The sequence below is a fragment of the Leiobunum rupestre genome, chromosome 5, assembly GCF_980474605.1.
Source record: "Leiobunum rupestre chromosome 5, qqLeiRupe1.1.hap1, whole genome shotgun sequence".
NCBI lineage: Eukaryota > Metazoa > Arthropoda > Arachnida > Opiliones > Sclerosomatidae > Leiobunum > Leiobunum rupestre.
The window spans coordinates 13218985-13288593 of record NC_143388.1 but is presented as its reverse complement, the minus strand read 5'-3'; the positions used below and the strand labels follow the sequence as shown (position 1 = coordinate 13288593).

The window sequence follows — 69609 nt, the reverse complement described above, 5'->3', positions numbered from 1 at the left end:
AATTCCTTTTAGCGCGAACCGGGCCGTACAGATTGGGCAAGAAGTGGCAAACCCTGGGGCCCGACTGAAAAAGCCCATGGGCATGCATGTTGGGGTCCAGACGGCCCCGGTCCCTGAAATTTTCACTGCCGAGACATTTGAAGAAAATGAGATTACGTCCTATACGCAGGGCCGGATTAAGTGGGGTACGTAAATCGGGCCTGACAAGAGAGGGGGGAAGCCGGTACAAATTACCGGGGCCCGTACAAGTTTTGGGGCCCCGAGTTTGAGCCTTTCTACTATACTTCTCCCGCGAAACGTTGTTAATTAGAAAAATAAGGTAGCTCTTGGGGCCCGAAAGTATTGTTTTTCCAGGGCCCGGGCCCGCTCTCGGCGTCCCTACCGCACGTTTTGCACCGACTTGGGCTCTGAACTCATTTGGGGCCACTCACTGCTTAAACCGGGCCTGTTCCTATGTCCGGGCCCGAAAATTATCGAGATATTAATCTAAATTTTTACTACGACTTTAAAGTCAATTCAGGGGCGGATTTACCATAAGGTACATTAGGCACAGTGCCTAGGGCCAACGAAGGAGATAAGATAAATATTTGCTTTCCTAGTGATAGCAGATCCCACCAATCTTTTGGAGACGATAGTGTCCCTTTAACTACAATTTCATTCCATACCAGATTGAAACGAGTTTTATCAGCTATGCCATGTATCCGATAGTCAAGGAGGGACCGAAGTATAAATAAAATTGTATTTATAATCTGACCACTTGAGACAATTACAGCGATTTGTTATTTATTTATTTTCCTCTACGTCATTTGGTGCGAAGTGATTAAATGTGGTGTCATTCTATTTCTAAAAATATTCTTAATCACGGAAATTTATTTTCCATGATTTCTACCCCGGCCGGACGCCATAACCGTGATACATTATGTTGGCCGGTCGTCAACCCGAGGGGCTGATCACTCCGCGTAATCGGTGTACTAATGGGATTACGCGTAATCTTTGAAGTCCCTGCCTTTGGCAGTGCTAATCTAAGCGTAATCCGGTGTACAGACTTTCTAAGAGTGGTTAGCCCCTCGCGTCAACCAAACGCTAAACTTAGCCCAAAATACGTAGTAATTACAGATATATTTCAAACTTTATTCCCCAATCCCAAATACTTTATAACTCAATCATGATTAATGATCAATTGAACATTTCGTCTATAACATTTCACTTATCTTTCTAAAGAAATAAAATAAAAGGTAGCTATCGTCCTCATTTAAAATATTAATATTTTAATTTAATAGAATTACAAATACCGACACTTTAATTAAATTTTACTTATTTAGAAAGATAAGTAGAAAATTAAATTAATTGGTTTCAGCTATCCTATGCTTGCTCGTGAAATCAATTTGTTTCAGTTATACAATGCTTGCTTTTGATATCAATTTGGTTCAGTTATGAAATGCTTGCTCATGAAATCAATTGGTTTCAGTTATTTTATGCTTGCTTTTGATATCAATTTGGCTTAGTTATGCTAATTACTTTTGATATCAATTTGGTTTAGTTATGCTAATTGCTTTTGATATCAATTTGTTTCATCTATCTTATGCTAATGGCTTTAGATATGAATTTGTTTCAGCTTTTTAATGCTAATTACTTTTGATATCAATTTGTTTCTGCTATTTAATGCTAATTACTTTTGATATCAATTTGTTACATCTATCTTATGCTAATTGCTTTTGATATCAATTTGTTACATCTATCTTATGCTAATTGCTTTTGATATCAATTTGTTTCAGCTTTTTAATGCTAATTACTTTTGATATCAATTTGTTTCTGCTATTTAATGCTAATTACTTTTGATATCAATTTGTTTCTGCTATTTAATGCTAATTACTTTTAATATCAATTTGTTTCTCCTATTTACTGCTAATTACTTTTAATATCAATTTGTTTCAGCTATTTAATGCTAATTACTTTTGATATAAATTTGTTTCTGCTATTTAATGCTAATTTCTTTTGATACCAATTTGTTTGAGCTATCGTAAGTTTGCGTCAGAAATCAGTGTTTCAGTAATACTATACGCTCTAAAGGATTTTTGAGAAAACAGATAATAAGATATGAGATGAATGTTTATTTACTCAATGAACTAGCTATTTCGTATAGGAATTATAAGTCGCTAGTTGACTTGGGCCTATAATATAAGGTGGTGCCTTGGGTATTAGCCTAGGTGATTATTATTATAATTATTTGATGATTAGTTACCTGGACTTCGGTAGTTGAGCTGATCGACGTGTGAGGTGGAGGGCTGCTGCTGTTGATGCTGATTGACGTTGTACGTGGCCGTCTCTTGCAACATGACTCCGTTGCACACGGACGGGGGCGGAGTCGAGCCCATGGGGCCATCGGACACCCCGGGACTCGGCACGGCGGATTGTTTGGAAAAGGCGCATCCCGTCAGACTACCGATGGCCGTGGCGTGGCTGTTCACGTAAGGGTGTTGCCACCAAGACATATTTGCCGCTTGAACGTCGCGCTCGCCACCGTTGTTCAAACTATTGTAGATGACGTTGGGTGTCGTGGCTATTTGACTTTGCAATTCCGACTCTATTTGGCCCATGGTACCACCGCTCGTCAAGGCGCAATTGGAAAAGTAATGACCGTTGGTTAGTCGGAGATGTGACTGAGTCATTCCGCTCGAATAACCGTACTGGGCCGCGTCCATTTCGTTGTTCTGACTCAGAAACTGATTGGAAGGCACTTGGCCGGAGTTCGAGAAGGCCATATTCGCGGTGCCGCAGGTGACGTTGGGACTAGCTTGCGTCACGTCGTACGGCGTGCCGAAGACGGCTGACAGCGCCGTGTTCTGATGATAGTAGGACGGATACGTTTTACTGGCCTGACACTTTCTCCTGAAGCCCCTCGGACGCCGTCGAAAAGAGCCCTCTTCAAACATGTACTCGCTGGCGGGATCAATCGTCCAATAATGTCCTTTTCCGGGTCGACCCAGTCCTTTGGGCAACTTGATGAAACATTCGTTGAGGGATAAGTTATGTCGGACGGAATTTTTCCAGCCTTGGTAGCTGCCGCGAAAGAAGGGGAATCTTTGCTTCAGAAACTGATAGATTTCGTTTAAAGTCAGTCTTTTATTAGGCGAACTTTGTATGGCCATAACAATTAGCGCGATGTACGAGTACGGCGGTTTCTCTTGACGTCGCAGACCAACTCCGGTTGTCTTTTTGGTCGAATCCTTCTCCCCACCTTTTTCGCCGTTACTATCGGAACCTGCTAGGAATAAAATAAGTCTTTTTAGGAAAACTAAATATTGTATATCAACAGAAAAGTGTGAAACACTTACCGTGAGTTTTTTCCTTGCTAGCGGCGGTATCGCGTACAGGATCGGCGGCCCCGTGTTTACGAGCCGCGTTCTCTAAATCCTTCGCCTCGATCATCGCGTCGGTCTTTCTCGACTTGGACGCGTTTTGCGTCGTCACGCCGTCGATGGCATTCTTGTAATGGCCGTACGTAGCAGTCCCGGTCGTCACCGGAGAAATATCGCAATGTTGACGAGTCGAGGCGGACGATCGTTCCGCCGATAACTCGACGTTCTTGCGATGTCCCATCGAGACGAGGAAATCAACGGGATCGCAGCCGCCGAATCTCGGCAGTTGAAGATCTTGGAAAGCTGCCTCGTCGTAAACGGCCTGTTGCGGATGATGATGAGGTTCCCCGGAGACGCCTCCGACGAAAAAGTCGGGTTCGCATTTCACCGCTTCGTAGTTTAACTGGGTGCCCGGATTCCCGAGAACGGGAGCCCCGGCGTAGAAATCCGATATCTGGAGACTGGCTGCGGTTTCGGTGGGGCTCATGTTCGAGGGATTAAGATCGGGGTTCGGTATTAGACCCAACATGCTTCTATCGTGTTTGTCGGACGAATAGTCTAAATCCATCAAAGGTCTATGCTTCTATCCTATCCATCGCGGGCTCCGTTCGGAGTTTAACAATAACGCGACCGCTACGCCTAACTATATACTACGCGTAAATAATAGTAAGCACGCGCGATCTCGAGTGGTTTGACGCGGTTCAACGTAGAGGGTATGATAAGAATCCGCGGGCGCTCTCGCGGGTTTTTCGATGATAGTGAAAGGCGTCGAACCCCTTCGTATGTCGATAAATCAAGCTCCCGGCTTTGGTCGCCCAAAAAGACACACTCGTCATCACCCCCGGGTCAGGTATCCACTCTGGGGAATCATCTTCGGGGTGGAACCAGTTTGGCCCCCTGGCGGTTTCGAGAAGCAAAGACCGATACGCGGAGCTCTTTCGCGTAACGGTATATCACGGAAAACTTTTCGGCTTTCTTTCGACCCCCTTATTCAAATTTAAGACGAACTTCGACGCTAGGGAGCGCTGTAGACGCTTGTCGACAGATTCTCCAAAGCGTAACGAAGGACTCTTTTAACTTCGGGGTCTACGCGGAAACCGAAGGTTTGTGGAGTATAAAGAGTCTCATCCCCTCGGCCTGTCTGTCCGTTGAGTTTTTTGCGGCTGAGCGCTCCGCGGGGATATGATGTGATCCGGGATCCAATTGGATGGCCGCTCGGTACCGCATCTCTCATCCAAGCTCCGCCGATCCTCGTGGGATGATCGCTAAGCCGTCCAATGATTAGGAAGCTTACTTTTCTGGGAGAGCTCCAAAAGGACCTCCCTCTTTGGCGAAATTTTCTCTACGCGCGTTTCTACGGTTATTACTGATACAAATTGCGCCGATACGTTACTATTTATTCGTAACAATGACGACATTGAGATTTCAACGTCCTTTTAATACGCGTCTAGTACCGGTTTCATTTTTTTTTTACAAATATATGCGTTGGCTTATCTCTTAGCGGAAAAATCTATTTTCATATACTACTAATGTTATTCGTTTGTAACATGAATCTTCGCAGGCTGCCGTTGATTTTTCCAAACACGTTTTGGTAAACAAAAACAAGTGTGGCACAAAATATATAATTCAGTGATTTTTTAAAACAATTAGTTCTGTCAGATTACATAGCGCCTCGTAGTGGCCAACTCGAGAAGCTCATACACTGCCCGAGTTTCATCTGCTAAACAGACGTATTTTGATTTATCACTAGATTAGTAGATACATTTACTGATAAAAATATTCCATATTTATTTGAAATTAAAAGTACTATCTAAAAACTATCATAAATTTTCCTATTCAGTTTACTTTGAACTCGATAAAAACAAACAGGAATTTGAAACACATTTTAAAATTATTTCTAAGTCGGATACTCTAACAATGAAGTTAAATGACTAAAGAACCGCATAGTGCGACTAAATCAATAATCAAATTTGTTTTAAAGCTTGAATATTTCCACCTTCATTTGTGGTGTATTTAATTCTATGAGTTTCACCGAGCAAAATGTATACAATGACGAGCATGGGTGGTCTTTGGTTTTAATGGAGACATAAATGGCTCAAGCCATGATTGCGGTTTATGAGATAATATAGACAGTAGTCTGTTTATGTGTCATAATTTTAATGGCCCTAATGTAAAAAACTGCTTGTTCAACCAAAAATGAAATTGCACATAGGAGCTATATTTTTATTATTATCAGAAGTATTTTTTACATCTCTTACGAGATCTATGCCATGTTTCAGGTTAGGCAATTTCCTGATAAACCGGTGTGGTGTACACCACATCGCGATTGAAAATAACTGACTAACATTAGCGGTATAAGAACATAAATACTTCATTTATGTCATTGGGAAAGCAATTTACATGATTAATAAAATAATTTCAGAATTTTTAATACTATTTATTTCAAAGGTTTTTCGCTTTTGAGTGACTTGTTAGACCGGCCAACCATTTAGCAAAGGGCAGAGTATATTTCGCGAGATTTAATATTGTTTGCATCAGTCAAACAGATAAATATTAGGTCAAATAGTATTGGCATACGTCGAACAGAGAATCATTAGTTCAAATGTTATTTGCATACGTCAAACAGAGAAATATTAGGTCAAATATTGTTTGAATCCATCGAACCGAGAAACATTAGGTCAAATATTATTTGCATACATCGAACAGAGAAACATTAGGTCAAATATTGATTGCATACGTCAAACAGATAAATATTAGGTCAAATATTGTTTGAGTACGTCATAGATAAACATCTGTGCAGTAGGTCGCTGTGAATTAACCCTATTCGAAGTTTTGAAACTCGAATCGAATAGCAAATGAACCAAGAAATAGGCCCTTCTAATCAGTTCATCTGTTTTTTGTTTACCGACCACTTCACAATTTTTTTTCTCGGCGTTCAATCATGTATAATCATGTTCATCACGGAAACATTTACACATTAAAATTAACTACAAAAATTATTTTTAATCGTCGCTAGTGATGATTAGGATAACTAAACTACATTTTACATCTAAACTATAAAACTGAATAAAAAAGCTCAGTTTTCTATATAAATTATTACGGTGGTTTTTCCTCGTACGTTAATTGTAATCAGAAACTAATGCAGAATTTATATGTTATGCAAAGAAATAAATCTTCGTCAAAGAAAGGGGGAAAAATGTTTTCTAGGAGATGAAATTAGATAAGATCGATTTAAGTAAGAAAATAGAATTAAAATCTGAACGCTTCAATGAAAATAACGTGTATACCCTAACAGGGCTGACAAGAGAGGGGGGAAGCCGGTACAAATTACCGGGGCCCGTACAGCCTAGGGGCCCGCGTTAGAACCAATGAGGTATACGTATCATGGGTTTTTCTCCGAAAAAGTATATCTATCTCCAGTAGAAAGGGCTTTTTTGGGGCCCGGAATTTATGCTTTACCGGGGCCCGGGCCCACTCTCGGCGGCCTTGTACCCTAACAAATCATCAAAGAGCATTTGCTTAACTTATCCCGTCATTTAAAAACTGTCCAAAAAATTAAGAAACGTCAAATTAAATTGAAATGAAATATTAATTTATTCAAAACCATCCGCGCTTCTGTATTCAACATCATTCATCTTACATTTCCCTAAAAATATGCTTGTAGCCAGGCATGAGCGTATCATTTAATGTTTGGACTTGTTTATTTCGGAAAGGGAAACTGCAATGCTAACCTAGTTAGGGTGTACTTTCGCTCCGAGTCGTAAACCAAAGCTAAAAGTTTATTTAAGAAATTGGCCGCTTCGTGAACTTCAGACCCCGGAATTCTAATGGGGCGGCGATGGGGCCTATTTTTTAATCCGAAAACTGCGCCTCTTGGGAATCCATGGGAGACCTGCCAACTCGTTAGTTTTACGATTATTGAATCGCCGGGGTCGCTTAAATCTTCCCTAATAGCAATATTTTGTTCCGTATAAAAATTCAGGGATCTGATTTCGCGTATTAATACACGCGCTTTAATTTGGAAGCAAATATATAGTTTGAATCTCCCACGAAAAAGAGCTTCGAAGCTCCTATAAATGTTTCGACATTGAGGTGCCCCTTTTTATACGGCCCGCAACCCAATTTGTCCGTCATAGGACGGAGGACCCGCTTCCTTGGACCCCACTAAATCGTCCGTTAACTGACGTTCTATTAACCCCTGTTGCCCTTTGCTTGAAAGGGGTCCTCTTTCACTCCACGTTTTCACGAGGGCACTTTAATGAAAAAAGCGTATTTTATTTTATCTCTTGGGAAAAAGTCTAATTTAAATACTAAATTTAAATACAAAACTCAAAAGTTAAGGGGGAAGACTACAGTGGCCATTGTCTACTTTCGCGCTATTACAAGCTGAACTCTTTTAATTTTGTATTTTAACTTATAAAATTAATATTTCAGTGTAAAACAGCCTCTATTTTAGTGCCTAAAATAAATTTTACAATTTTAAATTTAAAAGTAATTAAGTTATTACGTTTTAATTCGGACCCCGGAGCTAAACAAGTTGAGCAAGCGCCCAAACTACCCTTTGGTTAGGACCTTATATCTCGTTAAGTATTAGAATTATCAAAATTATTTGAGCCTAATAATAAAAATATAATTCAATTATGTAATTGTTAAAACAGAAATGCTCAACTTGAACGAAAAAGAGGCTTTTACTGTATTCTTCCCCCTTAAAAGTATATTTTTGTAAATCAAGCGTTCAAGATTTTGCCCCAAGAAATGCGCGTTTTCCCCACAGTAGGTCTCAAACTAAACTAGAATCGTTTATTATTTGAACTGTATTAGCTTCAATAAGTTGTTTCAGATTCAACTAAATCCTAGCTTAGGATTCTTTTGATTTCACAACGAAAACCTTTATTTTTTTTGAGGTTTGTAGAAAATATTTTCTGGCCAAATTTATATCAATTATGGTTTTAATTTTTTTCCCAACTCGGTACTCTTTCACAATCTCGCGTGCCATCGGAATTTAACCAAGTCGTTTAAATATTGACATATATATCACCCTTTTTGGTATCAAGAGCGTATGAACGTTTGATAAATTAATAGGATCCAAGCTACGCAATTACCAAAGGCTATGGAAATATCTTTAAAGATAAACTCGGAAAAAAATTTTCTCCACATTTGGAAAAAAAGTGGTAATTTACACTAAATTAAGGCAGAAATAAATAAATAAATCTCAAGTATAATTTGATATCAAAGCAATGTATAATCTAAGTAGTATTGTATATTTTGAAAATTACCGGAAGAGTTGAGTTTATCAAAGATCAATATTTGCTTCATCAAACATTTTATCTCTATCACCCGTCAATTTGAAGTTTTCAAAGTACAAACAAAATAAACATTTTGGAAAGATATCGAGCATTTTCAAAGATAGAGTCAGATTCGAGTGGTTAGATTTCAACTTAAAAGAATAAATATCTCTTGCGTGTGACCCATCAACTCAGAAATTTGGAATTTCAGCCAACAATTACGAGAGTTTGTCGCAATTTTTGAAGATGGCGGTCGGATTTAATTTAAAACCAAACTAGAACGTTTCAGCCTATTTGCATGGCTAACAGGAACTTTTAGATTACTAACAGTTAAAGTGCATGAGTTGAATAGTAAGCTTCATTCAAGCTTATAAAAGTACTTGTAATTTTACACTGAAACTAAATTTGCAAGCAGGAATACATTACGCTGCTCGTTGCGGATATGGGTAATTAATCAGATCCATGGACAGTGCGCAGTTAACTGAATAGCTATTATTGCGCTTATAAATTAAAATTGAAAATGCACATTCGGTTGAAAGGCAAATATAAAACTAGGATAATTCAATTGATGTTTATGAACTCGACAGATTGACTGCTAGCGGGTGTTTTTTCCAGGAGTTCGTCGAGAAATGAATGTTCCTAGGCGATTCAATAAAACAACTTCGGCCAAGAAGTAATAATACTTAAGAGAGCCAGGAAAGTTACTATTTATAAAGTGCTAGTTGAAATAATAAAAATCCTAATTTTAATTAAAATTAAAATAAATATAAATAGATATATAAATACAAAACTAATTTAATTCATCATTACACAGCCAAATTGGATTTTAATAAAAATTAATCATTATAAAGTCAACGCTATAAATTTAATTTTAATCAGATTTAATCATTATACAACCAAAGCTACAAATTTGATTTTGATTAGACTTAATAATTACACAGCCAAAGCTACCAATTTGATTTTGATTAGATTTAATAATTACACAGCCAAAGCTACCAATTTGATTTTGATTAGATTTAATAATTACACAGCCAAAGCTACCAATTTGATTTTGATTAGATTTAATAATTACACAGCCAAGGCTACCAATTTGATTTTGATTAGACTTAATAATTACACAGCCAAAGCTACCAATTTGATTTTGATCAGATTTAATAATTACCCAGCCAGATCTACAAATTTGATTTTGATCAGATTTAATCATTTCACAGCCAAATCTAATTATTTGATTTTAATCGGATTTTATAACTGTACAACCAAAGCTACCAATTTGATTTTGATTTGACTTAATAATTACACAGCCAAAGCTTTATATTTGATTTTAATCAGATTTAATGATTATACAACCAAACCTACCAATTGGATTTTAATCAGATTTAATCATTACTCTGCCAAAGATACCAATTTGATTTTAATCAGATTTTATAATTAAACAACCAAAGCTACCAAATTGATTTTGATTACACTTAATAATTACACAGCCAAAGCTACCAATTTGATTTTAATCAGATTTAATAATTACACAGCCAAAGCTACCAATTTGATTTTGATCAGATTTAATAATTACACAGCCAAAGCTACCAATTTGATTTTGATTAGACTTAATAATTACACTGCCAAAGCTTTATATTTGATTTTAATCAGATTTAATGATTATACAACCAAACCAACCAATTTGATTTTAATCAGATTTAATGATTATACAACCAAACCAACCAATTTGATTTTAATCAGATTTAATAATTAAACAACCAAAGCTACCAATTTGATTTTGATTAAACTTAATAATTACAAAGCCAAAGCTACCAATTTGATTTTAATCAGATTTAATCATGATTTAATCATACGAGGTTGTCCTAATAATCAGGGGCGTGATCTGCCCTTCAGATTGTCCATCCCCTTATTTACATTCTTTTAATATCGATGAAGACCATGTTTTCTCGGGTAAGTCAGAGTTGGTTACTAGTGCTCTTAACGAACGGTTTTTACACACCATCACTAGGGATTTGTGTGTATTAGTTTCACGCACTGTGTCCGCCTCCACCGCCGCCGCTGCCGCTGTTCGCACGATTTATCGCGGTACGTTAGAGGCGGTTAGAGGTATCATGGCATTGTTCACATTTGTGAGATCGAGGCCCCTTATTTCCAAAATCAGGTAACACGATTAATTCGATTAGTCTAAAAATTAGTTTAAATTGAAGCGTTCGCATTTCACTACTTTATTTCCAAAACCAGGTAACTAAAAAACTACAGTTTGTCTAAACATTAATTTAAATTAACGTGTTCGCGTTTCGCTACCTTATTTCCAAAACCACGCTACCTGAGAGCAAAAGTCAAGTAAGTCCAGATACGTGACTATTGAAAGAAATTCAAAATAAGAATGCTTTGAGTCTTTTTAAACTAAGGTGACCCAGTACAAAATTTTCAATATATATTTTCACTCTATTTATATCAATTTTCATTATTAGATTATCATTATTATTATGCTAGATTTCGAACTTAAAACTGTTTTTTCTCAAATAGAGGTTTTCTGACTTGCTTGACTCTTGCTCTAAGGTAGCGACCAGGTAACTTACAAAATTCGATTTGTCTAAAAATGCATTGAAATTAATGGCTTTAAAAATCGCTTGATGACTTAGGCCTAAGGTGGTGCCTTGGGTAATAGCCTAACTGATTATTTGATTATTATTTAAAGTGTTCGAGTATCACTACTCTATTTCCAAAACCAGGTAACTCGAAACATTATATTTGTTTAAAAATTAATTTAATTTAAAGTGTTTGCGTTTCGCTACCTTATTTCCAAAACCAGTTAAATCGATTAATTCATTTTATCTGAGAATTAATTTAAATTGCCGTGTACGCGTTTCACTACCTTATTTCCAAAACCGGGGTAACTCGATTGGGTTTGTTAAGTTAATGTTCAAGATGATTGTAAATTTGTTTAAATTTAAAACTATTATTTAAAATATAGTAAATAAATCGGGGGATCGCGTCCGTGACATCTTGTTAAATAATATTTTTAGAAATTAGTCTATTTAAAGGATTATTCGTAGCAGACGACACTTTCTAATGAAATCGCTTAGGAGAAAATGGCGACTCTAGTTGAGAAATTTGAATGTCGGAAATAGTCTTTTAAATTTGAAAATAGAAATCTCTTTTGTCTCTCGTGGCGCGGGCTCGCGTGGTTAAGGAGTTCAATTATCGGCTCGAACTAAGGAGACAGTGACGTTGGCAGGACCACCCCGGGGAAAAGCTGATACAAAGCACGTGCGCCTTACGAGGGTACGGGCTTTACGACTCTCGCCGAACCCACAGATCCCCCCCCCCCCTCAACCGTTCTTCTTTGCACCCTGGCTCGGAAAAGAGATTTTTTTCCAACGAGACATCACAACGGATACGTAAGATAAGGAAAAAAAACGGTGTAACTCTAATATGGGTTGCAGCTGGATGAAACCAGAAATGAGCTTGAATAGTTGCAGCTGTGACGTATAAAAATCATCCCCCCCCATCCGGGAGAGGTTTCTACCTACACGGGGTTGTAAATACGTATCAAACACGAGAGAGTTTAAGCCGGTTTTAGTTAAACTCGTACGCGGCGGCTTCGAAATTCGAGTAGATATATTCGTCAACGCTCTTGGACGAAATTACCATTTAATGAGTACACATTGAAGAGGCCGTCTTTTCAATTCTACGAAACGCTTTATTTTTAAATCGTCTTTGGAAGAGTGTCACCATAAGTCTATAATAAGTTTAGATAAGTGTGCCAGTTACTCGTAGCGCTCGGAATTGTTTATTGATTATCCACAAAATATCCGATTTATTTAACCTAAGTTGGTAAAAATAATATAATTTTAACTTAATTATGTTTTTTACGCAACCAAGCATTTATTTGAATTAAAATGGTATGTATTTAAATAATTGTTTGTTTTGTTTAAGTAATAGGCTTATCCACTTTCGATTATTTAAACATTTTACAATTATTATTCAAATATTGGTTATTTAAATACATATTATTTAAATATCGCCGAACTTATTTTATCCATGGATAAAAGTTAATCGAACGCCGACCTCTAGTTACTCGAAATAATAGGTCAATTCCGAAAATTAGTGCGTGGTAATTCCATTACCTTTATTTTGTGAAGACTGACTTCCCCTACGTCATAGCGTCGCCTGTTCCGTTTTCTCAATCTTAAAGGGAGTATGAACTTCCATGTTTCTGATGGATCAACGAGTTTCACATGTCTGGCACCAGGTTTAACAGAAGCTAGGGATGATTGGCGCTAGTTACGTTGAAAACAAAGCGTAGCGCGTGTTAGCAGCCGATTTTTCATTTAGTTCATACTTCCTTTCGGAGAAGACGATGTCTTAAAAACATTGAAAGAAATTTTAACCCGCCCACTTTGGGGTGACGTAGAATCAACGTCATTCTCAGAAAGAAAGGCGTTTCTGGCGAGAAAAATAAGCAACCTAAGATGTAGATTACGCCATCTGGTTTTTAATTTCGGGATCTCTTAAGTTCGTGAATCGATAACTAGGTTAGTTTAGGGTAGGCTAAACTAATATACTAATCGCTACCGAAAACTATCGCTACGCCCCCTTTGGTTCGCCATTGAAGCCTAGATAGGTAGCGTCTAAAGCAGACGCTATTAGTTTTTCCTCAACGTTATTCGTAAATTTAACTTTATTTATAATGATACTTGCATTTTAATCTAATTTGTGCATCGTTTGTTTAAAAAAAACTTTCATATGGCTTTTTAATTTGTCTGTAGCAGACGCTAGATCATTGCGCTACCTCGGAGAAGCTAGCACCGTTACGCCACCTACACGCGTTTCGGTCGCCTAAAAACCTCGTATGGATGCTATAAAAAAATACTTGGCTTGTGAGAGAATTCTGTACCAATGAAAATTGGGAACCATTGCTATTTTTAGTCACACATTGCGGCAAAGGATACGTATTAAGCCTAATCACTTACAAGGAGACTACCCGAGGTGTTACACACCGGTTTTGTTCAAACTCGGGGGATTGGTAGACCTTCATGTAAGTTGAAAAATCCTTAAGGGATTTTACTCAATGGGCAACGGGTTTGCCATGGCAACGAAAAATGTTTTTGACAACATAAAATAACATGGGATTTTGACCGATTTTCCTGTGAAAATTTTTTAAAAAATTTATAAAAATGTGACCAATTTTGATTTTTTTCGTCAATTTTTATCAATTTTTTTATAATTATGGTATTTTAATTTTTTTTTCAATGTTGTAAAATGTTTCAAAATCCCATGTTATTTTCAATGGGAAAATCTCCATTTTAAGTTGTCAAAAACATTTTTCGTTGCCATGGCAAAACCGTTGCCCATTGAATAAAATCCCTTTAGGATTTTTCAAGTTACACGAAGGTCTACAAATCCCCCGATTTTGAACAAAATCGGTGTGTAACACCTCGGGTAGTCTCCTTGTTAGTCTGAAGTTCACCAAAAACCATGTGGTAATTCTTGAAAGGACTCTCAATAAAAATTGAACACGAGATAGATAAGGATCTGACAAACTTACGTGACTGTTAATTATTAACTTATGGTGTCACCTTGCGAAGTTATTTTCCCCCTTTTTCTATACGGCTATATCCCCGCAGTGTTAACCCCCTCACTATAGCTTTGGTAGACGCTGTCGAGTGACTCTCGTCTAGTAGAGACAAATTCTTACGATCGAAGATACGTCATTCCCGTTTTAGGGCGAACGCCAGGGCCAGGGTGGATTTGTAAGAAGCAACGTAAATGCTTTATGGGTCTGAAGAACCCGGCAATGCTTGATGACGGACGAATTCCAGATCGCTCTATTTCGAAAGATGGGGTAAAAGCTATCCCCGACGATGAAACTTCGTAACGTATCTGTTTGCGGAACGTGGGAAAACCTTATGGTTGATAAGAGAGTGCCGCGTTACGGAGGACCATCGAACGGGCGGATTTGAACGCGGCTGCGGACCCAATGTTTTCTTTCCTCCTAGCTTGTAATTCCCTGCGCATTTTTTATGATCTTCAGCCTATAAATTAAATTAGGCTATTGGAACTGAAAAAGCGATAAAAATAGCCTAGCCACGTTCGATATTTAGTAGAAAGACAGATATTGAAACTCGAGTCAAATTTTATTTTTGTTTAAGTTTGATTTTAAAAACACTCATTAGATATGAAGCTTCGTTAAAATTTATTAAAATATTGCGTAAAGGCTGAATTTCAGGCCTAATACATAATTATCGAGTGTAATCCAAATAAAAGCTTTCCACCTAATTAATTTATTTGTTTTTAGCAAAAATTTCCCGTTAAGCCTAATATAAAATTATTGAGCCAATTTGAATAAATTCTGTTTGGCCCAATTCTTTTGTTTGTTTTTACCTAACGGAAATTTTTCCGTCGACTCTAAAATATTGTATTAGGAATAACGATAATTTTAGGTAAAAACCAACTAAAGAATTAGTCATAAAAATTATCTTTCGAACTAATACAATATTAAAAATCGACGCAAAAATTTTCGTTAGGCCTAGTACAATTTGTGTCGACGCAAAAATTTCCGTTAGGCCTAAGTCAATTTGTGTCGACGCAAAACTTTCCATTAGGACTAATTCCATTTCTTAGCTTCGACTCTCGTCATCGTGACATTTTTGTCGTCGTTAAAACAAGTCATTAATACGAGTTAATAGTTGGAATAGATGAATCTGGAGACGTTTTTTCCCAATGCTTGACTAGCAGCAACGTGTAGCGGAAAAGCCCCCAAACGGCATTTGTTCCTGAAATCGTCCGTGTCCATTGACCAGAGAAATATCCCGGCTAATTTCTGTTCTTTGGCATATTGAACCTATTACAGTTTGATTAGTTCAAATACCGAAATTAAATTTAAATTAAATATGAATGTTTACTTTTCTCCGAACACTTCTTTCGTCTTCGAAACAGATCCATTGATTCCCGATTGTCGTGTAAGGTCCCTCCGCGGTCTTACGAGTTGTTTCCATGTAAATTTGGGAGTATACCAAGTTTTTGCACAGCTAGTATGTTAAGAAATACTCTTAAAAAAACGGTTTGAGTAATATAATAAGACTATAATTATAATAGTAAAAAAAAATACTGATGTCGTCCATGTGTTCATTTCTATATGCAACATAATCACTCATTAGCATTGAATATTTTACTGAGAGCTAGTAACGGAGTGACGTCATCACAAGAAGAAAATCTCCCCCTAGTGAGGCGCGGTCAAAGGCCACGTGTGACGCGTTAAGGTGGATGCACACATAGCCTTCGCGCACGAAATTTCGCTGGCAAATCGCGTCGCGTCGCGTGACTTAAATAGAATGGAAGTCATGGCGCATGTGTGTTTGGGCCTTTAGCAAGCCGACGCAAAACGGTGGCGAAGCCCGTAATGCAGTCTGTCTTGTGAATAGCTCTCAGTAAAAATATTGCATGTGAAGAATAAGAAGTGTCACACTTAAATAATAATATTATATACTTATGGTATTGCCTATGCATAAAATTTCCCCAAATATTAAATATTTAAAATTGTTATTCGCGATCGATAACTATCGCTACGACCCCATTGGTTCGTCATTGAAACTTAAATAGGTAGCGGCGAAAGCAGACACTATATTAGTTTTTCCTCATTTTGACTTAATAAATAATGATACTGGCATTTTAATATAATTTTTGCATCGTTTGCTTATATTTTTATAAGTTTATGTAAGAAAAAAAACGTTCTTATGACTTCCTAATTTGTCTGCAGCAGACGCTAGATCATAGGCACCGTTACGCCTCCTAGACTCGTTTCGGTCTCGAATAATTCTTGCGCTTTCAAAAAGCCTACCATGGAAACAAAAACTTGTGTTCGAGAGGGAAGAGCTAATCTATAGATTGTCAAAGTGATAAACGAGCTAGAAATTCGGCGCGTATTCAAAATAAACTTCACTTCATTTACTTCCGTTTCCGTTCTATAAAGTTGATGACACGTTTTTCGTCAAAGAGTTGGAGGTGACGTAATTTAGTATTTACATAATATCCCTGGAACAAGGTTTCATTGAAGAAAATGCTTTTAAAGGAGAACTGTCACCAAAACCAAAATTTACGACGTTTTTTTACAAAAAGATAGAAAATATATTAATCATTATGTCCCTGAAATTTAATAGTTTTTGGAAAAGTATTTAAGAAGTTACGCTACTTTTTCCGCAACCTACATCAAACGGCTTCAAAAATTTCAGAAATCGAGTTTGAACCTACGTGCAGCGCCAAAAGAATGAAGCATCAAAAATTTGAGAAAGGGCGGCGTGTAAGGCATATTAAAAACACGGTTAACTACAATCTACCAATATAACTAGGTGAAAAGGTCAAGGAGAATGTCGTAGCAGACGGCAGTTCCAACCGAAAAACGATAAAACCGGGGAAAAAATATTTCGTTCATGAGATGGCGTTGCAGGTAGGTTCAACCAAGCGGTTCTGAGATTCTCGAGTCGGGGAGGATAAAACACGAAATTTGGTTGCTAAGAATAAATCAAATACTGGAAATATTAACATGAACTTTGTTGTATAACCATTTTCGGACGTCCTCTATCCATTTGAATGGTTTTTAACCAATTTTAGGGTGGTAACAGTTCTCCTTTAAGGCATACTTACGAGCGATAATGTTACACATGGTTTAACGTAATAACTTTAAACAATCAACAGACTGATGTTCGTCGTTAAAAAAAATCTAATTCTTACTGTACTAATAAAAAATCAGTTAATTAACATAAAGGGAATTTGTTAAATCGAAAAGGCATCGAAAAAAAAGGTGATCATTATGAAAATGGCTTTCAGTGAACACTTAACACGTGGAAGACTTGATGACTTAGGCCTAAGGTGGTGCCTTGGGTATTAGCCTAGCTCAGTGGTTCCCAAAAGGTGTTCCACGGAACCCTAGGGTTCCGTGGAAGGATCACAGGGGTTCCGAGAATTCGCAGCGCGGCCATCTTTGTTTGTGTCAAGAGTCTTTTAAGATAAGTAAAAAAATTAGTTGGGGTTCCACCAGAATTAGGTGGATAATTAAGGGTTCCATAACAAAATTTGGGAACCGCTAGCGTATTATATATTATTATTTTAAGTATTATTATAATTATTATTATTATTAAGATATAATTAAAGTTCACAGAAATGTCAGTTAAAACATTTTGGTAAATTGGTTACTTTACCTCGTTATATCCCAAGAAACCAGGTTCTTTAGTAAAAGGTCCTGGTTTGCCAGGTCCGGTTGATAAGGAACCAATTTGAACCACATCGGGATCTTGCAATGTGAAGCTTCTACCAAACGCGCCTATTCCCATTACAATTTTCTTGCGTGGTACATTACTGGCTACTAACGTATTCAGAGTCGATTCCTAAAAATATTTCACTAAGCTCACAGAGAGTTTACCCGCGAACGGTACATGATTTCTGACAACTTACAATACTGACGAACTTTGAATGAGTTTCCGAATCACCGTACAAAGGCGAAAAATGTCTAACACGTGGTTCCCATGGTCCGTGGTAATCGAAGGTCATTGAAAACACATAGTCCGATAACCTTTGAAGTAAAATTTTTAAATGGCGCATTCTTACAAAAACAAGACAAATGAAGACTGTAGTTTACATCTGCCCCAATACTAGTTTTGGGTGACGTAGGGTACGCGAGGATTGCATTAATAGTTGTAGACTAGAATAATGATGTTTATATTGATTAAATACGGAGCAGCTACAAAAGAGCGAGAAATGGCTTGTTTCAAGGCTTGTTAGGTTAGGTTAGCAATTTCTGGTTCTTTTGTAGTTGATTCGTAATTAATTACCTTGTTTTCCATTGAAACCAGCCATCTTTGGCCCTTTGTAGCTTCTCCGAATGCACATTTCCTGTTTTTCATTGAAATAAAACATTTCTGTTTCTTTGTTAGTTATTCCGTATTTAATTACCCTGTTTTTTATTGAAACATTAGCCATTTCTCGCTCTTCTGTAGCTGCTCCGTATTTAAATACCCTGTTTTCTATTGATACAAGCCTTAGTTTAGTCTACAACTATTAATACAATCATCGCGTACCCTACGTCACCCAAAACTAGTATTGGGGCAGATGTAAACTACTTCCCAAATGAAGACCTACTTGGCTATTTCTTCCAGATTGTATCCTTTCTCCAATTCCTCTCGAACCGGCGAAACAAAAACCGCTAACTCTAGACCGTAGTTATGTAATCTTTTACCCATAACCTACAACGAGTTTAATGTTCCATGTTTAGAACTGTGGTAACGGTAATAAGTAACTTATCTTACCCGAACTAAATGTGAAAGACTAATTTTGTCGTGGGTATTATTGACACCAGGATAAAACCATGCCAACGCCACACCGTCAAAACCGTAAAACCTCGCGAATTCAGCAGCTCCAATGGCCAATCCTTCGCGGATTCTGGGTACCGCGGACACTCTGGAAAATTTGGTACCTGGAACGCGATGTCCTCCAATACCAATTAAGGTTTTCAGATGAGGATTTTTCTCTTTCAGTCGTCGTAGAAGAGCGTAACGACCTTAATTTCAAATATATACTTAATTCAAATTGCGTTTCAAGTTATAAACTAATCTCTTATTAATCAATGACCTTACCATTAACATTATGAAGGTCGTGGTCAGGATCACCACTAACTATTAAACCACCCCCAGGGGAGAGCTCGGCGTAGGCGTAGATTATGTAGTCGCAAAGTTCTGGTCGAATATATTTAATCATGAACCTACCTTCACCGCTTAAGTGGGCTGCCCAACTGCCATAGATGCAAAACATCTTAGGTACTCCTGAATCGATGCAAATCCGTTATCATAACATAATAGATATTTTAACAAATATTTCCAAAATTACCCATAACTTTGTACCATATTAGGCAAAATAATAAAATCGTAATAGAGTAACGAAACATGTCGCAATTAAAAGAATGTCCTCGGGCTACTGGTATTTTCCTTTAGCGAGTCTTAATGATATCCTATCTCAAATGATTCTATTGTTAAAGTAAATAAATAACTCATTAGATTCCCTTTACAGTCGAGTGCAAATTTTTCCAAATACTAATGACGTACATAAAAAAAGATTTTAATCCACTACTTGTATATTAATTTTTAAGTGTTCAGATTTTTTATTAGGTCAAAAATGCATTTTATTTCTACTTTGGGATAAAGTTGTGACGATTTTTAGCGTTGTTTACAATCGGGGTTGGACATAAGGATATTTTTTTTGTAGTCACTGACTAGTGGGGGTAAAAATGCGGGTATAAAAACAAGGACAGACAACATTTTGCTTTACCCGTCAGAATTAAAATAGGAATTTATTATCACTTGGGTTACATGACTTTGGCCAATCACAATTTTTTTTAATAAAATGGGATTGATGAATGATCAATGTATGATACGCCATATTCGCCATTATTTATGAATATTTAGGTTAATTTTTCACTAGTCAAATTGACTAATGAGCCCCCAGATTTCGATTAATTTTAGTAGTCCGACCCTGTTCGCAATTGCTCTAACGCTACTTCCCCCCTAAAAAAATCAATCAGCGCACTATCTGATTGGTTCTCTAAAAGTGCGATTGACGCTAAGCCCGGGTACATGACGAAAATAAAAAAGTGTTTAAGCAATACTAAAATGCGCCTTATATTTTATGACAAACATGTTTTCGTGTGCCCTGCTTTACTTTAAATTAGGGATGCACTGATATGGGTACAGCCGATATATCGGCGGTAATATTGGACGATATTAACAAAGTTATCTATCATAACAGTAGTGTATATGATCAAATCATTGTAAAAAATGGTTCACGACACTGTCATACCATTTTATTCTAATTTTTCGTGACAAAAAGTTTGCAAGAGCTTATCCGAATATGTTTCTTTTCATTTTACGTGATACATATTTTCTATCACAAATCCATTATCGTAGTTTTTTATTTGTTTACAATCGTAACCCCCTGTCTAAAAAAAGGTATGATCTAGATTCTGAAGTCTGCCGTACGTGGCGCGGCCTATCAAATCAAATATTGTCATTAGTTAATTGATAATTTTCTTATTTTTAAATGTTTTTCTGAAAATATTTTTCTAATAAGCCGATATTGGCCGATACCGATATTAGAAATATAAGCCGCTATATCGGTAACCGATTTAAACGCTATAGAAATTATAGTAAGTGTCACATAAGCTCGACAGAAATAAGGCGTTCTCTTCAAGTTATAAAACGTTCCGACTCCGAAGTATAAACGCGAAAAAAACCCGTTGAGTATGATCTCGCGACTCTCGACGTAGTCGTTCAAACTTCTAGGGAGCTCTGCTTAACCTCTCTATTATAAATATATTCATTTTTGATTAGGTAAATAAGGTAAATGTACCTATATGCCGGGAGTAGTGGCTCACTCCTGTAATCCCAGGCGTCCGGGAGGCAGAGTTTGTGGATGGCCGTGTGTTGACGACCACTAATCCCACAACGGGTGGTTGTCATACTTCCGCCACGGGTGTCCCAACCCTATCCCTAAGTATCCCCCCGCTGGCGTGGCCGTAACACATATCTCGCACCTGATTAATTAAATGGACGAGTGGACTGTATTGTCCCACCCGTTACAATGGCTCATAACGAGCAAAAAAAAAATGAATGTGCCTATATTTTTAAAGCGTTAGTGTAAATATGGAATTTTTGTATAAAACTACTCTAGGATTTCCTATCTCGATGACTTGCATCATTTATAGATCCAGGAAATTATTTAGGTTGATTAAAATTGATATATTATCATTTTTTGTTATCAACGAAAATAAAACTACACAATTGATAAATTTTATTTTAAAATTTATTTATCAATCACCTTTATGAAAATTTACACATTTTCTTTGGTCATATAATATTATATATTTTTTTCTTTTTTTTGCTCGTTATGAGCCATTGTAACGGGTGGGACAATACAGTCCGCTCGTCCATTTAATTAAACAGGTGCGAGATATGTGTTACGGCCACGCCAACGGGGGGATACTTGGGGATAGGGTTGGGACACCCGTGGCGGAAGTATGACAACCACCCGTTGGGGGATTAGTGGTTGTCCTCACACGGCCATCCACAAACTCTGCCTCCCGGACGCCTGGGATTACAGGAGTGAGCCACTACTCCCGGCTAATATTATATTATTTGGTTTTACAAATCAAATAACTAAAAAAATAATAAAAATAAAAATATTTTTCGCGTAGAGCCAAAAGTAGACGTTATTCTTATTTAAATTACCCGAAAAGTCCTGATTTCCAAATTAATAAACCATTTATGCATTAAAAAATAACAATGTTCTACAAGAATTAAATAGACGAAACTATAAAGTAAATTTGGTCTTAACCAACTTGTTACAATGGGAAAACAAAATCACTTGACTACCATATCACAGCCAACTCTGATTCGGTAACTCGTGTTCATAGTTGGCCGTGACGGCAAATAAATAATATGCCTTCCAGATCATTGAGTTGCGAATAAATAGAGGTACAACTAAATCTGGCTGACGCGGAACCAATTTCGTTCAATAAGGAGACCTTATCAACTTTATCGTTCTACCGTGGCGGCATCTGTCTCTAGTGGTGGAAACTATATTGCAATTGATTTTTTTCGCGAATCTGATGCGAAATTGGAATGTATGATTACTCGTAACAAACAAACCTTTGAAGTTGTTTAAAAATAATTTTATTCTGTCAACACGATCCTTTTTAACTCAAGTTACGGTGAGTTAGCTAATAATTATTTATTTTTAGACATATAACTTTACAAATTATAGATGGCGCTACCGCCTAATTATAAAGATGAATTTCGTACAGTCTTATCAGAACAGGTCCCGCGTAACCATGGTAACCGAAATAGTAATTGTAATTCTAGCAGTAATATTCCCAATTCAATGTTCCAGATACTGCAGACAGCTAATGAACTTCCGCCTTTCTATTACCAGATGTTTTAAATAATAATAATAATTAGGTTAATCGATCAAAATTTAAACCGTCATTAGCAAAATAAAATGAATAATAGTCCGTATTTCTTAGGATAGATGGCGCTGCTGTTCCCTAGAAAGTCACGTGACGTTATAATTTCGCCTATTGGATTATCCATTTCCGATGTATTTATTTCTACTATAATGACTATGATGAGACGATTTTTAGCTCGAAAAGTAAGCTACTTCTCCATGTAGAAATAAAATCATTGCTTCTCTAAAACTGAAGTCTTCTGAGGTGATTGAAGTGCAAGCCGGTGAAATGTTTCCTTCCCCCCTCTCGTGCAGTGAGGAAATTCGACCATGGTGCCCACGGATTGTCTCATAATTAGTCGCTCTCCCCAATTATAAAAAACATATTCATTCGTACAACCTTGGTTTAATTTTGAGTGAAATCTAATAGATGACAGCTACAGTCATAAATGTTCGCAGTAAAATATACCCTAAATATGTTTAATACTTTTATTATTAAAATATACCTATCATTTGAAAAATAAAATTAAGAATAAAATGTCTTTCATTTGAAATTGTAAGACTTACAAAATTAAGGGTAAAATGTCTTTCATTTGAAATTGTAAGACTTACAAAATTAGGGGAAAATGTCTTTCATTTGAAATTGTAAGACTTACAAAATTAGGGGAAAATGTCTTTCATTTGAAATTGTAAGACTTACAAAATTAAGGGTAAAATGTCTTTCATTTTAAATTGTAAGACTTACAAAATTAAGGGTAAAATGTCTTTCATTTTAAATTGTAAGACTTACAAAATTAGGGTAAAATGTTATCATTATGCTCTCTATTTAGTAGAATTTTATATTCATAAAATGTGTAAATACTATTTTTATACTATAGCTAAAAACTCTATATTATTGATTTATGAAAAAAGGTGAGCGTGGGTTATTTTTCAATTGCAAGCTATGTGGGGTGACAAAATAATGAACTGTGAGTAATTTTCAAGATAACGCAATTTACAGAATAGCTCAGAAATATTTGTACAATTGATAAAGCAAAAGTGTCACTATCCTTGATTTTCAGTCGGGTTTTGTTCCTATGAGATATGATATTATTTATCCTAACTTTATTTTAGAACGAAAAATAGCATGATATTTCGTAATACTGTTGGCCTAAACTAATATTTGAATACCTTATATTAATATCGTGTCTTAAAAATGATTTAAATTGACAAAAACTTTAATTTAAATCGATAAATTTTGGAGGTCCTACTTCTTAATTAAGGGGCATGGAATCGGTAAAGAAATTCCACCTGAATTTCAAGTGGCCCCTCCTCGTGATAGCAGAGGCGACCAATCAAATTCTGGAGATCAGCACCGGAAATTACTGAAATTCAAACGATTCCCTTTAAAGGAAATATAACCTCCGACGCCTTCTTTATGGATGACCCCAAACAATTTTAGGGGTTACCTTTGCAACAAACCAATAAGCAGTGCCGTAGATGAGAAATGTTGCCAATATTAAAACCATCTGAGTTCCACATAATTACTAGTGGTTATAATCCCGTTAGTCTGAAATTGAGTGTTAACATTTTTATATATCACATTATTTGGTTTTCACAATGTGCTTTTTGCTTGATTTCAAATCTAAATAATACCTAGCCTTAAATTGCCAAAAAAAATTAAAATTTCATATAAATATATAAATATTTGCAGTTCTATGTGGGTATTTGAAAGACATTTTATATTTATATTTTAATAATTCACACCGACTTACATATACTTTGGATTTATCGGTTACATTGATTCTATTACACACGTAAATTGTTAAAATCAGTAAAACTTTTGTTTATTTTTTAACACGCTGACCTTCTGCTCGCGTGATATTAGAACTTGAATATGGCGCGTGGTAAAATTTTAAATCAAATTAAAACTAACGAACGACTGAAGAAGAGCCTCGGCTCGAAACGTCTTGTATAAAATAAGTTTTATCTTCTAATACCATGCCGTTTTCTCTGAATTAAACATAATTTCTATTAAAATACTTCGTTATATTTGCACAAATTTAAAATTTTATTAAAAACGACTAGTTTCCGTTGGATCTTATTAAAATGAACGAATAAACAAATTAGTCACAAGGAAAAATAAGTTTTCCCATATATTATTTTTGTGAAATTTGGTACGGATATTTTTAAGGGCACACGGTGCATAATGATATTAAATACTGATAAAGGAGAAGAATATTCTATTCATACCATTATAAAATAATTAAAAAATAGTCAGCACAGGATAAGGTCAAATTAAGAATTTAAAAGGTTGAGATCACCATTTTCAAAGTCGAGATCGCCCAAATTATTATAGTTATTTTTATTAAAAGATTTTAATATATTTTGGAGATAATCATTTTCAACGTCGAAGTTCACCATTTTGGAGGTCAAGATCGCTAGTTAGTTAAGCTCAACCATTTGGGCACCCCTAGAATAAGGAATCAGAATATTTTTCTTAAGGGGGAAGAATACAGTAAAAGCCTCTTTTTCGTTCAAGCTGAACGTTTCTGTTTTAAAATTTACATAATTAATTTATATTTTTCTTATTAGGCTGAACCTTCCTCTAGTGCTTAAAATAATTTTGATAATTATAATATGAATAGTCCTAACTAAAGGGTAGATTGGGCGCTTGCCCAACTTGTTTAGCTCCGGGGGTCCGAATTAAAGCGTAATAACTTAATTATTTTTAAATTTAAAATTGTTAAAATTATTTTAAGCACTAAACAAGAGGCTGTTCTACACTTAAATATTAATTTTATAAGTTAAAATACAAAATTAAAAGAGTTCAGCTTGAAATAGCGCGAAAGTAGACAATGGCCACTGTAGTCTTCCCCCTTAAAGTTATAAACTACTTTCTAACTTTTAGTATTTGCCAGGTAACTGTCCTGTGATGAAGAGTTGATAATTCACGAAGGGTCACTCTCATTGAAATCCGCCTTTCCGAAACAGCCAACTGAATGTGAAATATTTCAGACGCGAAGCTATGCTGTTGAGCGATGGACGCTATTTTACTGACCATTTCGTTCATTTTCACCGAAACGGATGGCTTCCTTTCGTATTCCGGTTTCGCGTGGTAAGCCTTAGTCTTTTTCCGATGAGGATCGTGAACGCACTGGAAAACGTGGTCGTGATAATTCCAAGTAGCCACTATCTCGGTCGACACCGAGCACGAGAAAACCGATTTGAAGAACCTATGCACGAAATCTTGGACGTCCAAAATCTGTTCGGGTACAGCTACGAATGGTTCCTTGCATTTCAAGTAGTGTTTGGTAAATTTTCTCAGAGTTTCCTGAAGGACACCGTATCCTCCGACAGTTTCCAACGTGTGCATGTGAGTAGCTGGGAAGAGGCGAATCATTTGCGACACGTTGAAAAAGAACGTCGTGCAACTCACACCTGAGCTGTACTGGACGGCTCGTTTCAACATCTTCTCGATCTCGCTTTCGTCGTGGAAGTTTTGGGTGTTGAGGGCCCTGGCTTTGGTTTTCTCCTCGTACTCAAAGAAGATTAGCTCTTTCACCGAATCGTCGTGAATGGCCAACGTATGCGCTGTAAAGTCCGCTTTGCACTCCCGGTAGATATTGTACGTGAACAAGTAACCTTTGCTGTTGTAAGAGTCTTGAGGACACAGAAAATCCACTCCAACTTTGAACTGGGGCGGAATGGCGTCGGTTTGAGCGCTGTAACGATATACTTTCATGATGGATTTGACCTTTAACAACGTTTCAATTTTCATAATATCGTCGTAGAATCTGGAGGCGTAGCTCGGAGTGCAAAATTCGCAATCGACGGTTAGATTTCGCTGATTTCGAAAGGTAACCAACGCCGTCACGCCTCGCAATACCGGACAAGTGAATTTAATTTCAGTTGAAGAATATACGTCAAACGCTTTAATGCCTTCGTGTATGATTCCATTTCGAAGGATTTGAACCAGAAACGCCTTCTTGTGTTCCAGAGTAAATTTAGTATCCCATTCCCATTTTAAGTAACCAGCGATCAGAAATTCGACGAAGGTTTTGTGCACCGCCTCGTAATACGACTCCATTCTGGGATGTTCCAAGGTCAGTGGCTTCACCAGGATTCCGGATCCTTTTAAGAATTTCAGTTCAACATCTCCGAACGTTTCGCGAAGTTCGCTTTCGCTGATGGAGACGGTCGCGCTTCCCTTTTGAAAGTAAATCCCTCCAAGTCGGATGTAAATGACCCAGACGTCGCTGACGGTTATTGGAAGCCCATCCTTTTGCACACAATGGTCACCCAAGGTGTTCAAAATGGTTCCGATCAGTTCCGATTCCGTTTGGAATTTTGTGAAAGATCCCTTCACCTTTAGATAACACAAAATGGTTAGAATTAGCGGCGAAATTTTGTCAGCGAAAGTGGTTTGGTTCAAGTTGCTCTTGAGTTGCGAGGCGGAGGCTTCGTCTCTGACGTATCTGTCTATGAAATTGTCGCGTCTCCCGGGTAATATACCGTCAAGTCGAATTCTCTGATCGAAGCATCGGCTTTTTTCTAGGTCTCTTCTTGGTCTAGATGTTGTTATAATAGTGGCTCCCCGAAGAAACGACTGGTAACTGGAGTTTTTATTGAACCCTAACACGTTGTAAATGGAAGTTCGAGTGAGCTCGCCCGACGTCTCGTCGAATCCGTCCAGAATCAGCAACAGCTCATGTCCGAGGTCACCCAAAATCTGTTTTATCGTTTCGGCGGAGTATTTTTGATGACTGGCTTTGTGGCAGAATGCGACGACGTAATCTTCCAAGACTTGGTTTTGGAGGCTCTTCAATCGAACCATAATCGTCAATTTGAACGATTTGAGGGCTTCGTAATTGTTTCTAGCCCACAAATACGACAGACGTATGGAAAGGGTCGTTTTACCATTTCCGGGTCCGGCTTGGATTAGTGTCCTCCTCGGTGGACTGGATTCCGAGTCACCTTTTAACATTTTACTCAACGGTACGGCGCTTTCTACCAAATGTTTGCCTCCTCTGCCCCAGTCATCTAACTTCAATGGGATGAAGTGATCTTCAGCTTCGAATTGGCTGTTTCTGATCCATGGAAATGGAATGAAAAACCCTTCTTCAGTTTGGTACAACAGTCGTAAACTTTCAATCAAATTAATGGCGCCTAGACGTACAAATTTCTCAATCAATCTTAAATCAACTATATAAATTTAAAGTAAGAAAGATAACATACCCAACGACACGTAAATTTCTTCGGGGTTTTCAGACGCTGGTTTCAATTCTAATTTACCAGCTGCGTTTATAATTTCGTTAAAAACAATTTTTGCTCCCTGAAATTGAAAAGTTAACGTGGTTGAGACTAATCCGGACGCGTTCACTTACTGGACAGTTTTCTACGAAAGCGTAATAGGTATTGTCTTTGAAGTTTAATGTACTATAACTAGGGCTTTTTGGCGTCGGAGATGAATGGTCGAGGAAATTTTCGTATAAGACACTGTTTCTGTCATTTGGAACTGGTAATTCATCTAACTTCACCTGAAAAAAGTTATTTTCATTTTAATCAATCCTAAGTCGTAAGATGATAGCGTGTCTTACCACTTCGAACTGCGGTAGTTCCTCTGGTAAATAGCACCCAAAAAAAGTTTTCTTGATAGATTTGAACATTTTCAAGCCATAAGTTTTTCTTCGGGTTATTTCTGTCTAACACATCCGTCTACAAACAGAGTTAACCTCGAATTATAAAATAATCACGCATTGGCCCTTTTTATAGTTCTTGTTCGGGATAAGCTATCTAGCTAGAGCTTATCGTTTGCTATTGGTTACCTCAAGTTTTATCTGGATATCAGAATGAAACTGTCAATTTCTCATTTCATTACCCTTCTTTTGTTTTAGAGCCTAAGAACCTAATTTATTCAAATAACAAAATTGAGTGTGAAACGAATTGACGTGGATCTGGTAATCTATAAGAAATAACCCAATTACAGAAATAGAGTTATGAAGAATCTAAGTTAGTTGCGTAAGTGGGAAAAAATACAGTCCAAAATACTTTCAATTGACCTGTTTATTTTACCACAAAATTTACCGTTTTTGTTATACAAAATGTGTAATAAGTTCGATCTTAATCTAATCTCCGTAAATTCCGCAGTATGAAAAAAAAAGTACCTTTGCTTCTATCAGGTGAACTGCCAAATATGATGTAAAAACGCGTACGTATAAATAATTGTTGATTACGGTTAGTAAGATAGTTTGAGCCAAGTATTTGAGAGACGCTACAAATTGGGTTGGAACTATATACTATCAAAACATTCTAAACGCTATGGTTAGTGTAGGTGAGCTTTATCTTATCTATTAAAACAAGGGGCCCCAATGGCTAAAGGTTGTTGTCAACGAACCTATAAGGTACCTGATAAGTAAGGCTGTTGCAAAATAGTTCTAACGGTCGCCGTATTTTGTGAATTGTATAATCGTTACTTTTGAATGATATGTCGTCTTCGGACTTAGCTTGCTCTGACTATTATGATGTTCTTGGCGTGGAACGTTCGATTGACCACAATAGGTTAACAAGAGCGTTCCGCAAATTGGCTCTCAAATACCACCCAGACAAAAATCCGGACTCTGAAGACCAGGTGTGTACGCCTAATATTGCGTCATTTTATTACACCCTTAACCCATCTAATAATCGTTGCTGAATATTCAGTTTAAAGAAATTGCCAAGGCGTACAAGGTGCTATCGGACCCTGACACCCGCAAAATTTATGATGAATCTGGCGATGAAGGACTTTTGAACCGTCAACAAGATTTCAAATTCACTTGGGACGATTTTGAGAATCTTTTCCGACATTTTGACGCTGATAGAAGACGTACTAAGGACGTTAAGGAAAAGTTTGACGTTACTCTGGAAGAAATATTCACTGGAGTTATCCAACCTGTGTCCGTTCAAAAATACGTGCTTTGCGAAGGATGTAAAGGTAAAAAGAATAACCTAATTTATTTAACGTAGTTCATCGAACCAGTAACTAAATCTTTTACTATCGAATTTGGTAGATTTCATCGAGGATTGCGATTCGTGCAAAGGTCATGGAAAGGTCAAGGAAAGTCGATGTCTTACTTGCAAGGGCTTGGGTTACATCGACCACGCCTCTTACACTTGCGAGAAATGCGATGGGACGAAAGTCGTTTCCATGAGAAAAACCTACGATGTTGAAATTAAACCAGGTACCATCGATGAATATTTTCTCAATCATTCCTCGAGTGACTTTGCCATCCTTTGCTTCCCCGCAGGACTCTACAATGGACAGCACATTCCTTTCCTCGGTGAAGGTGACGAAGAGCCCGGGGCCCTCCCTGGTGACCGAATATTCGTGGCCAAGACTCTCGATCATCCGATATACATCAGAATCAACTTTTTGGATTTGGCCACCGAAGTGGTCATCACCAGCGCGCAGAAGCACGCACCCGGTGGACACGAAGTGATCTTGCCCACTTTAGACGGACAGGAAATGGCCATTCGACTACCCGAAGGTAAGTTTTCATCCAGATATTTCATTAGTACTTAATTTATTCCGTTATTGGGGCATTTCATACGGATTCACCTAGTCATGTCAGTGGATCCTAATAAATTTTTGCACACTTGTTTCAATGCAAAATATTCAATAGTTTATGACGTAGAACCAAAACCATGTATCCCAATTCTGAGCAACCATCAGATTCATCGCGTTTTTTTTTAAAGTGTTACATTTTCGTGAGAAACACTTAAAATTGGTTAAGATATGATCATTTTCGTCTGGGGCCATAAATATTTGTCCGGGGCTGTTCAAAATCATTGGGTTTTGCTTCTAGCAATCTTACTTTTATAACCGTAGAAACAAGTGTGCAACGGTTTATTAGGATCAGCTGACCCATGGTGGCTTTACTAACAAGGAGAGTACCCGAGGTGTTTATTGCCGATTTTGTTCAAAGTCGGGCGTAATGAAGACCTATATGAGATATGAAATTTTCCAAAAGGAGACATTGCACTACCCATTCGATTTGCCACGTTAACCGAAAATATTTTTGACCACTTAAAACAAAAATAAGATTTTTTACTTATTCTACCCACAAATTGTTACAATTTTACCCCAAAAATGTTCCAATTTAACCAAACTTGATAAAATTTACGTAAACGTGGTCCAAATTACCCATTTCGTGATTTTAAAATTTTCATAGCTCGGACCCTGTGAAACCGAGAAAATCCCGTGCTTTTTTAAATGGAGATTTTTTTGTTTTAAGTGATCAAAAACATTTTCGGTTGCCATGGCAAATCGAATGGGTAGTGCAACGTCTCCTTTTGGAAAATTTCTTATCATTACGCCCGACTTGGAACAAAATCGCCAATAAACACCTCGGGTACTCTCCTTGTAAGTGAATCCATATGCAATGACCCTATAATATTTTTTAGGAATCAGCAATGGAAGAACTTTGGAGATCCCAGACGCTGGACTGCCCGACTATTTTGTACCAGCTAAAAGGGGTAGTCTTTTTGTTAACATCAAGAAAGTCGTAAGTTTCTATGATTTTCAAAATAGGTTTGTAAATATAGTTTGTTAAAAGAATCCCTTCGCTTTCAGAGAAATTCTAAACCTGCCGCATCGGTACCCATACCCGAAAAACCAAAACCCACAATCCCAGAGGATAAAGTACCAAAGGTAAAAGGTTTTACACTGTAATAAGCCTGTTATGTTCCGTAAGTATGCCTGTTAGTCAAAATAATTTCTGATTTCTTTGTCTGTAGTGACATAGAATTCACATTATGTCCAAAAAATAAGCGCCGCTAGTGAGAAAAGTATGTAACTAAAAAACAATCCTACGCATTGGCGTACGCTCGCGCAAAGATCACGTATTAGGCTCAATAATTTAGTATCAAGTTCACAAAAAAGTTTGGTAATTGTAGAAATGTATCTTGGTAAACATTTAAACATGCCAAAGATAGGGAACTGACACACTTATAGGAAACGTAATTATAAACTTATGATTCTGTGCAATGAATAAAGCTAAACAGTGTATGGCTTTTCACGGATGATAAAAGTCCATAATGAAAAGGGATAATAAATCTAAACCCTAAATAAATTTGAAGAAATTAAAAAACTTACTAATAGCTCGTACCGATAGGTCTTCGAGCAAACAAAAAAACGCGAAACTCGGACCAAATAGATCTTCGAGTGAATAATTAAATTAAATTAAATAAATTTTTTATTTTATTTTATTTTATTTTTTTTTATTTTATTTAATTATTCACTCGAAGATCTATTTGGTCCGAGTTTCGCATCTTTTTGTTTGCTCGGAGACCTATCGGTACGAGCTATTTTCTTCAAATTTATTTAGGGTTTAGCTTTATTATCCCTTTTCATTATGGACTTATCTACTTATTCGCCAATTTTATTATCCTTTACAATGCAGTTCATAGGTGGTTCCTTTTAACTTAACATTATGGTTTTTCACAGCGAACGAACTCATTCAAACGATTGGATTTCATGAGAAATAGCTTCAAAGGAAGAAAGGTAAGCTAAACATAAAAGTCTGGAGATCATTAAATGTTGGTCAATAATTATCCACACTCTTTCTTAGAACGATCCTAATGTCCGAAAAAGTATGCCAGAATTTTTCCGACGGGAGGAACCGGATAATCACGTGAAACCCGTAGAAACGCACAGTTCCAGTGACTCCGCCGAAGCCAATTACGAGAACCCTGTAGATGTTGAAAAACCAACGGTAAGAATGAGCTAGCTAGCTACATTCGGAAGTTTTAATATACTTTTACGAGATGAGTGTCCAACTAGGCTATATTTAAATGAAACATCAGCTCAGCTAAGCTTACCTAATACCCAAGGCACCAACATAGGCCTAACTTCGTCTAAGTCAACTAGCGGCTTAATTGTTAAGCCAATTACCAGTGGCCGTGTTAGAATGCGTATGAGGGTGGTGGTAAGCAAGGCCAATTAAAACCCTTCAGTAGGCCTTAGGCAAAAATCTCATTTGCCTAAAATTTTCGTAGGCCCCAGTGTTCCTAAAAAACCACCTTTTTGGAGTAAAGTCCAGGCCTGTGGCAAAAAGTGGCTAATAGTGGCTAATAAAGAAAAATTGAATTTCAAAGCTTAAAAAAAGTAATTGGAATTAAATTTTTAAGAAGTTTATTGTAAAAATGTCTTAGTTTACAATGAGCTTATAATGTTAGAATTAATTATTCCAAAAGAATTAACAGACTATTCTAATGTTATTCAAAAGCTGTCCTTTCCTATGCCTTAAGTAGCCCAAATCTTATGGATAAGGCTGCCCTCGCGGTAAGCCCTTCATGTCACGAGAGCTAACAGCTCCCTACACTAACTTTTACCGTTAACCTCAGCCAGGTTTTATGGAACTTCGAAGGCTCGAAATACTTATCAATGGGAGATAATTTCCCGCCAAATAACGGATGTGTACACCACACCACACCACAGTTCAAACTTTGCAGCGCGTATTACTTATCTTTCTAATTATGTAAAAATCTAAAAATTCGTAGGGATATTTACTTGTTCGCAAGCCATATTTTTCTGATAAAGTTAGTATATGACGTATTTCACCCCGCATTTTTTTTTATCCCAAACGTATTTTGAAAATTCGGGAGAAGCCGGCGAAATACATATTTCGAAATAATAAAATAAGCAGGATATGTATATGGAATTATCGATACTTTCCTCGTAAGATATATATACACTTTGTAGGAGCAAGAATTATCTGGGTTAATTGATTACTTGATAATTATTTAATACGATGGAAGTTTCCTTTATATTTAAAGGGCAATAAAAGTGGTGTGGGAGAACTACGTGGCAGAACCTCCTCAAATTACACTTTCTTTGAACTAGATCATGCCACCTAGGAGCAACAAACACAGCACCACACACAAGGAGAACGCAACCCGTCAAAAGTCGTGCATTTTCTTGTGTACATTGTTCATTGGTTAGACGCATTATCGCCTGCTTCCGTCGGAAGGGGAAAATTTGGAAATTGTCTTCCCCTTTTCCGTAAAACTTTCAGCGTAAAGGCTCGTCGAATGAAATTCGTACACAACACTGCGTTAGCGTGTTTAATGGCTAGCTGCGTTCTCCTGGTGTTTGCTGCTCCTAGAGGCCACATTTCACCCAATTCGCCAGTGTCACGTTGCAGTTTGAGCAGATTCTGCTAATTAGTTTCCCCATGCCACTTTTCATACTTGGAAATAAGGCAATTTTTACGACTAGTTTGTGAGAAATGGCACAATGAGGTTAAAGCATAGACAGAATATATCCCTAAGGGGACGAGAAAACGCCTAGCTTCCACTGCATTAACGTCGTTGTTTCTCTCACTGGCGCTCTGTTACTGAAAGAAGGGGGGGACATATGTAAGCTTGTAAGCGTTTCAAATGACCTTGAAATCTCCCGTTTTTAAAGTACAACCGTCTTTATTCAGTTGGAGCCCTAGCATCGATACGCACTCTTGCAGTTGGCCGCAAAGCGACTGTGATGGGGCCTTAAAATCAGAGCGTATTCTCGTCCCCTTAGGGATATATACTGTCTATGGTTAAAGCTTATGGAAAACGATAAATTTTAATTGAGATTAATCATAACTGTTGTAATTATCTTCACCTAGGTGGAATGTGAGAGAAATGTAGAACTGAAACATCCTGCCAATAATTTTCCAACTTTGCCAATTAAAACGAAGTTTGGAAATACCGAGCCGAAAAAGAAAAGAGGCCTTTTTGTAAGTTGCACCAATTTCAAGTTTTTCGAGGAAACGACAGCCCCGGACTGGCCCGGGTGGCTAACCGGAAGAATTTGGCATTAATGGGAAAAGCGGCCAACATGATTTCATAGCCGGTGGGGCAACTACTAGCCAGTCCGGCCCTGGGAAACGAGGGGTAGATCATTTCGTTAGTTATTGAATGGTTTATTTATTTGGGAATAAATTGTGATTCAATTTTTATTAAAACACTGCTTATCCAAAAATGCACCCGGGCTACTTAGAATATGGAAAGGCAGAAATTTATCGCGACACTTTTTGACGGTGGGGGTGATTAAATAGTCGACGAGCTTACGAAGTAGCAGATATTAATGCTTTATCTCCTATTCTTAGGTAATAATAATCAGCTAGACTAATAACCAAGGCACCAACCTAGGCCCAAGTCATCTAGCGACTTTTATTGCCTTTTATTTCAGGTGATCGGGTTAGATGGTGACATTTTACACACATAATATGTAACATTCTTCACATATAATATGTAACATTTTACACATATAATATGTAACATTTTACACATATAATATGTAACATTTTACACATAATATGTAACATTTTACACATATAATATGTAACATTTTACACATATAATATGTAACATTTTACACATATAATATGTAACATTTTACACATATAATATGTAACATTTTACACATAATATGTAACATTTTACACATATAATATGTAACATTTTACACATAATATGTAACATTTTACACATATAATATGTAACATTTTACACATAATATGTAACATTTTACACACATAATATGTAACATTTTACACATATAATATGTAACATTTTACACATATAATATCTAACATTTTACACATAATATGTAACATTTTACACATATAATATGTAACATTTTACACATATAATATGTAACATTTTACACATATAATATGTAACATTTTACACATATAATATGTAACATTTTACACATATAATATGTAACATTTTACACATATAATATGTAGCATTTTACACATATGATATGTAGCATTTTACACATATAATATGTAACATTTTACACATAGAATATGTAACATTTTACACATAGAATATGTAACATTTTACACATAGAATATGTAACATTTTACACATAGAATATGTAACATTTTACACATAGAATATGTAACATTTTACACATAGAATATGTAACATTTTACACATAGAATATGTAACATTTTACACATAGAATATGTAACATTTTACACATAGAATATGTAACATTTTACACATAGAATATGTAACATTTTACACATAGAATATGTAACATTTTACACATAGAATATGTAACATATTTATCGTAGAATATGTAGCATACTTCTCTTAGAATATGTAACATACTTCTCTTAGAAATTGTATCGAACTTCTCATAGACTTCATAACCTACTTCTCATAAATTTCGTAACATACTTCGCATAGAATGCGTAACATACTTCTCATAGAATATGTTAGATATGATAACGTAGATTTTTTTCAGAGAACATCGTTCAGAAAGAAAACTCCACCAATTAGCAGTTCACCAAAAGACAAAAGGATTGAAATTGAAAACACCGGTAGGAATTTTACATATTGGGGTTGATCCCGGAAGTTTTAGATGTTAGGGTTAATCAGAGACATTAATTAACTTTTTTGGAAGTGGGTCTAACCACTTAGCTTACGTAATCAATGAACAGCCATTTACAAAATGATTATCTAGTGATTACACACATAACAGGAAGTATTATGGAGATTACCGTAATCATTTCAGTCATATTGAACACCAAGAAGGTATTTACTAGGTTAAGACAATCCGCGTGCAACATGGTCGAATTTCCAACCAGCAAGAGATGGGGAAGGAAAATCGTCATTGGCGTTCGCTTCGGAAAAAGTAATGGGGCCTGCTCTAGTAGTAATTGTAAAGTTTCCAATAAGCTACGACCAAGGGCGTATTTAAGGGGGGGTTTGGGGGTTGAAAGCCCCCCGAAATGCTGATGACCGGGGGGGGGGGGAATTGCCTAATAGAAATCAGTGAAACTTCCGTCCGCACCCCCCCCTCGAAATTTTCCCTCAAAACCCCCCCTGAAATAAAATCCTGAATACGCCCTTGGCTACGACGAACACCCTCGGAAAAGGTGGGCGTGTTCTAATTTTGCATTAGTCGGTAGAAATAGAGGCGCCTACTGTGGAAAATTAAACACGTACCTTCACACGCTCGACGCAGATTCTAATGGGAGTTCGAGGGGTCGGACAATTGCCATTATTTTGTACGGGATTTTGGGATTTCGTAGAGATTTTGGCGATTTTATCATTACTTTTTGAAGTGATTTTGGGATTTCAATGTTAATTTACCATAGAGAGAATTAAAATATTTTGCGATTTTAGACAAAGTGTACGGGTTTTTGGTAAATGTCCGACCCCTCGTGGGAGTTAGTTTCCCGCCAAACGTAGAACATTAGATTACACTACTTAGGAATAGTAATCTATTTATAAACTTTATTTTCTGATTTAATAGTTTTAGAAAATCGCCATGCACTATTTTGTTTCCCAAAACGAATTTTAAAAAAACCGCTGGTGCCAGCGTAGGTCCATATTTACAGTGAATAACAATAGCACTTATTTAGTAAAATTGTATAAAAGAGACACGATACTTCATGACTGATTAAAAAGGTTTATTTGTATTTACAATCACGGCAAGCTTTCGAGCCGTGGCTCCTTTTCAAGCTCGAAAGCTTGCCGTGAGTGTAAATACAAATAAACCTTTTTAATCAGTCATGAAGTATCGTGTCTCTTTTATACAATTTTACTAAATAATAATTTCACCATGACTTTTAAATCCTTCAAAATCAAAGAATAGCACTTATCTCTAATAAATGTATTATCTACTTCTGATATTAGACAGTTCAGCCAAACCTGGAAAAGACGTAAACTCAAACGGTTACAGCGTCGGGGAAACGTTCGCGTTTACGCCATTTTGTTGTTGCTATAATCATTTTAACAGTCCAAAGATAATATAGAACCGCGTATCTTAGATCGAATTCTGAGAGCTTTCTGATGGACGGTTTTGAAACGAAGCGTCTACCCACTTCCGGCACGTGACCTCCAAAATGTCGGCCTGGTTTCGTTACAAAACCGTTAATCCGAAAGCTTTCTAATTTCGAATCTAGGGTACGAGGTTTATATTAACTTTGGTTTGAAACCAGGTCTCATTGAATTTATTTTTATGTGGAAATGTTATACAGAGGCATACTTATAAGTGACTATGTTATTTGGATGATATTGACATGTTTGAAATACTACAAAAATGGCCAATTTTAGTTTTACCGCCAAAAGTAGGATATTAATTTGAAAAAATACTGGTTGATGAAGCATTTCTTATACTATATAGCGTTTGATTAATAGAGCGTTGTATAAAATCTGTGTGGTGTGCTTTCCCTCTTTTAAGTTCGGAGGAGGTGAAGGTTTGGCCGGATTATCGTGTGAGATAAAAATATTTATCTGGCAAGCCCGTAAGAAATTGAGAGCAGTCGATTTTTAGGAGTAGCTTTCCGCGCCGTTTTTCTTATTTTAAATGATTTTTGTAATAAATGTATGATGGCAAATAAGCAAAATACTAGTCCCAAATCCATGGGTTTAAAAAGAAACTTAGATCATGAAATGGGGCCCAAACATACTTCAACACCTAGGGTCCCTCCTACAACTCCGAAAAGGTACGTCTCTAAAATATGCATATAAAGACAGCACATAAGCCGAATTATCTTAAACCAAAGAATAGCAATAGTTGTTAGTCCTGCTGAACTAGCTCTATAGTCTGTATGAAAAGTTTGGCTGGTTTTGGGCCCGATTTTATAGAACGCTCTATTATTTTAGAAATTAGGCGAATTCGAAGATAAAGCCTAGCAGACTCTAATTAATAGTCATTTCGGGTCTCTCTCAAACCCAGAACGTTTATTAAGGGGCCACACAGGGGTTTAGAAAATCTGGGTAAAAATCAAGTAGGTCATCCTATTCCATCCCATTAGTGGGGTATTTTCGTGGCCGTGTTAACGAGTTAATGTCGGCTATGACATTACGACCTCTTGATTATTTGCCTCGTTATTTGTGAGGTAGAATATTGTCATGGCATCTTTTTGTAGGGCGGGGCTTAGTTACGAAATAATGCTACCTACGAACAACCAACACAAGAAGAACGCAGCTAGCCTTTAAACACGCTAACGCAAAGTTGTGTACAAATTTCATTGGACGAACCTTTACGCCGAACGTTTTACTGAAAGGGGGAAGACAATTTCCGAATTTTCCCCTTCCGACGGTAGCAGGCGCTAAAGAGTCTAACCAATGAAAAATGTACTCAAGAAAATGCACGACTTTTGATGGGTTGTGTTCTGTGTTTGTTGCTCCTAGATTCTACGAAGTGTAAATTTTCTAGCCCTATTTCCGGAGCTAAAGGACAGCGAGTAATATTTAAACCCCAGTGTGGCCCTTTAAATGGTGAATTTTCGTTAATGAACGATGATTTTAATATCAGTTTGAAATTTCTTTTTCAAAGTTGAACTCAGACCATTGCCTTCCCGGGAAGCCCGAACCGATCCAGTCTACAAAGAAAAACGACGATCCAAGGGGTTTTTGGTAAGACACCGAAATTTCAAATTCAAAAGGGCAAAAAAAACCTAAATACAGTGGCGGTGCCATTGTGGTTTACCAGGAAATTTTATAGGCTGCCCAAATATTACTAAATGAACCAAAAAAATAAAATTAAATTAAATTTAATGTGTTGGCGGGAAACAAAGCAGATACGCTGTTGTCAGAAGTAAAAGAACCTGAATGTGAAACCACTATGAAACCACACTATTTCCTATACTAGAGGTATTTTACTTATTTCTCTTGAGCCTGAGTTTCCCTATGCACGATTTTTATTGTTTCTATTTTTGACGTCACTTTGCTCATTTGTTAATCAACGAAAGTACCAGAGCTCTGCAAGAGCAGGTTTTGTTGTTGCTCAACGCTATAGTGAGGTCAGGACTCGCGATAAAATAAATTTCGAAATTTACGATTATTATCTTTTCGATTGAGCAGAAATAAGTTAAAATATTAATAGTATATCCTGTATCAATAAAACATATGTAACATTTAAAGGGAGTATAACTTTAGCAGGGAAGGCCTAGCTTCCGCCAATACCAACTTCCGCCACTAGTTAAAGGCTTAAATAAAAAATCTTCAAAGAAATAACATTTCCGAGAGCCATGACCTGCCGGTACATAGTTCTGGTAGAAATAATGGACACTTTTCACCTGTGTTTTTGCTAAGCCTTAGTACGTCAAAAAAATTCCTGGTTAAGAGGAAACACTTGTGGCACACAGTACAGGTGAAAAGTTTCCATTATTGCAACAAGCTCTCTATGAACGGTAACTGGCAAGTCCTGGCTCTAGGAAATATTACTTCTTGGCGATTTCCTTGAAGGTGTTTTATTTATGCGCCTATTATTCTGGTTTTGAGCCAAATTGTTTCAAAGAGAAGTGGTACCCTCTATACTCGAAGTCACTGTTACCTGGGTACACTACCAAAGGCAGGGATTTTTCTACGTCCTCCGGAAATATAATCCCCCAAAGATAGCGATTGCTCTTTAGAACTTTTTGCTGAGAGTAAAGTTTGATATATTGATTGACACCAAAATAAACTGCAAACGTAAAAGAGCTTGTAAAATATTTACTATTTAAATAAATACATTTTTTTACCTAAAATTCAAATTTAAAGTAACACGGTCACCTCACTATCTCGACCATTGTCATTGGTCGTAACAACGGTTTCTTCGCTAAAAAGGACATGGCAACACTGTTTTAAAATAATACATAACCAAAGACTAGCGATTGGACAGAAAACCTTTGATATTTCAATGTAAATTAACACGTTGATTTTCCTGTACGAGCTTGAGTGCAAAGTCCGTAAGTTCGTTGTTGCGTGGGTGCGATTATTTATAAGTAGCACCGCTAAAACCACTTTGGACGATTAACGCCATCTACTGATCAGTTAATGAAGTTCCGCGTATGAGTATTATTGTTAAATGCCGACCAATTTACTGCCCCAGGTAACAGTGATTTCGAGTATAAGTAGCTGCGGATGTAAATCACAACTTTTCAAGGTTGTATTGATGACATTGATGCCAGTGGCGTAGCCAGGATTTTGTTTCGGGTGGGGGGGCGCACACCATTGAAAAAAAATAAAAAAAATAAAAATATTTGTAGGTACGACCATACGTTTCCCCCCTTTGCCCCCCCCCTGGCTACGCCACTGGTTGATGACTCTCTCATAAAGGTATTTTCATAATGAAACCTTGTTCACGGGAGGTGACATAAATTATGTCATTTACGAATCAACAACTTTATAGATGGGAAATGGATTTTGAAACTACACAGAATTCACCGAGAGTTTCTGGCTATGACAATCTATCGTTTAGCTCGTGGCTTGCTACCACGATGTTTTGCTTTTTCAACAAGGATTATTATAATTTTTCCATTTACGGTTAACATGTTCCTTGTGAAACAAGGTCACATTGACATTTTTGCATAGAAATGCTATACCTATGAGTTATTCCGTAATATATTGATGGACATTAGACCAAGGGGCCCACCCAGAAGTATAAGGCTTTTATTTAGTTTGAATAATGTCTAATATATCCGACGAGCCACTTCTGGAGAAGCCCACTTGCCATCGTGCAAGGCCCCCTACGTACAGTACACTGAATGCTGGTATTTTCTAGGAATTGGCCTTCCCATTGAACACCTAGCGCCGAGTATTCGAAACTCACGAAGCTAAGAACCATAGTGAAGCAGACGCTATTTCATATTTCAGGGGCGTAGGAACCGGGAGGGGTAGGGGAGGCAATACCCCTCCCTGGAATTTTGCTGGGAGGGGAAACTAATGTTATTGCCCCCTCCAACATTTTGGTCAGTTGAAATTTTCAAAAGGCTCAAATTATCATTTTAAAAGCATATACAGTTTATAGAACCTCAACTGTGTTTAAATTTCAGTCTTTTCCGGCCAATTTACATAGTAGTAAACAGTACACACGCATTCGGAGAAGCTACACTCCATTTAAAATTAAAAACCATTCTCCAGACCCCTTTTCGTTTCTCTTTGCCCCCTCCAACTTCCAGAACGTTCCTACGCCCCTGTCATATTTAACTACGGGGGCCCAATTTGTTGGCTGTGCTTTCAAGCTTACAACAAAAAATTTACAAATAATCAGATTTTTGCTTGGAAATCTAGGTAGATTTGTGATAAATTAATTAATTAGAATGAAATGCATGGCAACCCTGTTAATATAGCGTCTGCTTCACAATTGTATCTTCATGAGCTTTTAAATCCCACAACTTGGTGTCAATAGGAATAAGGCCTATTACAAGCAATTGGTTGGCCGTTTAAATTTGGAAATCACGGAAACATTTTGTCAACCGTGTGAACTTCAAAAGCATTTCTCAGAATTGGCTAAGTGTTACTTAAAGTAAGGTTCTGCCCATTTTAAACCCAAATTATAGAAAGTGTGACGATACAGTTTGTAAATTGCGTTTATTCCTAAATATTTATTTTTTAATATTATCTTAATAGTATACCCCATTTTTCAGACAAATTTATTCTTCAACTGACAGCATTATCATTATCTGAAAGCAAGAATATACGCTTAAAGCAACTTTCTTCTAAGTTCTTGTCTCCTGCTCTATTTTTCTATGTAATAATAGTTTTTATTATAACAAATGTTTAAAATAAATCTCGAAAAAAACAACTTGTCGGGATAATTTTTTTTCCATCGAATATATTTTAAATGTCTAGTCTGTCTATTGCAAAATATAGAAATGTACCAAAGCCAATAGACAAATGGCTGAATAGATTTTCATTAAATTGTAATTAAGACTTGCTACTTCTCAGTCTATCAGTAATTATTTAACTAACTGATGATAAAATCGGACGTGGCCTAGTTTATAAAAAAGAAAAAAAAAACAGTTATATTTCGTCTTCAAATAAAGCTTGAAATAGTGGCCTAAGAAACAAAAAAGAAATAAGGTACGTATAGTGTAGCGCATACCAGACTAATCACAAACGGAAATAGACTTCTTAACACTTAATTAAAATTTATATATACAATTTATTACATGACGATTTAGAAACGCTACAGCACTCGAAAGTCATTACTCCAACACCCTTTTGATAGATACATTAAGTATTTATAGTAAAATAAGACGGTAAAAAATAAGTTTTAGATAACAAGTTGGAAGTAAAAAAATGCTATATTTACACAAAATTCACGTAGTCGTAAACATATAGCATTGTAGCATAGAAATAGAAATGAGACTAGAACCACTGCGCTTTTCGCCAATCCCAAAGGAAACGGGTAAGCTAAAAGGCGGCTATTAGGGTGGAATCGGGCTATCCGCGCCATCTGACAAGCGCATTAAACATTATCGCCATGGTTACAGCGTAAATTTTGAAGATTGCGAGCCACTGCGCATCGCGATGCGCAGACGGTACTTTTGTGTTTGCGTTTTTCGCGTCTTTAAACATAACCGCGGAAAATTTTAAATGGTAAAAATTTGCGTTTTTTATGTAATATTATAGGAATTATTTTATACTAATCTCGGAATATAAGTGTTTTTCATTTTCAGAGAACTTCAAGACTAAATGTTTGACGTTGAGTTGGGGATGGGCCATCATCGCAATAGTTTAATTATAAAACTAATCATGTTATATGCCAAAGTTCACATGAACAAAATTTCCAGAGACAAAAACCTGGAAATCAATTAGACAAAAGCTTTCTAAGCTTATTTTATTTCAAAGCCAGTGAATTTAAAACGTTTACAAAACTGTAATTTACGGTAATGTAGATTCTTGCGAACGTAATGAATAGTTCTTTCTATAAAGTAACATATCGCCTTCTTGTTTTAATGTAGCTCTTACGTCACTATATTTACCTTTTCCTACACTACGAGTGCGCGCTCGAATCACGAGGAGCTTCCTATTTTCAAACGCTCGTACAAATCGCGCGTGCTAAGAAAATTCTACCAAAGCCAAGTATTGTGACGTAAGAGCAACATGTTATACTTCTACTTTTAACAAGTTGGATAAGCGTAAAAAAATTATAAAAAGAACTATTTCATAGTTGTTTAAATAATTTGAAATAATAAATCTGTCTTTTTTACAACTCTACAATGTCGAAAACCGATCGAAGAACATAAACGAACCAGACGTAGCTTACGACGTTATGCCACGTGATCATATTTTGTTTCCATTTTTTTTTAGATGGCGTGGATATGCGCGATTCCACTCTAATGGCGGTCTTCTAGCCGTAGGCGGTAGCATTCTATTTACCTATGAGATTTCTATGGATTTTTCAACCTTCCAAAACGCTAAAAGGGAATAATGCAATTTAAGAGGAAAAACGGGGAAAGAGAGGGAATACGGCCTTTCATAGGGGGAAATGAGGGAAAAGTGTTCTTCGCACGGAAATAAAGGGAATTTGTAGCTTTTCTGATAACATTGCCTGTTCTAGTCTACTCTAGTCGTTTATTTAGTCAATGTATATGTTATGAGTCACAGATGTAAAAAACATTTTTAATACGTTCCGAAAATGCTTGTCCATTTGATGGTAATTAAAGTTATGATTTAAATATCCATATATTAAGGATATATTTTTGCAAAATTATTTAAATGTAAGTAATTTGGTAATAACTAAAGTGGATCCACTTTTGGTAATAAATAAAACCTTATTTGGAATTCTTTTCAGAATTAAACTGAATATTTATATAAATTAGTATTAAAAGCTCCAAAATATAGCGAAAAATAGAAATTTCCAAGTCAAAAAAGGGAAACAATTTATTTTTTGTTTAATAAAATTATCGCAAGAGCAAAAATTTTAGATATCAAATGTGGAAGCCCTGTTTATTTTGGCGGCTAATTAAAGAGTCGTTTTATTTTGGCATGTTCTTTAACTTGTTTTACATTCATTAAATCTAGTAAAGGAAATGTCGAGAGTGTGTTTTGTGGCGCGTTGTCAACAGAAATCCAGTATTGATGATAATGGTAAAAAAGTAAGTCGATAATGTAATTTTTCATTATAAAATTTCACTTTTTGACTTAAGCCTTGGTAATGTTTCAGGTCACATTTCATAGTTTACCAAGAGATGATAACATAAGAGCGAAGTGGCTGATAAATATTCACCGCGATTTAAAATATTGTAAAGTAACTAAATCTACCAAAGTTTGTTCCAGACATTTTAAACGCTCTGATTTTTTATCGTTAGACAGTGAAAGACCACGTTTGAAAATGAAGGCTATTCCAACAGTTTTTGATTGGGATAGTTCTGTCAGTTTGTCATCTAGTTCTGAGCCTCTTAAATCTGATCAATCCTCAAACAATAGTTTGGCATATAGTTTTGAGCCTCGTATATCTAATCTAGTTACTAACATATCTACCAGATTTGTATCTCGGGAATCAGATCCACCCGTAAACACCTCATATATCTCTGCCAAAAATATTTCCAATGAAACAAGTGATATTATTATTGATATTAAGGATGAACTTGATTCAGTTTTAAATACCACTAGCAACAACAATTTAAAGGGTGATATAGGCTATAAAATAACATCAACACCAATTACAACATCGAAGTTGGTAACTAGGTTTCCTGAGAAAAAACACTTTAATTTTGGTAAAGAAACGGTCAACTGCTCAAAATGTCAATCTCTCGAAGATAAAATAGAAACTCTTTTATTTAAAAATAATCACCTCGAAGAAGAATTGAGATTAAAACAAGAAGAGATAAATACTATTCTAGAATCCCTTAAAAAGGAGCAGGCGAGAAACCAACATCTCTCTGAAGAGCTAAGTAGTAAAGTTTTAAGCATAGAGCCCATAACTAAAACTATCTGCTGAGAGCCAACTGACCAATTACGTAAGTTGTTTTATATAGAATCGCGCTACAGATTCTTTTTTTGAATTTTACTGGACGCCACTGTCCTAGTGGTTAATCGCCAAGTGAGAGCTCTACCATAGAAATTTTTTCACCCCCCCCCCCCAAAAAAGTTTTTGCTTCACGCTCCCCATAGACAGCTATGCAGTAGCACAGGCCGATTGGGGAGGCAGGAATGAAAGTATGTATTCGGAATATTTACTGAATAATAGAAATGTTATTCGATATTTGATCAAATACCAAAAGAGGCTTGAAACAAATATAAGGTTAATGGCCCAGCCTTACAAATTTTATCTAGCACCTAGTGCTGAAAAAAATGTTTTGAAAATTGTGAAAATGTTTTCTGAAATAGATAAGTTTTTAGTAAACAGTGTCCCCAGACATGGATAACGAACCATATAGTTTTTGAAAAAAAAGAACTTTTAAAGCGTAAAACACCTTGTATTTCAAATTAAGCAATAATCATCAGTTTTTAGGAACATATAGTTCAGTAAAAATGTCATTTTCAAATATTCAGTTCTTATCTTATTTTTCAGATTTCAACAGGAGCAGACATTTTAAGGCTTAAAGGATTCAATTTTCAAGCATAATTTTATTCCAAAAAGCTACCTTATTTAATATTTACAAAAATATTTCATACTTTGAATTTAAAATAAAAAATAACTATTTTTAATTAAAAATTACACAAATTATTAATACTCCAACTAATAATTATAATTAAGCCGTAAAGAATTCACTTTTATCCAATAACATCATAGCAAACTGCTTCTGACAATTCATCTTGATCTTGAGCAGAATATGCTATTAAAACATCTGTAATGGGACGTTTTTTCACCCACAATCCAATGTCAATTCCACTCTAAAATAATACCTCTTGAGATATTAATTTTCAAAATATATAAACGGTTTCATACTTTTAAGTGCTTCAAACTAGTTCCCAAACTGGGAATTGTGACCAATATTGTTCCAATTTTTATGTGTTTCTTCAAGAATTGCCAGCAGGAAATTTGTTCTTGTTCTTGCAGGAAGAATTCAAATACATTATTCAGTATGATTACATCAGCTGATTGTACAATTTCAGGAACCTTTCTTATATCATTGCATACTATCTATGTTTATAGAAAAATAAATCAAGAAATCTTAGGAAGTTTTTATAACCAAAAGTGTATAATATTGAACAATAATATAGGCTTCGAGTTTAGGAAAAATAGCGCCATCTGCCTTAATATCCGTCAACTAAATATGTGAAGAAATAGAGTAGTATCGCTCTGTAGCTTTGGGCTATGGCTGCCATTTTGAGGGCAGTTTTTTATCTATAGAAAAAGCATGGGTGACGTCGACATACGTCACGGCGATATTACTCTATAGAAGACGACTTTTGAATTGTTGATTTCTTCTTGGCCTCAAAGGCATGAGCCGAAGTATCGCGTTTTTTTTCAAATTAAAACGGTTTAACTTAACCCTTTTTTTTTGGTGCAGAGAAAATTTTGTACGAGCAGACAGCTTTCATACAATAACATTTAAAACTCGGTCGGTAGGTGGCGATACTTATGACCAAAATTGTAACTACGCACGAAGCCTATAGACTTATGTTATAACCTATCAAATTACTTGAATTCGGTCGGCGAAATTATGTTTTTCAACAATTTTCTTTTGTACTTGACAAAGATCGGTATTCATTTCTACTCCAATAATTTTAGGTGCGGGAGTGTAGAGATATGCCTAGAATTGATTATTTTTATAAATACTAAAAGATTATTGTTGAAAACTTAAGGCTTTACTCCATATAACATAGAGCCAAGTCTTGATCCCACATCTAGAACAGTTTTCCCTTCCAAGTATGGCAGCAAGCTACTAAATATGAAATCCAGTCTATCCCTAGAGACTGAATGAGTCACATAAGCTGATTGAAAGTTAAAAACAATTTAACGAATGGTATTAAAAATATTAAAGAATTTTTTAAAGGGTTTTTACTAAGTGGAGCTGTGTTGTGAGAATGGCAATCTTTGCAATAGTTTCTTTGTAAAGTACCGGCTTCTACTAAATCGTCAATATCCATATCATCAAATAAAAATCCATCAACATGAACCGTGTGTTGTGGATCACAATCTGCATTCTTAGAAATAATTCTAATGAAACTTTTCATATCGATGGTAAAAACCATACTTTACCTCCCCCTTGGATGGAGTCTGAAGTTTTTCTGATGGCATAATGGCCGTGACTGGTACTAGTTCCCTAATATCTGCAGCGATGTCTCGAAGCCTCATATGAGCTTCAGCTGGTTGATGTCCTCTACAATCTACAAATCATGCATTAGTCTTATGGTGGTAATTTACTCTAAATGAAGAGTGTGTTTTATATATTAACTCTATTATTATTATTTATTTATTTAACATCTGCTTAATGAGCCCCTAAAAATGAGGATGGGCTTTTGATTGAGCATCGAATCCATCGATACATGCAAGTTAACTTTAGTTAAGTTGGATACACGAAAACAGTAACAAAATACAAATTTATTCTATTTCACTATGATTTTGCGGGGAATCTATGTCACGCCATGAATCTATTTAAATAGATTCATGGTCACGCTAAAGGGAAAATACATGGCAGCAGATGTTTGTTCGAAATGTGCCATTTGATTTTTTCACTGTAGGGGCTTACAAATCTCTTAAAAAAGAGTCAAAACACATTGAAAAAAAATTGTTTATTTCTCACGAGCAACTAAATGGCGTCTCTCTATCCATTTGAAAAAATCTGCTAATCGATCATTGTCCAGTTTTTCTACCAACTTTTCAAAGGCATCAATCGTTGTTTCTAAGTCCATGTTAATTATAGCATAAAACAACAGTAAGTACCTAAAGTTCTCTAACGCTACGGGTTCCAAAGAATATTTTCCCGACTGAAACTAGCTAGTGCTTGGAGTAGAAAAGAAAAGTCTACTCCAAGGCTAGTGGTGTAGATCCACAATTCTATGAGGGATTGGTACGGAAGTGACAGCTAGCAGACCACGCGTAATTTTGGGATGCACTACGTTATAGCGCCATCTTTCATCTTTAATTAATTATAATTAAATATTATATTGCATTGTATTTCCCTACTATATAATTTAGCGGATATAATGCCCAAGTGCCTTTCCATCTCATTGCCTTTAACCTGGTTGCTGGTTGACTTTTATATTTTCTTACCAAATCTGTTATTTTAATATTGGTACTTTTTCATGTATTTTTTTTCTCTCTACATTTGTGTTGGGTATTGACATTTGTTTTTGCTGTGCTCTTTGTGAGCCGCCCTGTTGCAAAAGGGTGTCGAAGACGGCATCAATAAAACCTTACAGGGCCGTGCTTAGGGGGGGGGGGGGCGAGTCGGGCGGAGGCCCAGGGCCTCTAAAATTTTACACTCAGTTTCGCCCATGCATTTCGTCCGGGGCCGTGAGACCTAGCTCTTATCCATTCTCAAGAAATCGTATGCTTTCGGAGAATAAAAATGAACAGTCATGACAAAGCTTTGTAGTAACTGAGGGTATTGCTGTTTTTTTATTCTTCAATCCAGTTTGGTGTAAAAATTTAAACAGTTTTATTGAAGTTGGACGAAATTTTTCGTCCATACTGACTACAAATTTTAAATAACATTAATAACGGAATATTAATCATTGGGGCAACTATTGTCTTCTGTATATTCTTTATCCAGCGGCGCGTTTAGGTAAATTGTGCCACTAGGCGCATTTTAATTTTGGGGCCCATTTTTCACAAGGCCATTTAAGCCAAGGGCTTATCCAGGATTTCATTCCTGGGGGGGGGTTCTTTCGGAATTTTCAGATACATGTAACGTATAGCGTAGCTTAGTATGGCATGAAAATTTTATTTCATGTTGAAACTAGTGTTGTATGTAAATAAATAATAATTTATTTATATAAATTTAATTTTGTTTAAAAAATTTATTACGAAAAATAAAGCTATTTAGCACATTTAAACATTTTAATGGTAGTATGATGTCGCATTTCGTTGTGGCGTAGGTACAAATGACTTTTCTTTCTTTTAAAATATTGAGTAAAATTTCTGTTTACTTTTAGTTTGGTCACCCATGGCTTAACACTTCGAACGAAACAACTAATTAAATTTTTGGATATTGCAAAACCAAATGAAACAAATATGCCTTTTTTACGCTAATAATTAAAACATGTGATAAATTAGTACGATCGACCCCAATTTACGGACCTTTACGGTTCGGTTGTTATAAGAAGAGTATATAAACTTAGTACATAGCGTATACATGGCACGCTAAATAAGTTAAAAGTACAATCATGGTACAATATAAATATTTTTAAGAATTTTTTTTCGGAATTTAATAATGATTTATAATTTAGAAGCGAAAATAGAACATTAATTAACTTACCTATTACAAAGGTCCCAAATGCCCGAGTAATGGCGCGAGCAGACGTTAACGATCAAATAAGAACAAAGAGGAGTATAAGACTAAAAAACCAATTTTGAGCCCCTCCGAAATTTACATGTATTAGACCAAATTACTTTTTAGGCTTATTCGCCGTTTGGTTCAGATTTGAAGGTTAATTTAGGATATTTGGTAAGAGCACGTTGAGACCAATCGAATGATACCAATATCAGGTCATATCAATTTTCAAGGTCACCGGAAGTGACGTCACGTGGTTCGTATTTCCGGAAAGCCCCACTTTGACCCGTAAGACAAACAGTTCTTTAATTGTTACAAATCACTAACCTAAATTAAAAATATATTGACCCACCGTGTACCTTATCACATGCTTATTTTGTCATGGGCTCTTGGACTTTTTAGAATAGATCAAAATCTGAAGCAGTTCATCCCTATAGTCTTGTCAATATCGAAATCATCTTTATACAGAGCGTGGCTCAGATGAAAATGACGTAGAGCAGTATTTTTATTGTTGTGATTCAGACTTCGAAATAGCGGGAGTCCTGGGGCCATTGGCTCTTAAAAAAATCAGGGGGCCCTTAAATGCACTCTCGCCAGCTGAATTTTCTCACATAGGTAGCTTTTATTAAAAAGAGATGGTGATGGAGCTATTCCAATCTCACTTCAATCTTTATTGTGAAAGTCGAACCTTAGAGTAAAAGAGTTAGAAATCAGTCACTCCAGGGGGCTGAAAATCCTCTCTCCGCTACCTTTGGCTGTACAACATAGTTAGAGAAACCTCCGCTACTCTCATTGCCACTACTATCTAAAAAAATTGAAAGAAAATAAGTAGTCCCGAACTCGACGCTAACACTAATTTTGAGTTTGCGAGAGTGCGTTTAAAATAAATCATTCGAAAGGGGGTGTTCTAATCTAATAATTTTGAACACCAATAGATGGCACTATTACGTAGCACATCCAGAAAATATTTTACAATTACTAATTTTGATCATCCATAGATGGCACTACTACGTAGCACATAAAAAAATATGGTACTTCTGCTAGGTATCTCTTCAGTGTAAGTTCTTCCCACGGGCCCGTTTGCAGCGTAAGGTATCTAGTATGCTATTTCATATATCTATCGTGACTCTAGCGTGAAAGTTTCATGTTACATCGCTGTTAGCCAATACGCTTCAAGTATATTTTGCTTCTGCCATGACAGACGCCTTTTCCCGATTCCCGGTATTTATTTAATTTAAACTACTGGTCGCGAAGCTAGACTAGTGTGCAACCTACAGGAATATAGGTAGTTTTGAATAGGATATTTTTTTTTTGTAGTACGCTATGACGTTTTAATAAAGGAGATTTAAGGAATGATTTATTTTATATGAATTTTACAGAAATTTGTTAAATTATGGCATCAGCCAAAGAAGATATTTCAGAAGCGCAAAAGGAAGACGATTGTTGGTGGGACCTACCAGAGTAAAAATTTTAATTGCGTTTTGGTAATATTGCTTGCGAATGACTTGACGATTTTTATTTAGAATGAGTGGCGAAATTGATCCCGAAGAGCCTTTCATTACACAAGAAGCCATTGAGAGATATTCAATATCACATCTCAAAGCTTTAGCTGATTTCTACGGATTTGAAAGGGCTCCAGATCTTGAGCCCACAGAATTAGTTAGAACAGATTATGTGATTCCCATCTTGGAGGAAACCTGCACCAAACTTCAAGACAAGAAGTGTAAAAGAGATCAAGTTCCAGGCTTACGAACAGATAGATGTTCAACCATTTCTGCCATTGAACAGAAAATTTATTTTGATCTTTACCAAAAATATGACAAACAAGTCATGGCTGAACCTACTCCTGAGCAGTTTGCTGAAATCAAGAAACTTGGTGTAATTTTGAAATAGTTATAGATAATTAGTGTTGTTATTGCGTAGAGTTAAAAAAATTATTTAAATTCAATTAGGAATTGCACAGTAAGGTAGTACTTGAACAAGAGGAGTTTAAAAAGTTTATCAAAGAAACCAGCCCAAGCCGAAAAGAATTATACGAGTTTATGACTTATGAAATGAAAAGATATGTTAAAGATTTAACATTATCAAAACTGAATGCGGCTTTAAAGTACCCGTGTTGGTATAAATTTGAGCAAATAATACAATATTTTTCTCCAGAGAAAATTTTAAAAGAAGCTCCCATAAAATTTGCTTTAGAAAAAGTTGTTCTGACGTTGGTAAGTGGTGTTAGGCATATAGTTTATAAAAGGCATTAAAAATGTAGCATAATTTTTGTTTTTAAGGGATTAGTACCTAGACTCGTTCTTCCCATTCCAAATATGAAATGCACCTTAGCAAAAGAATATGGGAAAATATACAAGAGGTTTCCAGCGTTGAAAACAGATTTAGACTTTCACCCGAGTAGAAAAGTATGAACTTGGAACATGAATAAAGTTTGTAATTTTAAATGAAAATTATATAGGTTTGTAGCCAAGATACAATTGCTCTATCATTGGCCAAAAAGTACAAAGCGGATGTTATTCTCACTCTCAGTTCTTTTAAAACTCTGTTACTACTTCCACCTTATGAAAATAATTGGGAACTTATGATTACTGTAACTGACACTGGTAATTTTCATTTAATTCTAAATTTCATTGGTTGTTTTATAACATTTTAATGAAGATTCTCACCAGATGGTGACCATAAAATTGTAATAGTGGATAAACCCTTATGTCCTGGTCCCAGAAAAGCCCGTGATCAAAGCTATCGCTATTATAAATACTCATCCAAAATCCAATTTACCCATTTCAACCCTTCCCGAAATAGTAATTCTAATGATTCTACTAAAAAGACCACACCTGAAAAAGAAAAGAGCAGGCGTGGATTAGTTGTTCAAGATCTGGAAATGTTTGAATCTGAGAACACTGATTCAGCCTTGGATTTGGAGGTTTTTGGCCTAGCAACTCCGTCACCACCCAAGAAATTGGTTCTTAAAGAAATTAAGATAGTAACTACAGAATGTAAAAACAAAGTTAAAAAACCAATTGTAACAGAATCTAAGGAATGTGTTGTCGCAAAGGAATGTTCTGAAACTATTAAGGACATTGTTGATGAAATTGAAAAATGTTTAGTTGATAAATCAGTGGCTAAAGCTTGTCAATCAGAAGCAATGATAGAAAATGAAAAAGTCAATGATTTAGTAATAGAGGATAAGGCTAAACAAACAAACAAACTGAGAAATGAGGGATATGAAAGCAATTCTGAATCTGACGACCTTGTCATTGATATACCCGAAGCGCCTAAGAAAGACCCAACGGACATAAAAGACGATAAAGTTCTTGCGTTTGACGAGACAACGGAAGATGAAGATGACAATGACAATTTGCCTTTGAAGATTTACTTGAAAGAAAGCAAAATACCAAAACGTGTGATAGCCACAAGATCAAAAACCAAATTAAACAGGTTGAGTGCAGTTAGTGATTCTGTGGATAATGATAATTCTGCAATGGATATTAATGAAAAGGAAAAAGATGATAATGAAGATGATCTCTATAATAAAATGGATTTTGATGAAGAGGAGATAATTTCGCCTCAAAGCCCACCAGAAAGTTGCAACAACAGCATTATGAAATCTCCAAGTACGTTACTTTGTTAAATGAGCATTGTTTCTTTGACGTAATTATTATATTTGTATTTAGAAATAATTCCCCTTAATGAAGAAGAAAAGGACATTTTGGAAAGTGAAGCTCAATATCCGCTATTAGAGAAAACTGAAAACATTCGTTACAGTTTATTCTCTCTTTCAAATTTGCAAATTTTGTTTCGTGGAAAAACTGATAGTCTTAAACCTCCTTTGTCTACACCAGTAAATTTTAGCTTATCATATATTCGTTATGTCAGTTTTTTTTTCATATTTCAATTTCTACTTCAGTTCATGCTGTACCCAAAAATGGAATATCTTGCGCAATATTCCGCGGAAGAAAACACTCATAAGCAACTGTGCGATCAATGGGCAATTCTGACTACACACCCTGGCAGTCATCTGCTCAGAATTAGAGTCAATGCTTTAAATTCCGAAGTTTTGATGCAAGAAGAATTCACTTTAGAATCATTTATGAAACACCCTGAAATAACAAAATTAAGGTAAGCGAGTTTATGATTTTTCATATTTGGCCATTTTTGACAATAATTTTTAAAATTAAAATAGATTGAAGCCCGAAAACACTCTAACTCAGATGCATTATCTTCTTGAAACATTTAAAAGGTATTATCTGGGTTATTTCCATTGAATTGGTAATAGTACCACTAGAATTACAGTTTCAATCTGCCTACCGCGAAACAAATTTTTCAAAATTGAGACCAGTTCAGCTCAGTCCCTTTTGATTCAGGGAGGCTCAATAGTGCATTCGCGATAGGCGCCCAGTGGGACATGCGATGAGATAATCAGTGATTAATCACCGCGTGGGACGTTTGTTTGGTTTTCTGAGGGCCCACCATCTGTCCAGGAGTTGTTTGGTTGCCTCATTCGTGATAGATTTAACACTTGTTTTGTCCAGCCCTAGCCTTCATAGATAGATCTGAGACGGAGAAGGGCCTATTTCGTCATCTGGTGCTACTTCAGTCTGAAGTAGCGATGCACGTTCGCGGGACAAAGCTGGACACTCATCTAAAATATGCATTACATAGTTTGCATTTCGGCTCATTAGCAAGTAGCTCTGCTTCCCTGGCTGCGGTCGGTAACGCTCCGTTACGGGAATAATAATCAACTTCCACGACTGTTGTCATATATTCTTTCCATTGCTGGTTTTTCCTTCGTGGCGTACACCCGAAGACTGTTTTGTTTGTACATCCTTTTGGTACAGCCGATTTGTACTGCGACTCCATTTCGTCCGGTGTGCAGGTCTGTCTATATACTCGTAAACCGCCCGGATCTGCCTGTACGGACTGGCTCTCAAGCACGTCCCGAGGTAGTTTATTTTCGCCCTCACCTCTCTTGCTTCGAACAAAGACCATCCCATTTCACCCTCGATGGCCGCTTTTGCAGTAATGGCGTTGCCTCCCTGTGCTACCTTCCCCATTTCCCGCTGTCGACGTTCTAGGGCGGTTCAAGTTGTCGGCTCCAAACACAAGGTTTCCGTTGCGAAAGTTAGCGCTGGCACGGCAACAGACTTCCACAGCTCGCGGGATACTTCATATCGATCGTTTGCGCCTCTGCCTGTTGAAGAGATAGTGCTTTTGAGACGATTCGTAGCGTCGAGGTGTTCTTCTCGTTGGAGAACGATACGCTGAGGCATGGCCATAGCTAGGGCTGGGCGGCCGCCCCGGGCGCCGTGCGCGCGATAGGGTATAGGGGCGCCAAAATTGGTCCATATTATTATATTAGGGGGTGCCAAAATTGCAGCTCGCCCCTGGCGCCATTTTCTCTAGCTACGGCCCTGCTTTGAGGTATTTCGTTTCATCAACCTCCTGAAGCGCTTAGCCATCCAAACAGAACTGCGGACAAATGTAGTCGTCGGGATATAGGTTTTTGGCGTGAAGTTCATTATCACCGGCTTCTTTGTGCAGAACCTCATCGCTTTTGCCATAGAGAACTGCCCCGCGGTATCCAGGAGTATCTGCATATCCTTGGCTGAGCCGGCTATGAGATCGATGTCATCCGCGAAAAAGGATCCAGGGATAGTCGTGTCAGCCCTGTTGGACATTGGCCATCGGAAGTGAAAACGAGCCACATGTATCACGCAGTCTGGTCTTGAGTTCTTCTAGTACCAGCGCGAAGAGAAGGGGAGATGGCGGGCATCCTTGCTTTACGCCCACCTGCACTGTGACCTGACCCGTAGTGACCTCTTCCCACTGCAGACATACTTTCACTTCGCTATATATAGCCCGGATGTTTTCAATTACTGCTTCCAGGATATCAACCCGGCGCAAGGCATCCCATAGCACCGGGTATTGGATGCTATCATATGTGGCCTTGATGTCTAAAATGCCACGTATAATTATCGTCCTTCCATTTGCGCGGTCTCAATGATGACAGTTAGCAAGAAGATTTTATCCGCCACTGATCGGCGGGGGGGGGGGGCGGAAGGCATTCTGCCGGTCTCCCATTTCCCTCCTGCCTCTAGCCAAGTAACCACACGTGTCAGCCACATCTTGGCATACAGTTTGTATACGTTGGTTGCGACGGTGATGGGGCGGTTTGCGTCCACATCTTTCGGATCTTTGCCTTTCCCTTTGTGTAAAAGCCGTACCCTAGCTATTTTCAACGCCTTGGGTATGTCGTTTCTAGTTCTTATATCGTTGAATAAGCCGAGTAGATCAGTTCTAGCAATCGGGCCCCAAAGCCCCCAAAGCATTTAGAAATTCATTTGGGACGTAGTCCAGGCCTACCGCTTTTTCTATCTTTAAGGGTTTTCAGTGAATTGCCTAGGTCAGGCGCAGTGAAAGGTTGCATGAGATCATGTGGTTCATCCTGCGGCGGTCTGAAGGCGCGTGCGAGGGTGGGCGGCTGTTGTAGCCAGCTGGCTTGTTTATCCGAAAAATTGGCGATAAGTATTTCGGAAATGGCGATGCCATTCCTGCGTAGACGTCCATCTCAGTCACGAAGGCCTTCAGGCTTTAGTTTAGAAGGGCCAGCGAGTACAATGCGTAATCTATACTGGTAGTCTGATCCCCTCGGCGCCAGGGTTTTTGTCCTTCATAGAGTGATTCCAGATTTAGTATTGTGAGGCTTTTATTTTCGGCACACTCCAGTAAAGCCTCCCCCGCTCGATCTGCTCGGCTATCCAGTTCAACGATATGGGCATTGAAATCTCCTTAGCTTCGTCCCTGTTAACGCCAGCGTTCCCAAACTGCGGTCCCTCATCGTCTGTATGGTGTCTGACCACTTCAGAGGGTTTCGACCTCCATTCATGTTCCAGAAACCTAGGCGCCAGGATCCATCGGTCGCCTTAGCGCCTTTCCTCTTCCGTCGTCTGGTTAGGCATCGGTTTGTGAATGGCGGTTATGGCACGGACTGAGGTCTCCACCAATCGACAAGGGGAGACCTGACTCCCGTTTTTTGACCCGGAGGGGTTGGCATTGGGTGTTAACGCGGTACTGCCGGCTTCTTCCTCGGTTGCATCGGAGGGTTCCAGTCGTTTTTCTGCTCTCTCATTCGGGGGGATCTCTTTTTCCACACACCCTTGACGCCACTCGGCGGAGGGTTCGTGGATGGTCTTCTCGGATGTATCCCGTGGTCAGCCTGATGCCGTCGGCGGGGCGTCCGCCATAGCCTTTGACGCATCAATTATGAGTTGTCTTGTATTCTGATCCTTAGTTGTGAGAAGAATTCGCTGCCTCTCTAGCTCTTTTCCATTTCCGAATCCGAATCTATAGCAAGCATCGATTGCAGCGATTCGGCCGGGACAGAGATATCAAAATTGGACACCAACCACTCGGGAGTCTTCCCAGCATCTGCTGCATCATCCGTTGTAGCCCTGAATAGTATAAGGCTGTCGCGTCTGGTTTCATCTGTTGGTTCCAGGCGGGAGGGGTACGTTTGGTTCCCTTATTCGTACTTCGATTACTTCGGCGAAGAGCGAGTAACAGCGGCCTTCAACCTTTCTGTGGCCGCCTTGAGTTCCTCACGTATATCTGCCAGCTGCATCGCGACATCTCTTGGATTTGCCGCGACCTCGGTTTCAGTATTGACATGTACGGTCCGGAATGCCGCTTGTCATTTAGTTTCTGTCTGATGTATTTGGCCGTCGGTATAAGCTTTGGCACGGGCTTCAGTTTCCGTATTTAGCGGCGGGAACTATATCCTATGAAAATGACTTATTTCAATATTCCACCTTGAAAGTGATATATGGCGCCACCGTATAATGATAAGTGCTGACGGCTGACAAGGAGAGTACCCGAGGTGTTTATTGCCGATGTTGTTCGAAGTCGGGCGTAATGTAGACCTATATGAGATATGAAATTTCCCAAAAGGAGACGTTGCACTACCCATTCAATTTGCCATGGCAACTAAAAATGTTCAGATTTACCTAAATGTGTTATTTTTTTTGAATTTTCGTAGGAAGGATCCTGTGAAACCGAAAAAATCACATGCTTTTTTCTCTCCCCACTGGTTAAAGGGGTTTTCCACCGAGATCTTCGGTTTCCCCTTCCCATAAAAAACTTGCTGAGGTTAACGGTAATAGTTAGTGTAGGGAGCTGTTGGCTCGCGTGGCATGAAGGGCTTGCCACCACCCTCCTACGCATTGTAACCCGGCCACCTGTTACTTGATCACGCACAAGCAACATAGCTTATGTGGTCGAAGGTGGTGCCTTGGGTATTAGCTCTATTTAAAAAAAAAATTGAAATTTTTGTCGTTTGAAATGGTCAAAAACATTTTCGGTTGCCATGGTAAATCTAATGGGTAGTGCAACGTCTCCTTTTCAGAAATTTCATATCTCATATAGGTCTAAATTACCCCCGACTTTGCACAACATCGGCAATTAGCAACTCGGGAGTGCGCCGACTCGAAATTTCAGAATTTGTATCACGAAACCACGATTTGCGAACGCGCCTTTGTAATTCTAGCGCTCGGTACTATTCCCTATTCAATGGCAGGACCCCCAGATGTCCTATAATTCATATAAATCCTATATTTTCAAAATTGTCCTATAACATCCTATATTTTTAGCAAAATCCCCCAATAGTCCTATAAAATCCTATAATTTTGATATTTTTTGATTTTTCCCATTTCAAATCCAACCACTATAGCTATAGGATAAATTCTAGTCTATACTTTTGTTATTGTTAACATGGTTAGCTACTAGTATATTTTTGTGATAAAATGGTTAAATAGTTTCTGTTTTTTAAGTGAAAATCAAAGATTTATTTCACTAAACATAGATTTGGTTTTTAAATGCATGAAGTTAGTAAATGAAATAGCATATATAGTCCTATAAAGCCCTATACTTTTAGAAATATAATCCTATTTTTCCTATAAAAAATTGAAGATTTGAGTGGGGGCCCTGCAATCGTTATTTCTTTTTATTTATATTTATTTACCCGTAAATGTTTTAAGTTTGATTCCTGGCCAGTATTATCTATCTCATAAAAAGAATGAAAGTATGGCAAGCCTGTATAAAGAAAGTACATCCAAGTAAGAATTGGTTGAATTTACAATTGTATGTGGAATTTATTCCTCATTTTGTTTTAATTACATGGAAACAGAACATTCAGCCTTCATTCCCTTCTAACGGAGAGGTTAAACAATATAGAAGACGGTAATTTGTTTTCGAAGGAATCAAACTGGGCCAATTTAGATCCCAGCATTTTGATTCCGTCTTTGCTTCAAAGTCATAAGATTCCTGCATTATTTCCTCTAAAAGGTAATATCTTTATGTAAGACAATGTTAGCCTTTTTTTATCTTAAAATTCATTATGCCCGTGAAAATACCTGGCCATGTTAGGGTATAAAAGCGGGTAAATACGCCTGATATACCTCATAATGTAGAAGTAGTGTAAATTATTTCCTAATTAGTTAGTTTTTAAAAAGTATTTTTTAAGTTTAAAATTTCCCAAATTGCATATATTATGTTCACTGGGTGAAAACTCGGAACCACTTCTGCGTTGAGTTTGCAAGTTATCTCCTCACTGGTTAAAGGGGATACAGTATCCTTGGTAGTACACCTCGAGAAAAGGCCATACGGAGACCCGATACAGAATGGAGAAAGTCACCTGCAGTAAGCGACGCCAAAATCGAATGGCGGGGACCTCTAGCAGCCCGACATTCAGAAATAATGTGGTGAAGCTTCTCTATCGCCGCGCACTGTCCGGATCGACACACCATAGACAATAAACTGTTTATCGTCTATGGACACACCGAAGACGTTCCCAGGCGAAAACGGAAAAGCACCGCAGTAGTTGGAAGCCGTTCACAGTTAACACGTGCTACTAACGAGTCTTGCCAACGTGGCAACCGAAGACCCGCAATACAGTCCCGTGACGGATCAGTCTTGTACCACCCGACGCCCCGAGCCGAAACAAAGTGGTTCCATGAAACCTGCCAAGAGTCCGTAACCAAAACCGAAACCCGTGTTTTAAGGTAACTTTTGGTGCGAGGCAAAAAAACCATCGGCCGCGCAGAATGGTCGATAGCCGCTACTGTGGCACATTTGTCCGCCATCTCGTTCCCTGGGATACCGGCATGAGCTTTGGCCTTGACTTTTATTTATATATTATAATATATGTCGCTAGGGTTGCGTTGTTTTCTATTTTTACCCGCGAGTTTTTAACTAATGGAAGAGTGTTTACTTCAGCTGAAGAAGGTGTAACTAAAGATATTATTTCCAATATCTTTGATACAAGAACAAGAGAGAGATTTGGGCAACTTTGAAGGAATCGATATTATTAGGAATCCCGAATTATTAAACTGGTCCAAGCTGAACTTTCATAATAAGATGGAATTAATAAACTGGTCCTAAGGACCAGTGAACCGCTAGTTTTTGAATAAAAAACTGGTCCGATCAATTAATAAACTGGTCTTTAACCAAGTGACCACCGCAGCTTATTTCCAAAAGAACCCTCAATTTAACGTATAAGAGTGTTTTGCGTTCTCTCAAATAAGCCCTACCATCTCTGAATTCATTTTTTTCCAACTCAAATAAACATTTCTAATAATTCCTCACATACCAGACAATGGTATAAATGTCCTTTCTAGTACCTTAATGAAAAATAACGTAATTATGGCTTTATACGTTTTGTCTTCAGGCGATATAACCTCGTTATGGCTAGGTTTATGTTTTTGATTGGTGTGCATTGAGAATTATTTGGCTTTCAGTGAATTTTTATTTCTGATCAATCAATACGAAACTTTACAGAATAAACTTAATGGTTTGGTTTCAGTTTATTGTGTATTCTCCTTTGGCCAAAGCTAGCTAATGTGCTTTTTCTCGACAGATTTCTACATTAAATAATGAGCATTACGCAAATCACTCTTTTACGTCGTTGTTGAATATTTGGAAACACGGCTATTGAATAATTGTATTGGTTAACAATTTTATTGGGTTCCTGGAATTTTTTTAAACTTTAAGGCGATTCTAATTTGTATTTAGCGTAGGCACGTTAATATACTATAATTTTTACTTCACATTTTTTTAGAAGCCAAATCCAAAGCCTGGTGTGCCTTTAGAAAAAAGAAAAAAGCTTCCAAAGCCAAGAAGGCGAAGAAATAAGTTTTTTTTTCTATACAAAAGATGCAAATAATTTCTAAATAAATACCGTTACAAAGTATGAATAAGTAATAGTTACCATTTTTTAAAAAATATTTATAATTTCAACAAGAACTTATCCAATTTGAGAGTTATTAAAGGTGCTCAGAATATTTTGGAAAATTCTGGCCGAATTTAAGATAGCTCCTCCCCTTTCGTCACGTGAATCGGGCATCAAAGCCCCCATCGGGAAAAATCAATGGGGGCTTTGCCCCCTTGGTAAAACCGCCGATTTTAAAGGCCGTTTACTTTTAAGCATCCGTAGCAAGAAAGTGTTGCCAGCAGCCTCATTCCAAGTTTATTATTGAGCTTTGGCCCCCATTGGGGAAAAAAGCGATCGGCGCCACTGGTTTTGGGGGAAAGAACTTTTCACGGTAGAGCTACGTGCAGTAGTACGTCTATGGCAGCTGCCTGTGGAACAAATCGTGGAAGGGTCCTTGATGGGGGGGAAAGACGCGCGTAAAAGAGTGTATAGGGTAAACTATTTACCCCTGCTTTGAATTTAATTCTTCAAAATAAGAAAGTTCCTGTTGGCTATAATCAACATTTTTGAGGCCATGGCACTTGAAGCCTATTTGCAGGTTAGGAAAGGCAAAATATCTAGTACATTTGGCGGAAAAATACTAGCCCAAATTTCCGGTAAATCGGCGGCGGGAATTTCGAAGTATACCCGCGCGCGTTAAACAATTTTGGAAAATACCGTTTATTGCGTTATATTTCAAAGTGATAATTGATAAACATAGATAAAGGTGTAATGATTTATTTTTAGTACTACAAGTGAAGCATACCTAAAAAAATTCCGTTTAGCGAGTCCAGGGTAAGTATACACGGGTAGTGCCAGGATTACCACGTTGACGTACATAAACGAGTGATTTGATGATTGTTTAGGAGCATAATACTCAAAATACGCTGTAATGAAGCCTAAGAATAATAATCTACATTAAATATTTATTGATCACTTTGAAATTTACGCAATAGGCATTTCTAAAATCGATTAATATGACACGCGTAGAAACCTTTTGTAATTCAACAGAAAATAGGTGAAACTCGAAATTCCCGCCGCCAATTTACCGGAAATTCTTAAATAACTTAAGAGTTATTCCGCAATATATTGATGGACATAAGACCAAGGGGCCCACCCAGAAGTACAAGGCTATTATTCAGTTTGAATAATGTCTAATATTTCCAGTAACCCACTTCAGTAGAAGCCCACTAGTCTAGTTTGTCTATTGCCAAATATTAAGAAATGCACCTCTATAAAGCAAATAGACAAATCGCTGAATAGGTTTTCATTAAATGGTGATTAATACTTGCGACTCCACAGTCTATCAGTAATTATTTCAACTAACTGACGATAAAATCGGACGTGGCCTAGTTTATTAAAAAAAAAAAACAGTTATATTTCGTCTCCAAATAAAGCTTGAAATAGCGGCCTTAGATTAGAATTTAGAAAAGAAAAAGAAATGAGGTACGTAGCGGCGCGTTGGTGAAAGTATAATGAAATGTTTTCCAACTATTGAATAGACTTTTTTCGAAAGAAATCACTTAAACCCGTAAATAGTTTATTGAATTAACTTAATTGTTTTTAAGCTATTCAGTTTTTAAAAGATGGGAGATGACAAAAAAGTACGTATGAGCAACATTCTGTTTGGCGCTTGGGACTTGGCTCTCCCGCCACTTCGTTGTAACTTTGAGTTGGAGGTTCTGATATATCTTTTATTTTTCTAGGATGTTAAGGAAAATGAACAAATAAACCTTAAAGTTGTGGGTCAAGACGGAGGTGTTGTATTATTTAAAATTAAGAAAAACACAGCTCTTAGGAAGTTAATGACAGCCTACTGTGATAGAGAGGTAAAGACATTTTTATGAAATGAGTTTGGAGTAATTATTACTTAATATGTGATAAATGTTTTGATATATTTCAGGGTTTAAGCATTCAGAATGTGAGATTCCGGTTTGATGGACAACCCATTAATGAAACTGATACTCCAGCAGGCTTAGAAATGGAGGATGATGACTCAATAGATGTTTTCCAACAGCAAACTGGAGGACAGTTTTAACTTTGATGTCTGTTACAATGTAATGTTTAAAATGTAAATTTGTAATATTTTTATCATAAAACTTGTTAAACATCTAAAATTGTCACTCATTTCTCCACAAATAAACAGGTTGTATATGTATTTTTGTATTTAAAGTTTTGTTTTCAACTGAACAGTTTTCTGTAATAACATAGCTTCCCATTCCCTATTTCCTCCCCCCCTCCCCTCACCTCTTTGTTCCACTGAACCGTCAGAACCGGTGGGCCACTGATTCACTGAAGGACGTAACAGCCAGAGGCCGGTTGATCTTAAGCCTACTTGTCAAAATGATTTTGCCGTTCCTTATTGGTTCTTTTGTTTTATTTGAAGTAAATTATTTTGTAAGAGTGTTTTACACCGTGATATCATCTAAATTACGATATAAAAACCGTAAGAATTATATTCTAGACGAAGGAGTATCTCATGGTGTGTATTTTATTCTAAGCCTTTGCAAATTATGAATCATTTAAAATAGTCTCTTAAATTTAGGGATATGTACATCAACTGACTTGGATTTTTACTGCCACATGAATAACACTCGTTATTTGAGGGAATTTGAGTTTGGGCGAACTGCTTTTGGTGTGGCAAATGGAATATGGAAGGCCACCAAAGAAACTGGCTGCCGCGGAGTCATGAGTGCTGTCTCTATACGTTATCGACGCAGTATAACATTGTTTCAAATTTTCCGTATTAAAACAAAGGTACGTACTACGCAGTAATAATCTGGTATTTAAATAATACGCTAAAATTTTCTCTTTGCCTAGATTATTTATTGGACTGATCGTGATCTTTATTTGGAGCAATTTATGGAAACAGTTCATGATAATTTTATAAGAGCAGTTTCTCTAAATAGGGTAACTTTCACTGGGGGTGTTACGCCTGAGGCACCTGTACGTAAAATTCTTGAACTTATTACTGATGATAACATTCCTGAATTACCTGAGATCAACGCAGATTTAAGGTGTTGGATGGAATCAAACCAACTATCTAGTGAAAAGCTTAGAAAGAAAGATTAATGGGAACAAAGTTTTTAAATTAAAATAATATTGATTCTAGTCTTTATAAAGAAAATGAAATTGCACATAAAATTTAAGTATTAAGTAAGATAGCAATTTAGCTTTCATTACAAGCTAAATTTTCCTTGATATATCCGCTGCACAACTCTTATGTATAATTAGTTAAAATATTAAATAGCGGAGTAATAATTTATTAAAGGCCTATTAATATTTTAAATGAACCAAGTTTCTATTGAGGCAATAATTTTTGAAATGCCAAATGTTAAAGAGGTTTGAATAAAACTGAAGAGAAATTTTATGAGAAGGACTAAATCATCAGTTTATGTTTTATGTTATTATTATGAACATAGCTATTACGAAAACATTCTTGCAAAGCTATAACGTTCTCAGACTTCTACATAAAATTATGTAGAATTATAATTTATGATATTTTAAATTGTTTTAATTGAATTTTTATTATTTTTATTGTTTTTTAAATTGTTTTTATTGTATTTTAAACTCCTACAATAACTAATGTAGAATTTTTATTTATCATATTTTAAATATGTTTTTAAACTCCTACATTAATCAGTGTAGAATTTTTATTTATTTTAGAATTTAACTTATTTTTTGTAACTTAGTTATATTTAAAAAAATTATTTCCTTACATATAAATTTTATACAAATATTTTTTTGCTAAAATTGTTTGTGTGCATTATAAATTATGTTAAGTATTAAGTTTTCATTACTATTGTTATGACAAATACTTTATATTATTTTTTACATGCAAAATGTTATGACAATAAATATTTATTTCCAATAAATAGTATTGAAAAAGTTAAAAGTATATTTTTTAAAGAAGTCAATTTTTTTCTCTAGGCAGGGGGCCATATTCTATTAGGCGCAACTATAAAGTCCAGGGTGGCTGAAAAGATGGTAGTCACGTGACTTTGTGACGAACTGCAGAGCCATCTATCTTAAGAGAAACGAGTTATTATTCGTTTCATTTTGCTAAAGGCGGTTTAAATTTTGATCGATTCATCTAAATTATCTAATTATTATTATTATTTAAAACATCTTATAATAGAAAGGTGTAAGTTAATAAGCTGTCTGCAGTATCTGGAAGGAATTCTTTACCGTCGCACGTCCAACTATGAACACGAGTTACCGAATCGAAGTTGGCTGCGAAATGGTAGTCACGTGATTTTGTTTTCCCATTTCAACAAGTTGGCTAAGACCAAATTTACTTTATAGTTTCGCCTAAATCAAGTTCTCGATATTTTTAAATTTGTGAACTCCATAAATTGAATTCTGTAAAAATTGTAATTTTAATTTTTCACAAAATGTCAATGCTAGGGTGTAAGAAATAACTGCGTGTTATGGAAATAATCTGGGTAACTTTGAAGAGCATATTTATTACCAAAAGCATAAAGAAAATGAAAATCAAATGGGGGAGAATGAAATGAAGGAACTTTTGAAATATTATCTCGTAAGAACCGCCAGTCTCCAGAAAGTGGTTAGAAATTAGATAGCGCCTGCTAACGCGGGAAAAAATCACGAAAAAATGAAAAAAAAAACCGAAGTAGTTTTTGGCATGGAATGTGAAATAATGGCAATTTTACTGTGTAGTGTGTATACAAACGGAACAAAATTAGTCAGTGAATTAGTAATTCATGAAATAATTACAAATTTCGTAATTGACGTACACATAAAAATTCGATCCTACAGCCTCAAAAAAATGCGGAAAGAGAGGAGCGAAAGTTTCACCGCTCAACGAAGAGCGGAAAGAGAGGAGTAAAAATTTTACCGCTCAAAAAAAGAGCGGAAAGAGAGGAGTGAAAGTTTCACCGCTCAACAAAGAGCGAAAAGAGAGGAGCAAAAATTATACCGCTCAAAAAAGAGAGGAGCCAAAATTATACCGCTCGAAAAAGAGCAAAAATAGAGGAGCGAAAATTTTACCGCTCAAAAAAAGAGCGGAAAGAGAGTAGCGAAAAATTTACCGCTCAAAAAGACGTGAGCGTGAAAATGCCCAACACTAACAAGGAGAGTACCCGAGGTCTTTATTGCCGATTTTTTCAAAGTCGGGCGTAAAGGAGACGTTGCACTACCCATTCGTTTTGCTATAGCAACCGAAAATGTTTTTTATCACTTAAAACAATAAAATCTCCATTTAAAAAAGCATGGGATTTTCTCGGTTTCACAGGGTCCTAGCTACGAAAATTTTGAAAAATTAGGAAAATCACGAAATGTGTAATTTGGACCACATTTAGGTAAATTTCATCAAGTTTGGGTAAATTGAAACATTTTTAGGGTAAATTTGTAAAAAATTTTGTGTAAAATAAGGGAAAAATCTTATTTTGGTTTTAAGTGGTCAAAAACTTTTTCGGTTGCAAATCTAATTGGTAGTGCAACGTCTCCTTTTGGGAAATTTCATATCTCACATTACGGCCGACTTTGAACTAAATCGGCAATAAACACCTCGGGTACTCTCCTTGTAAGTTAAGTAGACTTTTAGACAATATAAAACCACCAAAAATTGGGGTCCTGTAAATTACCCCAAAAATCATACTTAAAATTAATATTTATGAATATAACCGAAGATATAGGTCCGCTGAAACCTAATCTAACCAAAAAATATTTTTTTACGTTATCGGACTTAAGTTCATATAAAATCTCCACCACACAATCACAAAGCTAAACAACGGAAAACAGTAAATTGGACAAATGACCAACTTCTGTCTTCTCGGTGTCCGATTTCAAAATAATTAACAAAGGCGACGCGGGTTTTCGATACGTGAAACTAGTACACGGCAATCCCTATACAGTGGCGTAACTAAACTTACGGTCGCCCGGGGCGGAAGACGAAACCTTAGCCCCCTCTCATACAATTAATATTAATTAATGAATAATAATTTGAATGACTTCAAGTATTAATTAATTAATTGATGAATTAATTCATTATTATGGCAAATGAACTACAAATATTATTTGTTTTGGTAATAAACATTGAAATTAAACTTAAGACTTAAATACAAGAAATAAAAATGTCGTGATAATTTGCGACTGACCATTCAAAACGCGCCCTCCGCTCCTATAAGTTTGCGCCTGGGGCAGCCACCCCCTTCGCCCCTCTGGTAGATTTGTTGATTCACCATAAATATGGAATCTTATACTATCTTTAAGCTGTAGGGTTGCTAGTAAATTTCACCATGTCTTCAGAAAGTCAGAGTACTCATCTGGAACTGATTGTCGAACCATTTTGGGTTTTAAGTTTTTAACCTTAAAGGGAGTATAACCACCAAGGCGTTCTTTATGGAAGACCCCCTAATTTATCGGATTACCTCTCACTAAGCAACGCTGAAAGGTTTAAAGCCAAGGGAGGGAACGGCCAACAGCGGAGGGCGACAGAAATACAAGAGGTTATATTCTCTTTAAACCTGACTGCCCATATATACTCTTACACCTATGATTTAAAGGTCAACAGAATCATTCGGGCCGAATTTCAGGTAACGAAATAATAATCCGCTAGTAGTACCGGAAAAACATGAACCGAAATTATCAGCGAGCGCTTTTTTCGGGGGATACATTTTCCATGAATGATGAATGTATTCTTTTCAACCATGAATTATATCGAACCAAAGATAATCTAGACTACGTACCCTAGATTGGAAACGCAGCGAGATTCCTACGGGCTCCCGTCTAACCATACGATTCCCTAGTTGCGGGGGGCAATGTAATACCGTGGGGCTAAAAAGTCTGAAAAATTCAGTTCGGTTCAGTTTTAAATCTCGTATCCGAGGTCGGAGCTGGCTGCTGGCAGTCTAAACAAAAAAAATCGGGACTGGAGGACGAGGCCCGAGGTTTCGACCAAGTTTGATTTGAAGCGTAAATTTTCTTTATTTTACTGATTGGAATTTTATTTTACCAAGGTGTAAACTAAATATGGGAAAATCTTGCCAATTCAAGAGTTGTAAGAACTATCACAAATCATCTTTAATCATAAGTTGGGTTAAATTTGGGTAGTTTATTTTGACAATAAGCGTGATCCATTTTTAGTCCGAGGCCCGAACGAGGACACGAGGTCCATATATCGAAGCAGACGAACCCGCTGAAACTTTTCAGACTAAACTTCCACCCCCACCTCTCCCACTAGGGAATCGCATGAGACAACGCATTTCGCGTACGTTTCTACCCCCTGATCGAACTATATCATTAATTCATTATCCTTTCTACCATCTGGGGCTGAGATGGGCGGTACCTTTTGCGTTTTACGTCATCACTTGAGCCAATCAGGAGACAGGCATTTGTCGTTGATTCGATCCGCAAAATGTTTCCGGGATTGCGCGATTTAACCGGTGAAGAAAATGACTCGTGATTCTTAGAAAAATACCTGTACTCTAACCAAATTACTTGATAATCATAAATAAAGGAATTTATTATTAATATTTTACCCTATTTTCGTTCAATCAAAAAGATGTGTATTAAAATTTTAGAAACTAAATTTCGAGCTAAGCCTTGGCACTGAAATCTAGTCAAGTTTCAAAACCTTGCCCTTCAATTCAATTTTTGGGTGGTGGCGCGTGACCAACGTCATAATAACTAAGCCCCTCCCATCCTAGCGACTGAGGCCTGACTACCTAATGTAGTTCAATATTTATGGTTAAAATGAATACATTCATGGTTTTCTTTATACGCCAGGGGGGAGGGTAGAAAATTTACCTTCGATTATTTCGTCCCGCCCGACCGCAAGGAAAATATCCGAGTGCACCACGGATAACTAGTTCGCCATCTAAGTGCTGAATCGCATGAGACCAACTGCAAGTCCGTAGGATTATAATTATAAGTGTAATAATAGTTATTTCTATAAAGTAACATGGCCTTCTTGTTTTAATGTAGCTCTTACGTCACTACATTTACCTTCTCCAACACTACGAGCGTGCGCTCGCATCACGAGGAGCTTCCTATTTTCTAACGCTCGTACAAATCGCGCGTGCTAAGATAATTCCACCAAAGCTCAGTCTTTTGACGTAAGAGCAACATGTTATACTTCTACTTTTAACAAGTTGGATAAGCGTAAAAAAATTATAGAAAGAACTATTCAGTTCTTCACATGCAAAAGTTTTAGTGAGGGCTTTTCACAAGACACTGCATTATGGGCTTCGTCGCCGATTTGCGTCCGCTTGCTAACGCGTCACACGTAGCCAGGTAGCCTTTGTCAGTGCCTCGTTAGGGGGCGATTTTATTCTTGTGATGACGTCACTCCGTTACTAGCTCTCAGTAAAATATTCTATCAGTCCTAGCGACCATTGGGCGGTCACATTCAACTCAGCGTTAACAAATACTACAGAAACGATACTGAACTCGACCCGATGTCTAAAACTAACATTTTTTTATTTTTTTTTGCTTAATAGAGTAAAAAAACCTCGTAATTCAGTACAAATTCATAACTAGGAAACGGTTCATCCGAGGGACCCACGATTGGTCTCAGTCGACTCAGCGTTAACACTATCATCGGTAACAACACCAAACACGGTCCAATTCGTTGAACGCAAATTTCG

At 36.9% G+C, this 69609-nt stretch overlaps 9 protein-coding genes across 13 annotated transcripts in view; 5 read left to right on the top strand and 4 right to left on the bottom strand.

Annotated features, from left to right (window-relative positions):
* LOC149943588 (uncharacterized) overlaps nucleotides 1-4001 on the bottom strand; it is a 20083-nt gene extending 16082 nt beyond the window's left edge. The window contains exons 1-2 of one of the 2 annotated variants that reach the window (XM_090174897.1): nucleotides 3336-4001; nucleotides 2243-3265 (exon numbers count right to left, since the gene is read on the bottom strand). In XM_090174897.1, coding sequence (XP_090031023.1) covers nucleotides 2243-3265; nucleotides 3336-3927 — 1615 coding nt within the window. In that variant the 5' untranslated portion in view covers nucleotides 3928-4001. The remainder of the gene's footprint in view (nucleotides 1-2242; nucleotides 3266-3335) is intronic. The other variant, XM_090174898.1, reaches the window with a different exon arrangement.
* A 10929-nt stretch (nucleotides 4002-14930) lies between these two features.
* Nucleotides 14931-19716, bottom strand: LOC149943587 (chitinase-3-like protein 1). Its single transcript, XM_090174685.1, has 8 exons — nucleotides 19523-19716; nucleotides 19273-19458; nucleotides 18946-19196; nucleotides 18779-18882; nucleotides 18095-18212; nucleotides 17842-18027; nucleotides 15550-15675; nucleotides 14931-15488 (listed from the first exon to the last, which is right to left on the bottom strand). The coding sequence occupies exons 1-8, from the start codon at nucleotides 19578-19580 to the stop codon at nucleotides 15327-15329; spliced, it is 1191 nt and encodes a 396-aa protein (XP_090030811.1). The 5' UTR covers nucleotides 19581-19716; the 3' UTR covers nucleotides 14931-15326.
* Nucleotides 19717-24790: 5074 nt separating this feature from the next.
* On the bottom strand, nucleotides 24791-28508 carry LOC149943586 (uncharacterized). Of its 2 annotated transcripts, XM_090175702.1 has the most exons (4): nucleotides 28438-28508; nucleotides 28210-28327; nucleotides 27848-28149; nucleotides 24791-27778 (listed from the first exon to the last, which is right to left on the bottom strand). In XM_090175702.1, exon 4 carries the CDS (start codon nucleotides 27594-27596, stop codon nucleotides 25503-25505), a length of 2094 nt encoding a protein of 697 aa, XP_090031828.1. In that variant the 5' UTR covers nucleotides 27597-27778; nucleotides 27848-28149; nucleotides 28210-28327; nucleotides 28438-28508; the 3' UTR covers nucleotides 24791-25502. The 2 variants fall into 2 exon arrangements, with proteins under 2 accessions (XP_090031828.1, XP_090031829.1); XM_090175703.1 differs by lacking the exon at nucleotides 28438-28508 and having other exon boundaries at nucleotides 28210-28333.
* Nucleotides 28509-28878: 370 nt separating this feature from the next.
* Nucleotides 28879-42243, top strand: LOC149943585 (dnaJ homolog subfamily A member 4-like). Its single transcript, XM_090174602.1, has 12 exons — nucleotides 28879-29240; nucleotides 29312-29582; nucleotides 29659-29829; nucleotides 29896-30135; nucleotides 31052-31152; nucleotides 31221-31298; nucleotides 32094-32150; nucleotides 32218-32361; nucleotides 34255-34365; nucleotides 35892-35967; nucleotides 38937-39016; nucleotides 42010-42243. The coding sequence occupies exons 1-12, from the start codon at nucleotides 29097-29099 to the stop codon at nucleotides 42028-42030; spliced, it is 1494 nt and encodes a 497-aa protein (XP_090030728.1). The 5' UTR covers nucleotides 28879-29096; the 3' UTR covers nucleotides 42031-42243.
* Nucleotides 42244-44595: 2352 nt separating this feature from the next.
* Nucleotides 44596-45933, top strand: LOC149943584 (uncharacterized). Its single transcript, XM_090174783.1, has 2 exons — nucleotides 44596-45330; nucleotides 45885-45933. The coding sequence occupies exon 1, from the start codon at nucleotides 44703-44705 to the stop codon at nucleotides 45309-45311; it is 609 nt and encodes a 202-aa protein (XP_090030909.1). The 5' UTR covers nucleotides 44596-44702; the 3' UTR covers nucleotides 45312-45330; nucleotides 45885-45933.
* Nucleotides 45934-45941: 8 nt separating this feature from the next.
* On the bottom strand, nucleotides 45942-48256 carry LOC149943583 (uncharacterized). The gene is made up of 7 exons (XM_090174782.1): nucleotides 48064-48256; nucleotides 47520-47647; nucleotides 47323-47464; nucleotides 47130-47251; nucleotides 46960-47070; nucleotides 46263-46457; nucleotides 45942-46207 (listed from the first exon to the last, which is right to left on the bottom strand). The coding sequence occupies exons 1-7, from the start codon at nucleotides 48170-48172 to the stop codon at nucleotides 46088-46090; spliced, it is 927 nt and encodes a 308-aa protein (XP_090030908.1). The 5' UTR covers nucleotides 48173-48256; the 3' UTR covers nucleotides 45942-46087.
* A 2714-nt stretch (nucleotides 48257-50970) lies between these two features.
* Nucleotides 50971-60962, top strand: LOC149943582 (uncharacterized). Of its 3 annotated transcripts, none has more exons than XM_090175023.1 (13): nucleotides 50971-51043; nucleotides 51135-51216; nucleotides 51279-51633; nucleotides 51708-51971; nucleotides 52038-52163; nucleotides 52217-52361; nucleotides 52428-53372; nucleotides 53433-53599; nucleotides 53666-53877; nucleotides 53942-53998; nucleotides 58791-58868; nucleotides 58940-59097; nucleotides 60869-60962. In XM_090175023.1, the coding sequence occupies exons 2-13, from the start codon at nucleotides 51149-51151 to the stop codon at nucleotides 60940-60942; spliced, it is 2649 nt and encodes an 882-aa protein (XP_090031149.1). In that variant the 5' UTR covers nucleotides 50971-51043; nucleotides 51135-51148; the 3' UTR covers nucleotides 60943-60962. The 3 variants fall into 3 exon arrangements, with proteins under 3 accessions (XP_090031149.1, XP_090031150.1, XP_090031151.1); XM_090175024.1 differs by having other exon boundaries at nucleotides 50973-51040; XM_090175025.1 differs by having other exon boundaries at nucleotides 50976-51040; nucleotides 51159-51216.
* Nucleotides 60963-62434: 1472 nt separating this feature from the next.
* LOC149943581 (small ubiquitin-related modifier 2-like) lies at nucleotides 62435-63158 on the top strand. Its single transcript, XM_090175027.1, has 3 exons — nucleotides 62435-62604; nucleotides 62707-62829; nucleotides 62904-63158. The coding sequence occupies exons 1-3, from the start codon at nucleotides 62587-62589 to the stop codon at nucleotides 63036-63038; spliced, it is 276 nt and encodes a 91-aa protein (XP_090031153.1). The 5' UTR covers nucleotides 62435-62586; the 3' UTR covers nucleotides 63039-63158.
* A 102-nt stretch (nucleotides 63159-63260) lies between these two features.
* Nucleotides 63261-64371, top strand: LOC149943580 (protein THEM6-like). The gene is made up of 3 exons (XM_090175026.1): nucleotides 63261-63482; nucleotides 63546-63757; nucleotides 63821-64371. Exons 1-3 carry the CDS (start codon nucleotides 63344-63346, stop codon nucleotides 64070-64072), a joined length of 603 nt encoding a protein of 200 aa, XP_090031152.1. The 5' UTR covers nucleotides 63261-63343; the 3' UTR covers nucleotides 64073-64371.
* Nucleotides 64372-69609: the final 5238 nt, after the last annotated feature.

Excerpts from the sequence above, each read along its gene's own strand:
- LOC149943587 (XM_090174685.1), bottom strand. The coding sequence starts at position 19,580 with ATGTTTCGTTACTCTATTACGATTTTATTATTTTGCCTAATATGGTAC. Across the intron at positions 18,883-18,945 it reads GTCTTTCACATTTAGTTCGG|GTTATGGGTAAAAGATTACA; the intron begins GTAAGATAAGTT and ends AACTCGTTGTAG. Across the intron at positions 15,676-17,841 it reads GTTTCTTGGGATATAACGAG|CTGTGCAAAAACTTGGTATA; the intron begins GTAAAGTAACCA and ends TTAACATACTAG.
- LOC149943586 (XM_090175702.1), bottom strand. The coding sequence starts at position 27,596 with ATGTTAAAAGGTGACTCGGAATCCAGTCCACCGAGGAGGACACTAATC.
- LOC149943585 (XM_090174602.1), top strand. The coding sequence starts at position 29,097 with ATGTCGTCTTCGGACTTAGCTTGCTCTGACTATTATGATGTTCTTGGC. Across the intron at positions 32,151-32,217 it reads ATAGCTTCAAAGGAAGAAAG|AACGATCCTAATGTCCGAAA; the intron begins GTAAGCTAAACA and ends ACTCTTTCTTAG. Across the intron at positions 35,968-38,936 it reads GATTGAAATTGAAAACACCG|TTGAACTCAGACCATTGCCT; the intron begins GTAGGAATTTTA and ends TCTTTTTCAAAG.
- LOC149943584 (XM_090174783.1), top strand. The coding sequence starts at position 44,703 with ATGAAGGCTATTCCAACAGTTTTTGATTGGGATAGTTCTGTCAGTTTG.
- LOC149943583 (XM_090174782.1), bottom strand. The coding sequence starts at position 48,172 with ATGGACTTAGAAACAACGATTGATGCCTTTGAAAAGTTGGTAGAAAAA. Across the intron at positions 47,648-48,063 it reads GAGACGCCATTTAGTTGCTC|ATTGTAGAGGACATCAACCA; the intron begins GTGAGAAATAAA and ends CATGATTTGTAG. Across the intron at positions 47,071-47,129 it reads TTGGCTCTATGTTATATGGA|GCATATCTCTACACTCCCGC; the intron begins GTAAAGCCTTAA and ends AATCAATTCTAG.
- LOC149943582 (XM_090175023.1), top strand. The coding sequence starts at position 51,149 with ATGGCATCAGCCAAAGAAGATATTTCAGAAGCGCAAAAGGAAGACGAT. Across the intron at positions 53,878-53,941 it reads CCTGAAATAACAAAATTAAG|ATTGAAGCCCGAAAACACTC; the intron begins GTAAGCGAGTTT and ends AAATTAAAATAG. Across the intron at positions 59,098-60,868 it reads TGCATTATTTCCTCTAAAAG|AAGCCAAATCCAAAGCCTGG; the intron begins GTAATATCTTTA and ends ACATTTTTTTAG.
- LOC149943581 (XM_090175027.1), top strand. Across the intron at positions 62,830-62,903 it reads CAGCCTACTGTGATAGAGAG|GGTTTAAGCATTCAGAATGT; the intron begins GTAAAGACATTT and ends GATATATTTCAG.
- LOC149943580 (XM_090175026.1), top strand. The coding sequence starts at position 63,344 with ATGATTTTGCCGTTCCTTATTGGTTCTTTTGTTTTATTTGAAGTAAAT. Across the intron at positions 63,483-63,545 it reads AGACGAAGGAGTATCTCATG|GGATATGTACATCAACTGAC; the intron begins GTGTGTATTTTA and ends TCTTAAATTTAG. Across the intron at positions 63,758-63,820 it reads TTTTCCGTATTAAAACAAAG|ATTATTTATTGGACTGATCG; the intron begins GTACGTACTACG and ends CTCTTTGCCTAG.